Here is a 69,027-nt window from a genome sequence, read left to right as displayed (position 1 = left end):
GGGGGCAGCCAAGGCGAATTTTGATCCAGCTTCATCTGTGAGCACAGCTGAAGGCAGCTCTGGCTAGCAGGCAGGACTGAGGGACATAATGCCTGCAGACATGCTCCTGTGCAGCAGTAGCCCTGGACCTTTGTGTCCATCCCTCCACCCCTCCACACCTCATGCCTGAGCTGGGATTGCTTAGCATCAAAACTGGGGATCTGAAATTTGGACAACCCTCACCCATGGCCCAAAACCATGCCTGGATCTCCTGAAGGAGGTCCCATCCTACTGCCACTGCCACTGCTCCCTGCACATTGGTAGAGACATGGGGGAAAGCATCACCCGCTTTCCTTTGTGCACAGCTGAGACAAGAGGAGAAGGGTCCTGAGCGAGCCTGGCTGCGGGTGCCTGGAGTGAGCAGGGAAGCACATGCACAGACCGATCCGCCGCAGGTCTGGAGGCAGCAGCGTGTGCTGGGAAGGAGCTGCAGAGCCAGAGCACAGCTGGAGCCCGATGAAGACGCATCTGTAGCCTTGCTCCAGCTTGTTGAACAAGCCGGGTCTGTGCACGCAGTGGTGTCTGCGCCGCCTCCCCCTCGCAGGTGCTCACCCACCCCAACCGAGTGCTGCCTGCACAGGGACCTGCAGCTTGGGAGCAGGAAAAGCTGACTCTGGGCAATAAAACCCACCTGAGTGACATCCCCCCCGCTTACGGCCTGGAAACCGCACTGATGCTCCCCACTGTAACAGGGCATCTGCTTCCCACTGGCGCTGTGGGTGTCTTGGAGGTGGAGTAACACAAGAGATACCCTAGAAGTGGAAGAGCTCAAGGAAGTCCTGCCTGCTGCAACACCCAGCAAGTTTCCAGCCTTACTGATCCCTCCAGACTTAGCCCTTGCTGCTCCAAGGGGTGATGGCCATTGCCCTACCCTGTAGATGCCCAGCAGATGCCCAGGACCTTGAAGCAACTGGTGGGAGTGAAGCCAACCATAGGCATGAGCGTGTCCTGCCAGGGCCAGGGGGTTGTAATCCCCCAGTTACCAGTGGGGCTGCTGATCCATAAATTCCTGGCGAGGGAGGAAAAGCTGACTTTTGGCCAACACAGGAGGTCCGCGACCAACAGAGGCAGGAAATAGCTACGGTGAGCGAATAAATAAGTGGTGCAACTGTGGCTCTGCCTTACATGGTCTTCGTGGGGAGTTTTCCTTTGTTTTTCAGGTTGGCTATTTATACCGTGCAGTGTGAAAATGATGTCAGCAAAGCCTCTGCTCTTCACTGCAAAGAAAACCAGCCCCAAGGACTTTTGCAGGGCCAAGAGCCCTCCTCGAGCAGCAGGACTCAGGCTGTGCACAAGGCTGGTGGACCTGGCGGAAACCCCAGCTGCCATTCCCAAAGAGTCCCCTCCACTTCCATGCACCCTGCTCCGGGAGCCACTGGTCCCAGACTCACCTGGGGTATGGCTCTGTCCTGTAAAAGTCCGTCTTGCCTAAGGTGGACTCATAACCCTCTCACAGAACATCTGCAAACCCTTCCCAGCCTCCCTGTTCTGTCTTTTTTGCCCCCTGTTTCTCTCTCCCATTCTCCATCGCAGCCTTTAAGGGCTTCAGCTTCACCCTGCCCAGCCCGGTGATGTTGTCTCAGGTCTGCCCTGGGGTATAGGGGAAGACTGGGATCCTTCTCCTTGTGGGGCCCTGCTAGGAAAGCCAGGAGGTGTTTTGGAGATCCAAGTTCCCAGCCAGGCTGTCCCACTGCTCGCACGAGGTAGGAAAGCACAGGTTGAGGCCCCAAGAAGAAGGTCCGCTAAACTGAAGCTGAGCCTGATCGGCAGCGGATGGAGGGCAGCAACAGCCGTGATTTAGAGAGGGAGAGGAGGAATACATCCTTCCTTCCCACCGTGTTTGTGCCCTGCTCTTCAGAGCAGCCGTGACAAGCCCACACAACCACTCAGCCAGCGAAGCTTCAGTGCCTGCGGGCAGAGGCGGCCGGTGGCGGGGCGGGAAGGGAAAAGCCAATGCAAGTTCAAGGGCTGCCGGTGTACTTGAGACGAGAAAAGCTCTTGCTGGTGACACATGCATCAGGTGTTTCCAGACGATAACAAAACCTGCCTGAGGTCATCGATATTTAATTAGCAATGGGCTTGGTTAACCATTATCCTGGGAGGGGGGCAGGAGGGAGGGGAGAAGTGCTGAACTGGAGAGAGATTTAACTCTTTGCAGAGAGAGGGGAGGAAGAGGGAATGTTGCCTACAAGGTCCCCACCGGATGGGGGGACCCATCGGACCCCACTGAACTCTTGACATTAGGCTGGCCACGGGTGGAAAAGCTCTGGAGTACGAGCCCCTTGGGTCTCTAAGAGAAAGAGGTGCCTTGCCCCATGGAAGCCAGAATCAGAAGCTCACTGCTCCCGTACCCCAGCAGCCCCAGGGCAGTCTGGTTTCCCTGCCAGAGCCCTCCCCTCCACAGCGGCTTTCTCCTGGATGGCTGAGTCATGGCCCTGCTACCGGCCCAGGTTCACACCTGGATTCCTGCCTGGCCTCCGTCTCCCCCATTTCCTCTGGTGGCTGAGCTCCTGGCACCTGTCCCATGCCCCCACCCCAGTGAGACCCAGCTCTGTGCGCTGGGACAAGGAGGAGGAAGGAGGCATGGGGGGGCCCTCACTTAGGGCTTCCCGCTGGGAGGAAGGCTCAGGTTGAAGAAGGGATGCTGAAGGCTCAGGTGGGGACTCATTTGGGTCCTCCAAGCGCACCCTGACACCCCAGTGGACTCCCAAGAAGAGAAGCCCTAAAGGTCCAGCTCTGGGATGCAAGAAGCAGAGCAGCATGCAATGGACGGGGGAAAGATGTGCTGCCAAGGAAAAGGAACTGCCTTGGGGGCTGCTGATCTTGTATCCACACTCTCGCTCCCCAGCCTTGGCTGGTGCTGGGCAGGAGCTGCATGTGTGCAGAAAAGGATGGGGCCAGGCTGCACATAAGGAACCGCAATTCATGGAGCTGAAGTGTCCTGGTCTTCATAGATGCTGCAAATGGAAGCTGCAGACCCTGAAATAGGGAGGCAGCACCCGACTGCATGGGCTGAAGCACTGCTGTGGCACCCTGACATGGAGCAGGACGGGAGCCAGGTGAAACAGTGCTGAAATCCCAGTAGCACCTCCCTCACTGTGTCCTGTCCTGGTTCCTCATCATCCTGATGCTGCTTCCTGCTACCTCCCCCCTCCCAAATTCCCTCTTGGCTGCCCCAAACCTGACACCCGTAATTACCCCTGAGATCACAGGGACCTGCTGAAAGAGCGAGCACGAGGGCTGGGGAGGGTGGAAAATGAAAAGCAGCCGCAGCCCCTGTCCGTGGCCAGGCTCCCCCCACTGCACCAGCAACCCCTCGGCACCAGGGACACCTGGGGAAGGCATCTGCTGGGAGAGAGGAGCAGGAACCCGCTCAGGAGACAGGCGGGACAGCGCAGCACAGCTTCGGATATGGTCATCTGCAGCTCCCGATGAAGGCTCAGCATCCACAGGGTGTCTTCCTGCCTCACAGGGAAGCCCCTCTCAGAGGGGCTGGTATTCACCCACTGTCTCCTTTGCTGGCTGGTGGCTGGGTACCACACTCTGGCACCTCACCCTCCCCTTATCCCTGCAAGGGCCGGGCGCTGAGGAAGAGGATGGAGGTGTGGGACAGGGAAATAAGCTCCTGCTGGGCACCTTCTCCTCACCAGGAGCTTGCATGCTCCTGCTGTCAGCCCTGGCCACAGTGACATCCATGGGCACAGCCTGCATGCCCTGCATGGGAGCCATCAGGCGTGGTGTGGGTCCTCACCAAGGTCCCGTAGAAGTGGGAGAGGGGATGAAGCCAAGGCAGGAAAGGTGCCACTGTCCCTGTCCTCCTGCATCCCTTGCCCATGAGCCCTGAAAATGGACGTGGGGGTGGCAAAAATGAGCAAATCCCCCACTTGGGAGCAGAAGAAAGAGCAGTGATGACCCTCCAGGTCTTTGGGCGAAGGAAGAGGCTGCAGCCTCGGGCAGGGCGAAGCAGGGTGGCAGATGCAGGGATTTCATCTGTGAGGAGTGAGGAAATGTCCCGGAGCTGTTTGATCTTATTGTATGGAGGGAAGCGGGAGTGGGCGTCCAGCCTCCCTGGAACCAAACAAACATGAATACCTCCCACAATCAGCAGCTCCTTGCGACCCACTCGCTGGCTGAGGCCCAAGGGGAAAAACGAGCTTTGGTTTCCATCCAGCCCTCAGGCACCATGGCAGACAGGAGCAGAGCGCACGGCAGACGGCTGCAGCCACAAAGCTGGGGGAGTTTGTCCATGCAGCGTGATGTGTGCGTGTGGGGACTCTCCCATCGGCAGCGTGCACGGCTTTGTGCATGGCCCGTGTTGGTTTCATGCGGTCTCTGCCACTGGTGGTGCCAATAAAGAAATTAAAATGTATGTATTTGAAACACCCTGTGATGAGGCTGCTGGGTGTGAAGGGACACCTGAGCCCAGTGGACAACCTTGGAGAGGTGTCCCCATGTCCCTTAGGGCACCAGGCCAGATCCGGGCATACACCTTTTCCCACTTCAGTCCTTGGGTTTGAATTTGGTGCCTGGCATCAGGGTGCTTTGGGACTTTGCTGCATCCCGAGTGCCCCTGGCACAGCGTCTGTCCCCACCAGGAAGGGAGGGCAGCCCCAGGCTGTGTTTTGGGGAAGCTGGGAAGCAGCAAGTGATAAATATAATGCTCCCCGCTGTGCCCAACCACAGATGCACATGACTCCCCAGCACCATGCTTCCCAAAACTCACGTGGGCTCCCATAAGCCCTGTGTTCAGCCAGGGAACAGCGCTGCACTGGGATCACTGACACCCAACAGCAGGGAGGCTGCGGTGGCCATGGGGATGGGGAAAATTCTGCTTTGGCTTTGCCTTAGCACAGGGGGCCTGCGCAACTGCAGTGCCGGAGCACAGGGAGGGCCTGACCTCTGCAGGGACCCATCTCCCCACCACATCCATTGCCCCCCGGGTCCTGCAAAGGACTTCTAAGGGTTGGTGGGAAGCCAGAGAGCTGTCAGGTACGAAAGCAGCCCTCAGGCCTGGGGGGGGGGGGGGGGGGGGGGCTGCAAATCAAACGTTTGCCGCGCTCAGCAGAGTGCAGCAGAGCTGCTGCGGCAGAGCAGCCGAAAAGCCGCTGCGCAGCGTGTGAACCCGGCCGCGGGTCCCCCGGGGCACCTTCGTCAGCCCCTCTTCCCCATCAAGCATACTTGAGGCTCCCCGCCTGTCACCGGGATCAAAGGCAGGCGCTGGGGGGAGGCAGGGGTGTCAGCTGGGCCACTTGTGAAGCCGACTGTGGGAGCCAAGACCTCCGACTTGAACCCGCTTTTTTTTAAACACACCCCCCCCCCCCCCCCCCCCCGGGCATCCTTACACGCTTCTAACATCTCTGCTCCAGCCTCACAGCTGCGTCTCGTTTCATCTCCAGCAAGGGAAGAGGCAGCGCCGGAGCCAGATGCGCCCCGGGAAGGCTGGAAAAGCTGCTCCCCACCCCAGGAACGCCAGGTCCCAGCCCCTGTGCTGCTGGCAGCTGGGGAGCAGCGGGTGCTGGGGGTGAAACCCGGCCCCGTTTCCATGCCGCAGCCTCCCGGCGCCAGCTGGGATGAGACACATTCCCACGGTGCCCAGTGCTGCTTCAGCAGGGTCAGGGCTGTGCATGTCCTCCCGCGGCCCTCGGGTTGGTCTGAGCATCAGAGGGGAGCGGGATCTTTCCCGGATGGACAGGGATAACATTGGCCATTTTGGAGCAGGGAAGATGTGCTCAAGCAGCACCAACCACAGCACTCAGGGGGCTGCATGGGGTGAGATGACCGCGTCAGGGAGAAAAAGCTCGATATTAAGGGAAGTTGGTTTAAAAATCAGCACAAGCCACCCTAAAAGCAGTTTCTGGGCTCTTGAGAGCTGTTGTACTCATGTGTGACCTGCACCAATTGCTGATTGCTGACTATTGCACTGGGGACTGTCCCCAAGGTAGAGGATGGATGCTCTGCAGGAGCAGGAAGACTGGGGGGGATGATGTGTTGGGAGTGGGAGGCTTTGCCAAAGCCAGCTTGGCATCCACTGACTTTGTCCCCCACCCACAGAGCTTGATGGGGACCTCCTGAGCCTGGATCCAGGAGTTCCCTAGCAAAGTGCTCACTGGCATTGCAAGACGTCAGAGAGCCCTTGGAGGGTTTGAGAGGGACCACATAGCCCTGGTGGCCTCAACTCAGCAGGGCTTTTCTCCAGGCCAGCCCCACCAGCAAGCTCTTAGGGACAAATGTCCCACAAGCCATCTACAGAGGGAGGAGCGCCACCTCCCGACGTTGGGTGTCTTCTTGTCCCCAGGATTCCAGGATGGAAAAGGGGTAAAAACCACTTTTGTGGGGTTTTCCCGCCCTCCATTGTTTTTATCAGTCAGCAACCATCGCTTCAAGAGTGAACAAACCCAAGTCTGGCAATGGGTTCCAAGCTGAAGCAGTTCCTCCTGCTAGATACATGCTAAGCATCTTAAACAACGACAGCAGCAGTTCAGGATTGCTTCCTTCTGCTTGGGGGCTAATCTGACTGAAAATTCCCTCCACTACCATCACCACCTCAAAACGCACTCACCAGCTCCCAGCCTCCAACAGAGCTCCCACCACAAGGCACAATTTGGTAAATGAGGCACTTGTACAGATTTTCATGAAGGCTGTGCATAGTTTAGCATAGGTGCTCATCCCCAACATATCCCAGTTTATCCTCATAAACCCAGTTCCCTTGGATGATTCCAGCTGGTTTGACTGAGGTGGCAGGAGCGGACAGGGCTGGCTTAGAGCTATGTACTTGCTAGCCAACTAGCACATACATGCTTTAAAACAGCTAAGGCTTACCAGCAGGCAGGAAAACCTCTCTCTTCAGAGCTGCTCATGGAACTGCAGCCTCAAGACGGACACAGGTTTGGGTGGCATGGTTTAGTGTGAGGTGTCCCTGCCCATGGCAGGGGGGGTGGAACTGGATGATCTTAAGGTCCTTTCCAACCCAAACCATCCTGTGAAATTCCACTTTCCTGCTTCAGGGGAATACTAATTTTAAGGCTGCTACCTTTGAAACTCGAAGGGGAATAAAAAGGAAGAAAATCAGCGGGTGAGACCTCTCTTGTTACACTTGGCTGAAACCAGCCAGCAGGTTCATGTGTTAAAGGAGGCTGAGGGGGAGCCAGCCAGCTTGTGCAGTCATCGAGTCTGGTTTCTAGGGAAACAAGGTAAATGTTTTTCCTCCTTCTCACCACCTTTTAACTCTTGACAGGGCTCTTTTACACATCCCCACAGGAAATAACCCTCTACCATCCACCTTTCCCTATTTCAGTTTGAGGAAATGGCATGAAAACAGGGGTCTGTCTCAGAGCAGCACCGCACTTTCAGTGTGTAGATCCATGGAGTTGTTGCCGTGTCTCCAATTATGGTCAGTGAAGGGCACGCCAAACGCCATTATCTAAATTTACACGAGCCTTCCGTCGGGCCATGCCCAAAGTGCCGGTGATCTCACTGCTGCGGCTGGAGGCAGACAAGCACTGGGGGCAGCCACTGCCTTTCTTGGTATAAGGCCTCAGCCCCGACACCACAACGCTTACTGTCCGGACTGATGCTGTGCATGGAGCTGGTCCCTGCACACAGGCACTGTCTCATCTGCCCTTCACCATCACACTGGGCTGGAACACCAGTCAAAGTGTCTCCCCAGTATTTTGAGCCATGCAGGAATACACCACCAGTAGCACTGGCAGCTCTCCCTCCTCCTTAGAGGGTGGGATGTAGAGTCATCACCCTCCTCCCCTGTCAGGCCAGCCTGTTTCCTCTCACCAGGCAGACTTCCAGGATGGGAAATTAATTTGGGAATACCCAGCTGCTGCAAGGCTGGATGTGTCAGGGAAAGGGATTCTGGAATACCCACCTTACGTGAGGCATGCTGCATTTGCAGTGTGCAGGTTACATACCCTCCATCACAGAGAAAGAGGAGGGTTTCCACAGCAACAGCCAGCGCCAGCCACCCACCTAAGATTTAGTGGTTTCAGTTGTGTGAAGGAGTTTCCTTTGTTTCAAAACCTGTTCAATACAAAGGAGCTCTTTAGTCACCCAGCAGAGGATTAACATGAGGAATAAGGCCTCTGAAATGGCAAACACTTATAGGGCTCCTGCTGCTTCACTATTTCAACCAAGCAATGAAGTCTTGCTCTGTGCCCCACAATCTCTGCTCTCCAAAACCAGTAATGGCAGCTTCTTCCTTGTTAGAGCAACCCTGCTGATTTGGGTGTTCAGGAATTTGAGCTTTACTTGCTCCTTTGCACCGGGTGCCTGCAGTGAGAGTATCGGACCTGATGCAGCTATGCATAAACCAAGAGACAAAGTTAACTTCTTTAAAATGTTTATTTTCTCGTCCTGAGAGCACACAGGCCACAAGACCCTTGCAGACATTAAGCTGTTTCCTCTTTAGCAATGCGATCTTTCTTGAGTGGTCCCTAAAAAAAAAAAAGAGAATAAACTATGTAAACAGCAGCTTACACCAAAGAGCACATCACACCCCAATCACAACCCTGCCATTTCTTCTCCCCTTGCTACAAAGCAAATTAAGGCAAAAAAAAACCCTTCAATGTTGCAGCCCGTTGGAAATCCAAGCCCCATCCCCACAGTTACAGGTTTCAGGGTAAAACTGAACACAGCACAGCCACAGGGCACCATATCCACGACTCTACCTGGAGCAGAGACTCTACACATGGCTGGTGCCACCTTGTGGGGAAGTGCGTGTGCAGCCCCCCAGGCACGTGAACCATGCTCTGACCCAGCAAGGGCCTCACACCCAGGACTCCAGACCGGCCTTCTCCAGCAAGCGACAATGAGACCACAACCCAGAGCCCACTGTGAGCACCATCCAGAGCTGCTCTCAGAAGAAATGCAGCGCAGACAGACTTCCCACTTGTGTCAGACAGTGTTCAGTGCTTATTCCACACCTCATCACTGGATGATTTGTACTCAAACATGGCAACATCCCTCAGGAACCAAGTACTGCCTTAGGGGAAGCGAGACCCCAATCCAGCCTGTGGTCATAACCAAGTTGGAGGCTGAACCTTCTTCACTGAAGCTACACACTTCATTTCACAGGAATCCCAGACCTGTGGCAGCCCAAGGGTCAGGCTACCAACTGCTATTACCTGACAAGGCAATACACAGTACAAAGCTGCCCAGCTTCAGGAAATGTCCTTACCATGAAAGCCTTCTTCTCCTCAGCTGTCTGGAAGCGGCCATGGCCAAATTTGGAGGTTGTGTCAATGAACTTCAAGTCAATCTTCTCCAGGGCCCGGCGCTTGGTCTGCACAAGCAGGGACTGCGAGAGACACCACGTGAGTGAACACACAGCAGCACCCTTTCAGCCTGCCAGTATGCTGACTGCTTCTGATCACCTCCATGGCTAACACCCTCCCCTAAGTCACCCTGACCTCATGCTTTTGCTGCTATGATGTGCAAGGAGCACTTGCCAGTAAGCTAGCTGACATCTTTGGCTTTCAAGAGTGAAGACTGGTGAGGTCACACCAGCAGGTGAGCCCAAGTCTGCCCATCAGTGTCCTTATGGTCCACAAGAATTCTCAACCCTAAAGCATGCCTTTACCTGCAAACAGCCCTGGACTGAATGAACTCCGGAAAGGATCTCACACTACTGTGGAGGTCACTAATACAAGGTGTGTCTGAATGCATGAGGCTTTTCTTTTTAGCTGGCTATAGAGTCCCCTTGGCAGCAACAACTACCTGTACCGAAGGCAGCACAGCTACCTTAAGCTGCACCAGCCCATCTGACAGCAAGTCACACTACTCACCTTGCGCAGGGTTAGGACTCTCTTCTTGGTCCCAACAACACAGCCTTTCAGCATGATGAAGTCATTGGTCACCTCCCCATAGTGGACAAAGCCTCCCTGAGCAAGGGGAGAGCAAGTTAGTGTTTTGTATGAAGCAGGAGCAATGATCACATCTGCCTACAGCTTGATGCTCTCACTTCACCTTCTGGGTCTCAACCACTCCCACATTCACTAAAATCCCATTTCCAGTATTACCTTTTGCTGGTTAAATTCTTTGATACAGGAATTTAGCTGTATCAAGGTTAAAAAGGCAAATGCCTTACAGCAGCAACAAGAGGCAGCTAACAAAACAAAAGCACAGGCTGCTCTCCCTGCTAAGTTAATCCTTATTTACAAGTACCACCTACAGTAGAGGTTTGTAACATCTCTCTCTACTACTGCCACATATCAAACAAAATTAGCAAGTTACACAAGTCCATACTGAGAATGACTAAGCAACACTGCCTCCCACAACTGCCAAGCTGTATCTCAAAAGCTCTTCATTCAATCATTTTGCAGCTTACACCAGGCCCATTTGCCTTATAAGATGGCAGCTCATAAGCAAACTCTCCAGAGTTCAGCAACTCACCAGAGGGTTAATGCTCTTGTCAGACAGGTCATAATCAGTTGAAGCATTGTTTTTGATCAGCTTTCCATCCTTGATTTGGTAACCCTGGCCAATCTTGTAGATCTAAAAATGACAACAATTTCTACTTACTAAAAGATAGGAGAAAGGACCTGTCATCAGCCAAAGCACAAATTGTTCTACATAGGGTTGGAGAAAAATGTCTACTGCACTTTGAAAACACGTGGCTGTGAGAGAATTTGATGGTTATTCAACATTACTGCCCTGAGATTACATTCAAACAGAGCTAAACATCCAAAGCAAAACTCTATTCACTGTCATGCAGCATGTGAGCCCAGCCAGCTCACGTTCCTTCCCAGCAGGTCAGAGAAACAAACCTTCTTATTGATTTCAGTCCGATGGTGATAGCCCTTCTGACCAGCCCGGGCCACCGAGAAAGCCACACGAGCAGGGTGCCATGCGCCAATGCAGGCCACTTTGCGCAGACCCCTGTGAGTCTTGCGGGGCAACTTTTTGGTGTGCCAGCGGCTGGTAACACCTGGAAGAAACCAAAGCAGCACTGTCACTAACTACTGTCAAACAGAGATTCATCAAATTGTTCAACTGGAGTTTAAGCCATCTTTCAAGCTGCTGCCCTAGGCCACAAAGCGAAGCCCAGACCCACATCCCAGGAATTCACTCAGCTTCCCTGTGAAGCACCCTGCCCCTCAACTGCCCACAGCCCGTCCCCCCAGCTGTCCCTTGGTCGTGTTCTCAGAAGGAAGGCAGCATGGAATGACTCCTCACGGATGTCAGGCGCCGTGCCCAGCGCTCATTCCATGGTCTCATCATTGAACCATGACAGCACGATGGATTCACCCCCTCAGCTTAAGTCTACACACTTCTGAAAACTTGAAGCTGTATCCAATCACAAACAGGAGAACTTCTATGTGTTTACCTTTATATCCCTTGCCCTTGGTGACTCCAATGACATCAATCATCTCATCCTGGCCAAAGACAGTTGACACAGGCACCTGCTGTTCCAGCTTCTCCCGGGCCCAATCCACTTTCTCAGCAACTGTGCCACCATTCACCTGGATCTCCATCAGGTGAGACTTCTTCTGTCTCAGGGGAAGCAAACGCATCTAGGGAACAGGAAGAACGGAATTTAGCTCCTGTTCCTCCAAGAAAGACCTTCAACAGCTCAGTATCCTCCTAGCCCTGGCTGAATCTGTTCAACTAAATATATCCTTTCCCAAGATGAACTTCAACATATTGAAGTAAAAGGCCCTTCACCAGGTAGAAAGGCTCTAGGCTCTACTGTAGCTGAAATGGCAAGACACATTATCTGGAAATTATATGCCACCCACAGCCACCAGTCAAACTCCATCCAGGAAGAACAGGAGACAACGAGGGGAACGGTTTTAGACTTAAAAAGGAGAGATTTAGATTAGGCACAAATAAGGAACTGTTTATGACTGATGGTGGTGAGACACTGGAACAGGCTGCTCGGAAAAGCTGTGGACAGACCCATCCCTGGCAGTGTTGAAAGCCAGGCTGGATAAGGCTTTGAGCAAGCTCATCTAGTGGAAGGTGTCCCAGCTCACTGCAGGGGGGTGGCACTACATGATCTTTAAACGTTCCTTCCAACCTAAACCATTCTACAATTCTTTGTACATTCTGCCACACTGAAGGACACTTTGGGTACGGTCACATTTAGTTCTATATTTAGCAGATGGGGACTGATACAACTATTAACAGCAGCTGCAATACTACCTTTGCTATTTGGCATGCAGGACAGGTAAGAAGCTCCTACCAGGGTTCAGACTCTTTTGGACACTCTTCAAGCACCCTGCGAGCACACACTTTGTACAGGGTGAAGAGTACTAGTATCTGAATTGTGCACAATAGTTAGCACCAGGCTGCAGGGGAGGGCAGCAATATCCCTGCAGAGATGGAGTAAGTTTTATGCTTGCTCCCTTGGCTGTTTCCAGTGTACATCTGAGTCCCACAGACACTTACCTGAGTGTGAGCCATGACTCTAATAACTTGGCAGTATTTCTTCATGCTATTGAAATCTTTCTCCAACTGCTTTTTGCCTTCCTCATCTTGCCATTTCTTGCAGTATTTGGTGAAGGCCTTCTTCTTGGACTTGTGCCTTCAGGAGCAGAGCAGAGACAAGGTTGGCTAAGCCCTTCATCGATCCCCAGGGAAGTGGGGATGAGCGGAAGGAGCTGCCACCTCGGCTGGTTTTGGCTCATTGCCAGCTTCTAAGGACTCTTTTCCACTGGCAAGCGGAGCCTGGAGCTCATCAGACAGTGGCAAAGTTGCCAGAGCTGAGCGGAGCTGCCATGAATTCCAAAGCACATAACATTCACAGTACAGAAGACAAAAGACTGTAGAGAGATGTCAAACAGTAACAGAAAAAAAAACAGATCTTTAAAGCAATTGTCAAATTGATGCTATCTGCTGCAGAATACCATAATCTCCCCCCCCCCGTAAGCCCAAGCTATGCCCAACAGTAAAGTCATTACTGTAACACCCCTGAGATCATTACTGCTCTACTCTGACGTCTTTTCAGCCTGCAAAGTTCATAAACAGGCTGTAAGCTCTAGACACGCTGGAGCCACACTTGGGCAAATGTGCATACTTTGAATCACAACAACAGTGCCTGGAACAGTAATCAGAAGTAACACTTGTCTTCCCCTTTCCTGAGAAAACAGGGCTACAGTCAGGACTCGACACTCAACAACAAGCACCAGAGGCGATTTCCTTATGTCCGCCCGTCGAAGTATCATCATGTGTAGCCTGTGAAAGGAGATCTCGGGCAAGAACCAACACTGTCACCCCCATGCCAAGAAAGGTGCTAACACTGTGCTGCCACCCTCACAAAGCCATTTCTACAGCCTATCCCATTATTAGGCCAGTTCACCAAGGCCAAACACTAACTGCTGAAGAGCCTCTTCAAAACACTGTACTAACATTATCTTCAGCCCAGTAAAAGAAATAAACCATGTCATGAGATTAAGGTCATAAGCAAAAGCCCTGCTTCCTTACCAGTTCTTGTAGAAGCGACGCTTACACTCATCGCTGATGTGCTCAGCAAAGATGGTCTTGAAGCTACGGAGACCACGAGGAGTCTGCACATATCCCACAATGCCCACAATGACCATGGGAGGAGTCTCTACTATAGTGACTGCCTCAACCACCTCTTTCTTGTTCACCTCTGGATGAAGGCAGAAATTCGGCACAATTAACACCAGCATCAGCTATTGAAGCCCACCAAAGGCAAAATGGATGGCAGTAATAAAACCACTTTCAGGACTGCACAATCAGGAAAAGAATTCCAAAAGCAATTTACTTATGTCTGCTCATCAAGAAGAAGTCATCCTAAGTAGCCCCTTACAGTACACTAAACTAAACCATCAGGTCACTGTGCAGCTTAGAAACAGGACCATTAACAAGACAGACACTGCTAGACATGAGGTGCGGCTGCTGCGACACCACTCATATTGAGGGGGAAGGGTTTGGGTGCTTTATACCTCACCCACTCAAGGAATTTAAAGAGAGTGAAGTCAAGCTAGGACTAAAATTCAGAGCTACCAACAGAGAGATCACCTTTCACCATTCAGAAAGAAAAGAGAAACACCTCCTCTATTAAAGAGGAACACCAATACATACTGGATCCAGGTCTGTCAACTTCACGGACAATGTGGGTCATGCCAGCTTTGTACCCCAAGAAGGCAGTGAGATGGACAGGCTTGCTGGGGTCATCTTTGGGAAAGCTCTTCACCTTGCCCCTGTGCCTGCTACTGCGCTTGCGGGGCAGGAAGCCCAGAGAGCCATGCCTCGGAGCTGAGAACTTGCGGTGAGACTGGAGAGAAAACAAACATTTAGTGCTTGCTCTTCACTTACACCCAGTCAAGGGCCCAAGGCCAATTCTCTTCCTGCCTTGAAACATTAATATTGCATATATACATAAAGCATTTTGCATTCTAGGAATTTTTCTCAGTATCAGCTGTTTGGCTTCTGAATGACATTATAAGAATGCAGTCCTTATGCCTCAACTGTGTCCTTCCTGGATTTCCTCAGCAACCCCTCCCTTTCAAGCTTATTTTAAGACACCATCAAGTCCCACTCTAGTCAGTGAGCCACACAAGCTGCCATCTGACCGCAGCATGCCACCAGAATTTCAGTGCTCCTAAAAGCCTAGACAATGAGGAAGCACAGATAACTTCATAGTATGTTTCACTGAATCAAATATGAAAAAAGGCATTTCAGTCTGAAGCGGCAATACAACACTAATTCAACTTCCACCTATGAATTAAGTCACTTGGAATAAATGCAGTAAAAATACAACGCTGTATTCCTAGCGGCCTCCCTTTGCAACCAGAGAGCCACGGCTGGGTTCCAGAGAACTCAGCCCAACAAAGAACCACCCATCCAATCTCATATCCAGATTGAAGACAAATGTACACGCAGCGAACAACCAATAGCTAACAAATGTGTCACACTAAAGAACACCGGACACAAACTGCTTTAAGCAGATGGAGTTCACCAAGCCCCCAAAGGGATTTTTAGGATTATGAATCTTGTGGCAGGGCGGATCAGAACTGAATTTTGACACCACACGAAATGCCTTCGCATTGTGTGGCACAATCAAACACGAAACGTGACCCTACAGAGGACAGGCGGTGAACTGCATTATCAGACAGACTTGACTCCTCCACGTGCTCTCACCACCCCCGGCCACGGCCTCACTGCAGGCCCTTACGAAGCAGCCGCGCTCCCGGCCCCCAGACGCGCAGTGACCGGAGCGCCGGGCCGGGCACACGTTACGGCCGGGAGCTCCCTAAAGATGAGCAGCCCCCTTCTTGAAAACCACAGGGACAGCAAACCCCGCCACAAGGCTCCTGGCACACCGCCACCCGCGCCACCCACACCCCAGCGCCTCCGAGCAGGCCCGGCCTGCGCCCCTAACGCGAAACGTCCCCCGCACCCGGCGCCTGCCGCGGCCGAGCCCCGAAATGAGCCCCGCAGCGTAACCCGAAAGGTCCGGGAGAGGCAGAGGCACGGCCGGGTACCCGCCAGTGGCGGGATGGCGGCGATGCCCCAGGGATGGCGCGGCCGGGCCCGGTCAGCCCCGCCGCCAGCAGCACCCACCATGTCGTCCCCGCGCCGGGCCGGAAGGGTCGGAAGCTTCCGCCCAAGAGGCTTTAATAGTCGCTCCGCCCCCGGGTGACGCAGGTGAGTGCCGCGCAGGGCCTCGCGAGAACGGCTACGGGGCGGTGCTACGGGTAGGGAGCGGGGTCAAAAAGGGTGCGGGCAGCGGATGCGCGGGAAAATCGTACGCGCTACGCGAACCCGTGACGTCCCTCATGGTTCAGATGTATAGAATGTTAGTGTGTCCCACGGCAGTGCTTCTCATCAAATAGGATTGATGTGTTCTTTCCATGGAAATAAGGGGCTTGTTCCAAGCAGGGAGTATCTGTCACAATGGAGCATCCCGATGTGGTGTTGACATGGTTTTATTGAAAAGCTCCGGAGCCACAGGAAGGTGTAATGACCCCTGAGGCCTGACAAATATTCATTGCAGTTTGCAAGAGATGTTATGGAATGTGAAGAAATGCAGTAACAAGAAAGAAAGAATAAGATAAAATAGGTTTCACTGCTGGCACTGGCAGCCATTACTGTCACATGTATTTCAACACAGAGAAATAACTTCTGTGACACAGGGACGTGCTCTCAGGCCGATTGTGTGTTGTTCAGGGGCTGTGCCCTGCTGCATATCCCCCCAGTGCTTGGTACAGCACAGTGCCAAACTCAATCAGGGCCTCTGTGTGCTACTGCTGAGTTAATAATGAACAATAAAAACAATGGCGATGCTCAGGTTATGCTGCCAGAGAGAGGCTGCAAACCAGACTTTCTGTGGAAGCTGTCTGGGGCTGTTGTTATTATCCACACTGTCATTTCTCTTGCCCTGCTTCCCATTGTTCTGACACTTGGATGAGCATCACCAGTGCCCGCTGTGGCTTGGGATACATTGGCTGGCTGGAGCTCACCAGCACGGGAGCTGGCACCGGAGCGGCTATTCGGAGAAGGGGTGGAGCAGAGCTGAGGTGAAACCTGAGGAGGGAGGGCGAAGGGGGACAGCAGATAAATTATTCACTTCCCCTCCATTGACACCGGGAAACTGGATAGGACTCAGCTGAAGAAGCTTCCCTGGATTAAGAACTGTATGAGCAGGATAACTGATCATAGAATCAGCTAGGTTGGGAAAGACCTGTAAGATCATCAAGCACAACTGTTACCCCAGCACTTCCAACTCCATGTCACTAAGGTATCTGTATCTACAGGGTTTTTGAACACTTCCAGGGATGGTGATTCCACCGCTGCCCAGGGCAGCCTGTTCCAATGCCTGAGCACCCTCTCTGTGAAGAAATTGTTACTAATATCCAGTCTAAACCTGCCCCTGAGCAGCTTGAGGCCGTTTCCTCTTGTCCTGTCACTCGTGACTTGGGAGAAGAGACCGACCCCACCTCTCTCCATCCTCCTTTCAGGCAGTTGTAGAGAACGATCAGGTCCCCCTGAGCCTTCTCTTCTCCAGACTAAACACCCCCAGTTCCTCCAGCCATTCCCCATCACACTTGTGCTCCAGACCCTTCACCAGCTTTGCTGCCCTTCTCTGGCCCCGCTCCAGCACCTCAATGTCTCTCTTGTAGTGAGGGGCCCAGAACTGAACACAGTGTTTGAGGTGTGGCCTCACCAGTGCCCAGCACAGGGGGATGATTACTGGCCTGGCCCTGCTGCTGCTGATACAGGCCAGGATGCTGTGGGCCTTGTTGGCTGCCTGGGCACAAGCTGGCTCATGTTCAGCCAGATATGATGCATAGCTCTGGCTGAAACGCCCCTTGAAGTGGCTTTTGGTGCTCAGCCAGGAATTCCACAGCTCGTAGCTGAGGAGGGGGAAGGAGGACTGCCATGAGGGACCTGGAGCAGAGCCACCTCTGAAGTGTGTGTGTTTTTATCCATCCTGCGCTCCTGCAGCCAAAGGCTAGTCCCTTTGGATTAATGGTTCCTGGCTGCTCACTCAAAATGCTGGGGTGTCACACTGACCCCAGGTCAGTCTGAGAGCCTCAGCTGAGGTACTATGGGCTGAACCCAGGCTTCCAGTAACTGGCACAGCATCAGGCATCATATGGCTGGTAAGAGCCCAGCCAGCGCAGCTGCTGGACACGTCCTGCTGCCTGCAGCCTCTGGCTGTGGTAAGGATGCAGGACATGAGCAAAGTGAGGAAGCCGATGAAGCCAAGGAGTGGCTGAGGTGGTGACAGATATAACCACGAAGTTACCTGTGCGAAATAGCCAAACTGCTGAATAGTAATATCCACCACATCCAGAGGCTAAGTAGATATTTCTGTGTTTTTATAAGGAACATGGGCCTTAATCCACCTCTGCCTGTGGTATGAGAGGGGATGCAAACCCAAGGCCATAAAGATGGTGGTACCCAGAGCTGAGTGGCTGGACCTTACAGAGTTTGCCCTCAGGATCTCCTGGGGCTGACAGAAAAGATGTGTTTGACAAACACAACACTGTGAGGAGGTTGGTGCCGCCAAGGATGTCTCCTGCCCTGCCTCCTCCCTCCCTGCCCAGGGACCACTGCACCATGCAGAAGCCATCCCAATTCCCATGGCAGGGATGCTGACCTGTAACATGTGATGTAAGTGCTGTACATTATGGTTGTATTGAGTTACTGCAAACATTAATTAAACAGTTTGAGCAAACACCTACCTATTGAGCCAAATCCCGCCACCAGCTGTGGCAGTGTAACAGCTAAGGCATTCAGTGCAGGGAGGATGGTTACACAGCTAGCATGAAGTAATTAAGAAGAGCATATGCAAGTGTTAAATATGCTTAATCAACTCCGAGAGACCTTCCACCTCCCATGCCCTGCTCTGGTCCTTGCAGGTTAAGTTCAACCCAGGGCTGGAGGCTTTGCTGGAGGGACTCTCTGTCCAAACCTGCATGAAAAAGCCCATACAAGATCGAGAGGTGTTTTTTTAGGAGGACATTTAATTGCCTGTCCTAACCTGGATGACAGTGGGAAGGGAACAGATAAGAACTGGAGGGCTGAGGGTCCAGCTGTGCTGGCATTCCAGCTCATCTTCCCAAAAGAGGTGCCCCATCCCTGCAATCAGTGAAGGTCAGATTGGTCGGGCTCTGAGCAATCTGATCTGTTTGAAGATGCCCCTGTTCATTGCAAGGGGAGCTGTACAGGGGGGTGGACTAGGTGACCTTTAAATGTCCCCTCCAGCCCAAACTATTCTCTGATTCTGGATGGATGTGATGGAGGGGTGTCCATCCCCTGCCTCCAACCTGCCCCTCAGAAGCTGCCTCGAAAAGGATGAAGAATGGCTGCTCACTTTTTAGGGTGCTACTCCTAATGCGTGACGAAGGGTGAAATTTAAATGCTCTTTATCTCCCCATGCATTTGCCTCTAGCTCCTGCGCTATGTTCTTGAGTTGTGGAGACCATTCATAGGCTCTGCCAAGAAAATGGATTGAGACTCAGGGAGAATGCAATGGTGGTAGAGGGGATCAAACATGTTCCCCATCCCACTGCTCTTCCCTTTGCTGCCTTGCTGCTGACTCTCTGCATAGGTGTGACCTGGAGGCAAGCAGCACATGAGCCATCCAGCCAGTCATTCTGCTTCCTCAGCCTCCTACGTGCTGATGGTTGGGTGCAGCACCATGACTCTGCCTGGGTCCAGAGGAGAAGCAGCCAGTTTTGCTGCATACATGGCTTGTTTGGCCAGGTCCAAACCCTGTTTCTCCAGAACCCCAGAGCATTTCAGACACGTATCTCACAAAACCAACCCTCTCCACTCTTCATTTATCTCTTCTCGTTCATTCATCTCCCCCACCATTCATGGGGATTTAGCTTTCAACGTGGGGACTTTTGTATGTGAGCCCTTCAAAGAAGTCCTGGTGCTGTAAGCCCTTACAGTGCTCACAGTGTTCCTGCCTAGGCCTTGGGCTGGCTGCCTCCAGCAAGTTGCTGCCTGGTTTGAATCGAGTATCTCCATAATGAAGAGCTGAAGATGTCTCATGGTATGCCTGCTGGAAATGCAGTGCAGAGCACCTCTGCTCAGCTGAAGCATGCGAGCAGTTGGCCTTCAGTTGTCTTCAGGCTGAAGCGGACAAGCAGACTCCAAACGGTTTTGGCTTCCGCTGCTGACCTTAAGGAACCATGTTACAACACAAGGGCTTGCTTTTCATTTCAGTCCTACTAATACAGATTACTGGGGACTCTGCAGAAGGCAGTGAGCAAAAAGCACAGAGCTTCAGTAGCCCCTAAGGCTGGAGGCTTCTCCCAGGCTCTGCTGGTGGCCGTGGTGGTTCTGTGGACACTGGGGAAACCCTGGTGCCTGCCAGGGCTGCAGCCTCAGGGATGCAAGGTGCACATCTTGTAGTCTCTTCCTCCAGGAACCAGGGGGTGTCCCCCAAAATCTGGATTCCCCACGTTCTCAAAAGCAAAGGGCCTTTTTCCTGCTGTGTCCTCCCAGGGACATGGTGCCTGTAGGGCGAGAGATGTCTGTAAAATGCGAGATGTTGGAGATGGGTGCCCGAGGCTTTGCTGCAGGGCGATTCTGGGGCTCCCCAGGCCCCTCTGCCTGGGAGCAGGCGCCCGGTGGGGGTGCAGGCAGCTCCCGACTGGGAGCACGGCTGCCTGCTCCTCTTGGCTAGCCGGGTCTCACCTGCGGGTCGAGCCTTACCCCTGCGGGGGGTGCAAGCGGTGAAACACTTGGTCTGGGCTGTGTGGCGGAGGGGTGACGGGGCTGCGAGCTGGCGGGTCTCCATCACCCCTCCAGCACACACCAGGCCGCACCACACCGCCGCCGGCGGGAACGGGGTGGGTGCGCGCTCCCGGCGCGGCGCGGCCCCGTGGGCGGGAGCGCGCGGCTCGTCGCCGCCGCCGGGCTGCCAGGCACGGCTCGGCTGGGCTCGGCGCGCCTCGGCTCGACTCGGCTCCGCTCGGCACGGCCCGGCAGCGCCTGCCGAGCCCCCCGCCCGCTTCCCGCCATGGACGGGGGCGCCTTCGGAGCGGGGAAAGCCGGCGGCGCCTTCGACCCGCAAGCCTTCATCCGGCAGCCGCAGACCCTCCTGCGGCTCCTCTCCTGGGTAAGGCCCTGCCTGCACCGGGGGCTGCACCGGCACCGGGGGACGGGGGGGACGGTGAATGTCCCGCCAGGCCGCGGGGGTCACGGGGCTCCCTCCGGGGCGGGCAGCTGCTACTCGCCCCAACCCTGACCTTTCTGCATACCTGCGTATGTCTGTATACATGAGATTATGTTGCATGCTATATAGTATTATATACCCTTACTTATACATTCTGTTTATATCTTATACATTCTGTGTTATGTATTATACATTCTATATTATATAGTACTATAACTATGCTGTTATGTGTTACATATTTATTATTTTACGTTTTACGTATGCCTATATATCCATCTATATAGATAAGCATATATCCGTTACATATCCACACATCTAGATCCACACACACGGAGAAAAATATGGATATTGCTCCATCTGTATCTGCATACATATATGCATGTATGTTTGGATATATGGATCTATTTCTGGGTTTATATATCTCCATATGTATATATGCCCATATGCATAGCCACATATATGTGTGCACACAGCTCTATGTATATAAATATATCTGTGTGTATGGGTATAGGGCCATATAGTTATAGGGCTATATGGGGTGAGAGCATTCTGGTTTGGGGTTTCTTCCCTGGGGAGGGAATGGGTGAGCTGGGTTGGACTGTGACCCCATCTCCATCTCTGCTCTTTTGGGGGTGGTGATTGGGTCTTCTCATCCCTTCATCCCCATGCCAGTGAGTTTATGGTGGGCACGGGGAGGCAGCAGGACATGGGGTGAATGGGGGAGCTGGCGGTGATGCTGCAGTCCTGGTGTGAGTCCTCAGTGGGTCAAGGCTTGGGAAGTTCTGGCTGTGCTGGGGCAAGCTGGGGGGTCGATGAGGGCTGGATGTTACTCTGTGTTTTATCCTTATCCTGTCACCCTGCCAACCTCCTTTTCGTGTAATGCTTTCCCCCCTGTAATTTGTGGGGAAGGGGGCAGACGGAAAGGGGGGGTCTAAGGAGGGTGGTGGGGAGGGCGCGGGGTGCCAGGGGGAAGGTCTTTCCCGCTTCCCGTGACTATGGTCCCATGGCTGCCTGTGGGGCTGGCGCATATGTGGAAGAAGGTCATTGGGATTAAGGGAGCGAGAGCTGCAGTACAGAGCTGGTGGGGGAGAGATTGAGGTCTCAGCCGGGAGCGGAGAAGGGAGGGCGGGGAGAGAAACACATGCGCACCGGAGCTGGGAGGAGAGACATCAGGCTGGCTTTGGGAAGATGAAACAGAAGCAGTGCCAGGCGGGGGGAATGAGGAGGGAAGGGGGAGGCAGCCTTTGTGCTCCCGGCTGGGGGTGTGGGTAATGCCCCCTCTGTGTGCTGTGACCCGGGGGGCAGCTGGAGAGCCCCAAGACAGCTGAGGACGTGATTAACGCAGGCGATCTGTCTGTCCGAGCTTGTTTACAGAGCAGCACATCACGCCGGGAGCAGGCTGGCTGCCGGGCACCGCGCGAGGGGGTACACAAGGGTGGAGTGGAGCCAGCCTGCATGCCCGGGGATGACGGACGTGATGTGACCTACAAAGGCTCTCCCGTTGCTAATCTGTGTGGCAGAATTTCCTCTTTCTCCCTTTCGGTCTGGTGGCTTGTGGGTTTTTTCCCGTTCATCCGAGCACTGCGGGATTTTGGCTTCCCAGAGGCACCAGGTGAGGGAGGGAGAACTTGAAGTATGTTTATTTTTCTAATTAGGGACCTACTTTGCTTCAGACTATTTCAGACACCGTCGAGTTGCTCACTGAGCTCAGCTCCATGCCCCACAAGGCCTTCCCAGGCAAGGAGTGCTTCCCAGGCACTGGCTTCTCCTTGGGACCTCTCAATGTTTCCCCCTGCCCATTGATCAGATGCAGGGGACAGGATGGGATTTACCCTGATTTATACCTGCACGTTTCACTTAGCTGTGGAAATCAAAGGCTTTTTGAAGGAGCTGGAGATGTACCAGGTCAGTGGTCCAGCAAGGGACGCTGGCCTGGCTGTCATGGCACAAGGCTATACATGCACCTCTTCTCTCCCAAAATACAAATTCCTTCTCCTGCTTTTCCATTAGCTTGGTCTTGTGCGTCATCCTGAGCATCTCTCCCTCTGCAAAGCCAGGGAGCCACAAGTTCACCCTAGAAATTTAGTTGTGGTTTTGGTCTTTATTTTAACTCAAGACCAAGAGGAGTCCTTATGGTCACTGAAGTCCTTTTTCAGGCTGTCACAAGCATCAGAACCTTTATGGCTCCCTCCATAAACTGGTTGAACTTTGCTGAAAAACAGACTAGTTCATGGTGTTTTGCCCTTCTCACTCCCTCTGGGAGAGGGTTCAGCACCTCCAATGGTCAGGGCCCTCCACTGTAAATCTATTCATGGCTAGGTTTTTATACATTTGCTTTTATGCTTCTGTGCCCTTCAGTTTAAATGATGCTTTTCCCTCCCTGGTGTTTTCCCAGGGGTGTATTTATAGACTGCGATCACATCCGCACTCAGCCTTTCTATTGCCAGGCTCTGTGAGCCAAACTCTTCTGGTGGCAAAGGGCTCTCCCTCCCCATGGTGTCTGTGAGAGTCCTTCCTTTCACCTGCTCTTGCCCACACTGGAAGCACTTTGCCTGCCATCTCCCGAGCTCTCGTTTGCCTTTATCCTGCCCCGTGGTATGGATGGTCCATTTACTTCCCAGGGCAAACTGGAGATTCCTTTCGTCCTGTTTCATGTGATGAGCTGTCACTGAGAGCAGAAATTCTCATGATCGCTTTCGCAGGCAGTGACCTTGTGCTCAGATCATGGCTGCTTTATAGCAGACTTTGTAATGGCACGGGGGTGTCTATGGCTTTTTACCAACAGGCAGCAAAACTGGCTCCTCCCCAGGGAGTTTGCAGCCCAGTTGAGATAGCGGCAGATCTCCAGGGAGAGTTGCAGATTCAGGAGCAGATGGGGTGACCCAAGGTTATTTATGTTGCTCCTTGCTGAGGAGAAGATGGTATAGGTTTGACAAGGAGGATGCTAAGCTATGGAAAGAGGTTAGCAATTCTGAAGCATCTGTCCACGACAACTGCTTTGTGGAGCAGCTCAGGTTTCTTAGGTGTTTTGGAGGTCAGGCACAGTGAGTAAGTATGCATCTCCCTGCAGAAAGGTTGCCTGGCACAGGTGCTGGCAAGTGATGCTGGTCCTGCAGAGTGCCTGTGTTAGGTTCGGACAGGATTCACACTCAGCGCAGGCCATTTCTCTGCTGCTGTCTCCCCCAGATGCTGCCTGCCCCAGATGCCCTGGATGAAGCAGCACCTTGTAGCTCAGGGAGGTAGCCTTAATGGAGCAGTCCCTTCTGAGCATCTCTGCTGAGGATGCCTCCAAGGGCATCTGGATCTTGCACTGAGGGGACTTCTTCGATACAGCCGGGCTGATTAAAGCAATATTCTGCTGGAAGATCCCAAAAGCTTTCCCATGTCGCTGGGGAGAAGGGCAGAACAACTTCCTCCTTATTCTCAGTGGCAGTGAAGTGAGGCAACTCATTGTATTGTAATGGATGGCTGGGTTTACTCCCAGTCCTGGTCTTTCAAGGCATTGCTCCATGCTGTGTCACTTTGCTTGCCACTGGCTGCAACACAGAAGGGTGTTCTGAGCTGAGCTGCATCACACAGCTGGTACCTCACAGTAGATGAAACATAGGTGCATGGATGGGGTTTTACCACCTTGACACACAGACCTGCCTTCAGCCTGCTTAGGTGACGCAATAGCAGAGCTGGGTGACCCACACTGATCTGGAGCTGTGCAGCTCCAGCATGGTTCTGGAAATAAAGCAGACAAGTGTGGGCACATCCCTGCCTAATCCCATTCCACCCTGACCCACAGTGCTCTCCACAGCCGGCGCGGGGGAGCTGGGAGGCTCCTTTGCAACCCGCAGGCGTTGGATGTGGTGCTAGCTCCATAAATAAGTAAAATGCTAATCGAAACAGTTTGTTCCAGGTGCTCCTGCCTGCTTGGAAACCTGCTTGCTGGAGAAACTGAAGTGCTGCTCAATGTAAAAGCCTAACAAGGCAAAAGCAACTTGCTTTTTGGAAGTAGACCTTGCTAGGTGGCTTGAGTGAGAGTATTTGCAACTGCAGCCGCACAGGCAAAGCAGACCATTAAAACTTGCCACACACACCAAGATGCTAAGTCCCCCTTTGACACCAAGGGTACTGCCCCTCTAGAAGGAGGTCTGATGAGGAGAGGCACTGCCTGCCCTCCATCTGCTCTTCCGTCACCTTCTGCCATTGCCGCTGTGTCCCCTGGCTGGTGGGAACTTGTAGACCTTTTGAGCCAGGACATGAAGCACTGTCCCCTCTCCCTGCAGGCACAGCAAGGCCCAGGCAGCTCTGCCTGAGCAGACAAGGCAGGTGAAGGATGAGGGCCACTCACCATGATGGGCTGGCACCGGTGATCTGGAAGATGGGGACAAGCCCTGGCATGGCAGGGAGCCCTCTCTCCTGCCTTGCCAGCAGATCCCTGGCTTGCTGCACTGATGCTTGGCTTAAGATACCTTATGCCATCCTTCACCGTATGGAAAGGACACCCAGCGTGGGCTTGCGGGAGCATCTAAGTCGAGCATTAGAGCCCGGGGGCCTTGTTATTCTGAAACGAGCTGCAGCCTCCACCTTCTTTCTGTCCCAGTGTTCCTTGATGATTCGTGCCTCTACTCTTCCATGTGATTTTTACCCACAGCCACAATGACTGCTGGCTGTGTTCTTGTGAGGTATGTTGATACGCAATGAAAGAAACATGGCAGTTCAAAGCATGTGCTTTCAGTCAAGCCCAAGGTACAGTTTTTCATGGGATCCCCTTCCCTGGGATGGCTTCAGAAGGGTTTTTGAGGGATTGCTGTCACTGGGATTGGGTGAGAAGCTGTGTCAGAAGATGAACAATAGATGTGAGCAGCTGTGCGGTGATTAGGGGTTGGATATAGCAGGTCGTGTTGTTTCCAGCATAGCATGTCCAGAAAAGGTCTTGGAGCAGGAACAAATCTCTCATTAATGGCATTTTCAGATAAAAATATGAGAAGTAGCACATAGGGACCAAAGACTGTCAGAAATATGAGCAAAAATTACAATAATCATATGTAATCTGTTTCAAAACATGAGAGATGCACAAGTGGGCAGCAGAGAAACTGCACCATGGTGAGACATAGGTAAGGCATCTTCCTCATGGAAAAAGATGTGAGTTTTGGGCAGTCACTTTGCTAAGCAGTGACCTAGCAATGTAGGGATCATCTGTAAAGCATGGAAGGACCTGGATACCACCATGGAAGTGTGGCCATGGGGAGTTGTCACTAGTGTTGGGACAGAAGGTGCTATTTGATCACAGGAAGACTTGAGTGGGACCTCAAATGAATCATAGAACAGTTACGGTTAGAAGAGACCTTAAAGATCATCTGGTTCCAACCTGCCTGGTTCACTAGACAAGACCTGCAGGACTGGACAGAGCTTCCTGAAGTTGCTTTTTGGGACACAACCTCCAGTTACATGAATGGGCCTCTTCCCATGGCAAAGCTCTTCCTTCCTCTGTGGGGTGGCAGGCATGGCAATGTTATTGTCATTAGAGGCTTCCTGGCTGCTAGCTCAGTCATCACCCGGGGCTTGGGCTGCTCTAAGGTGGGGAATACTGACCCCAGGCATTGGTCTGATGGGAAGCAGAAGGGTTAATGGCCAGCCTGTCAGCTGCCAAGCCATGTGGGAATAAAAGCTTGCTAGCCAGGAAAGCCTGTCCCAGATCCCGTGGCAGGAATTAGGGATGTGGAGCCTTTCTCCCCTCCATCACCTGCTCTGGATCAGCCCTGGCTGGGGACCCGGTGCCATGTGCTGGTATACCCCATGCTCTTCCCTTGTCCCATGCTCCAGGGAATTGGGTATAAATGGGGACAGGGAGGCTGGTCCCCTCTAGCGCCAGCACAGGGCTCAGACATGCTGTCGAGACCGTGGGCAGGAGTCGTTTGCCACCTGCATGGTGCCGGCTGGAGGGAATAAATAGAGGCCGCCTGTTTCCAAGCTGCCAGTCCCATGCATATCAAAAGCTTCATATGTTTTCTTCAAAATGAGCTATATACAAGTAGATTTAATGATGATTATGATGATAATAATAATAATCTATGTCTGTGCAGGGCTCTCCAAAGCTTTCCAGAGACTCCATTTGCAAGTGGCTGAATGGAAACGAAAGCCAGATCATCTCTGCCAGTTTATCGTTTGCACTATTCCCCTGCTCTTGCATTCTTTTTAAACAGATTTATTCCTGGTCATTACCAGATCAGACACAGGAGCAGTTATTGCTTCATTCTGCCCGAGGTGGATTTGATTTGAATTCCCACCGGGAATATTATGTCACCAAACTATTTCCTCTCTCTAATAGAATAAAAAGGGGGGTGTGGAAGAGGGAGATGCAACACGCAGTGCGACATAGGCTGTAACTGGAGGGCACTGCAGCGAGCTCATGCAGACAGCTTGGCAGAAATCCTCTTCAGCCTCATCCCCACCACAGCCATCATGGGGATCTCAGGGATGAATTCAGCAGGCAGCATGACAAACTCCTGGGATGAGGTGCAGGAAAATCCCAGTGCACTGCCGGAGGCTGGGGCGTGCTGTGCTTCATCACATGATGCTCAGGAGCATCTGATGCATGGCTGGGGATGGGCAGCGTGGTGCAAAGCCTCACATGATGCTCAGGAGGTTTCTCCTGGCTTTCTGGAGGGCTGAGCCTGAAGTGGGAAGCTGAGTCTGCAGTGGGAAGGTGGGGAGGGACCGAAGAGCCTCTCCTCTGAGGACTCATCTTTCACTCTTGCCTCTGGCAAAATCAGATCACCCAGTTTAGGGAGAGGAAAATAAAAGGTCTTTTATGGTGGGATGCAGAATTTTGCTACTTCTCTCTCTGTAGAGAGCCCTTAAATGCCTGTAACAGCCAGCATGAGCCTCCTGAGAAACCAGGAGAGGAAAACTCTCAGCCTTTCCCCATCTCCTCCCTGCAATGCTTAGCATTAAGTTCATTCTGCTGTGTCTTCCAGAAAGTAGTTCTGTCTCTGTCATCTTTGCAAAGCATCTGGCTCTGACCTTCGCTTGGTGTCTCAGAGCTCTTTGATGAAAACAGGAGTTTAGGAAGATCATTGCAACAACCTGCATGGACGTAATGCTTAAGGAGCAGTAAGTTGAGAAAAGCCAAGTCCCAGCAGCAATGCTGAGTTGGTCAGGTCTTCTCCAAGTGCTGTTTTCTGTCCCTTTTTTGAGCATAGCCAAATATATTACTTATTAAATGAGGACCTCCAGACAGGCTGAACACCTGCCCTGTCAATGTTGCTCTTGGAGGCTTAAAGAAACCCTCTCAACCTAAAAATCTAGTTACTTCAAGTCCTGTTAGCTCAAAACCCACCTGAACACGTTCCTGTGTAACCTGCTCTAGGTGGCCCTTTCATGGCAGGGCGGGTGGACAAGATGATCTCCAGAGGCCCCTTCCAACCCTAATGATTCTGTGACTTAAGCAGCCTTGCTGAAGAAATGAGGCCACGCAGGTGCACAGAGCTGAGGATGGATGGATGGATGGTTTTGGTTGCTGTGTGTAGGAGAGAGGCTAACACACTCTCCCGGTGGAGCAGGATGGCCTGTATTGGGGAGCATTGGGATCATTCGGATGCAGTGCTTTGCCCACCTCCTGTCAGCCTTCAGACAAGTCACCTCCTTGCATCTTGGTGCTTAGTCAGAAGAGGGCTCCCACCATCTTCTCCTCACCTCCTCTTTGCAGCTGGACACACATTTTGGACCATTTTATTAGTGTCTGTAGGCAAGACTTCGTGCAGCAAGAATTCACTATGCCAGATTGGGGTAGAAGGAACAAGCAGCAGTAATGCAGAGGGCAAGAGGCTTGTGCCACTGCTGCTGGTAGCTGGCATTTCTTCACAAGTGCTGCAGATGTGATGGGAGCAGGAACGTAAATGCTTCATCCTTGCAAACTTGGTGCTTTGTAATCCAGGCAGACATTCATGCTGCACCTGCTGCCTGCATCATCCTTGCATGGGCATGGATTGTGAAATCAAGGAAACAAAAAAGACCTGCTCTTTCTAAGATGAATTGCCACATCAATGAGCTTCCCACGCCCTTACCAACAAGAAGTAGCTGCCATGGATTAACTTTGCAACAGTTTCTCCTGGGGGCTGCGAGATCTGGGCTCTCATCATTTTTCTAGAAAATTGTTTGTGCATCTGTTGAAACGCTTTCTGCGTACAGACACTATGAGGATAAAACGGGCAACGTTGCCTGTCAGCAATTGCCTCTTCTCCTGCTGTCCAGCTCTGCCTCCTGGTCTGAAACCTCTGATTTGAACCTGCCTGTTCTTGCCCAGTCAGGGTTGTCCAGCGCAGGTCAAGGCTGCTGTGTGCAGTGGATCCTCACAGCGTGTTGCTGTGCCATGAGGATGGTGACAGAGGGACCAAGCCTGATCCACTGCCACTGACTTTGCAGAGCCAGCAATCAGAGCATGGATCAGAGCCGATACAAGTGGTAAGGAAAACACAGAGAGAATGGGACATCCCTTAAGCTACTGTGCTCTGGTCCATAGAAAGCTTTCGTAAGGACAAAGAGTGCTTTGGGGTGGCTGTCTCATGACATAGAAGATAAGCATCAGCAGTGACTTGTTCTTTTCATGAGTGAGAATACCCTAGTGGAATCTCCCCAGAAAACTCCTCAGATCATCTTAAATCAGATGCTTGCCAGCCAGTCATACCTGGGGCACTTCCAGGCTGTGAAAGAGGTTTCTCTTCATAGGAGAGAAGTTGTGCCATCTTGGCTGAGCAAAGACGGAAAATGGGAGTTAGGAATGCCACCTCTGCTTGAAAATTAGTGTAAAGAAATAAAGGAGATTAGTCCCTTAGTATACCTTGCTTATCATTAGTAGCTAGATGTGCTGAAGCCTCAGGCTGCAAATTGTGAACTTTCACATAGGTACACTGAGGTTTTTACCTACTGAAATAGAGCGACCTTATCACTATATTCCAGTATTTAAAGGGTGGCTACAGAGAAGATGGAGACTCCCTTGTCTCAAGGAGTCACATGGAAAAGATGAGAGATAATGGGTATGTGTTACTCCTAGTAGGATTCCAGCTGTACACAAGAGGAAAATTTTTCACGATGAGAACAATCAGCCATTGGAATAATCTGTCCAGGGAAGTGGTGGATTCCCCAACACTGGAAATTGTAGGATTCAGCTGGACAGGGTCATCTTGTCTAAACTGTGCTTTTGCCAAGAATCGTTGGAGCAGGTGTTCCTTGAGGTCCCTTCCAACTTGGTATTCTATGATTCTGTGATTCTATGATTAAGTAAAGGAGGCCCCAGAGCCAGTTCATTCCAGAAGATAAGGAAGCAAGGACAGCCACTACCCCTGTCAGCAGAAGCTGCAGCCTTATAGATAAGAGAAGAAATGGTCCACTCAGAGACTTTGAGATACCCAATGGAGAACAAGAAGGCTCCAGACCCTAATGTTATTGTTGGACTGAACAGTTGCATGAGGCATAGGAAACTTAGATTGTAAAGGGACTTCTTGGTTTGGGGTCCCTCTCTGGAGGCACCCAGCTCAAGATATTTCTAGCACTGTACTACTCAAATAAATTGCATTCTTGGATTTAAAGCCTGGGACTCTGCTACAGGATACCTAAGGTGGAGAAGCATCGTTAACAATTATGGAGAGGGAGATGCCCCTCTGGTCTTCTGACTCTGATCTGCATCTTTGCGATGTGCCAGCATAAAAAGGTATGAAAGAGCAAATGCAAAAGGGAATTATTCTGCTTCCTTCCCTCACAGATGAGAGCTCTCCCAGGTCAACAGCAAGCCCAAAGATAAGAGCAGAGGGAAAGATGCGTAGCAGAATATGAGCAGGGTAAACAGAGGTGTCTCTGGGAAGAGGCTGTTACAGAAGTTCATTCATTTCAAAAGAGTAAGCAGAGAGTTGCTATACAGCTAACTTCAGGGGTTGACCTGACTCAGGGAATCAGCATTTTACTGGTTTTGAGCCCTAAACCAAAACTGAACACCAGACTATGCTATGTTTGAGACTGGTTTTACTCTTCCAAAGAGAAGATATACTTTCTGTATAATGCTGTGGAAATTGGGGCACTTGCTCTGTAATTCCAGTATATGGAGGTTGCTACTTCAAGTGGCAGTATTGGTGCTGGTCACAGCCTTACATCAGGATGTCACTTCAGGAGTCTGTCAGCTCCCCCTCAGGTTAGAGTATCCCAGTTGTTATTGTCAATGGTCCTGGACAGACCTGTCAGCCCAGCCTGTTGTGAAGGTGTGCAGTGCTTCCCAGTGAAACAGCCTGGCTGTAATTGTGTGCAATTTAACTGCTTTCCAAACCATTCATGCTGAAATTTTGAAGACCAGGCCTTTGCTTCAGGCAGAAGAGAGTTTTATTTAATTTTCATGGGCAATTTCTGCAAAGTATGATCAATCTCAATTTTCAAGAACAAGGAGGACAAATCAATTGTTTTACTTCTAAGCTTAAAAAGCTCTTGTGAACTTTCAGAGAACTCATACAGTCCCCATGTTTAGAAGCACTGGCTTGCAGTGTTTTTAGTTTAGTTTAGGTCAAACAGCAGAGGTCTGTGCTGTGGACCTCAGACATCTGACCCCACCAATAATAGGTGGTGTATTGAGTTGGCATTAATCAAAGCTTAATTTTCCCTGCACTCACAAAGCTGCTTCTCCACTTTCTGGGTTGCCTGTCGTGTCCTCTTCTGGTGCTTGGCTGGGTTAAGTGGTACTGGGGGCCTTCTCACCTAGCAAACCACCAGACCTACCTCCACTCCCTGCAGGAGACTTGGGCACCTCATCTTCTTGTGCATTGCTTCTCCTTGGGGATTGGGTGGTCGTTCCAAGGGTGCCAGGCTTCTGTTGTTCATACAACTCCCAGGCTAGCAGAGTGCCCTGATGGTGTCCCAGTGCACATTATTCATATGTTCACCCCATGCTTGAGGTTCTGTTTCCCATCTGCTTGGGTCCCTTGCAGTCAGCCTGCAGACAGGGTGTCCTTACTGAGGGTCTCAAGATACCTTGCAAAGAAACATGCTGCCTTAATCTTCCCCTCTTTCTCCTGTGGCTGTGAGGGGAAGCTGTTTATTTGAGATGCAGGACTGGGGCTGCTGTAAATAGCTCTCTGCTTTGGTGAACTTGCTGTGTCAAAGAGGGACAGCTTTGTGGCAGGCGATGAAGGCTAAGCCCGTGAGTGAAGATTAGACCAGCGAGTGCGGATTATGGCATTTCTACCTGGACTCATCCTTAATTCTACCTGATTTAAAATAACATGCAGTGGCAGTAGCGGTGATGGGTAGGGAGGACTCATGGTGGGCCTGCCAAGTGGACCTGGAGTTTGGCACATGAAATCCATGCCAAAGGTTTGAGGGTGTTGGTGTAAGGGTCAGTAGGCAGAAGGATACGTGGTGTCATGGGCAGGGCTGATGGAAAACTGTGGGAGATGGGGAGAGCAGGAGCCCAGCAGAATGGAGCTGCAGAGCAAGCAGGGTTGTGGACTGTGGGAGCGTGAATGGGGAAAAGAGCATAGTAGCTGAATAGATAAAATTAGTGAACAAATGCGTGGTAGAAACAATGAATTCCTAGAAGGGAAAGGAGTGGGTGGGAGAATTAAGTGCAGACTAAGAGGATTTCCACTACTTGGAGCCCTTCATCCGTACCAAAACCATATCCCAATTTACACTCCATGTTGCCTCCCTGTGTGTCTGTGGGAAGCCACCCTTACTGCAGACTGTGACTGCTTTACGTTGCTTTAGATCAGATGAATAAAAATTCTCAATCTAAAAGTGTCCTATTTTAGGTTAATCCTCAGAAATAAAATGAGACCATCTCCCCAGTAAATTCCTCATGGCTACAGCCCAGGCAGCAGGATATGAACTCAGTGGAGCCTGTGAAGGGTTTCTGTCCCCTGCAGAGCTCTGCTCCTTTGTGCTGGTCCAGACAGATGGGGCTTGCCCTGACCTATCTCCTGCCTCTCTCCCTCCCCACCAGGTGTTCTCCATCGTGGTGTTTGGCTCCATTGTCAATGAAGGGTACGTGAACCGCGCGGACGAGACACAAGAGCACTGCATTTTCAACCGCAATCGCAATGCCTGCAACTATGGCATTACAGTGGGTGTCCTCGCCTTCCTCAGCTGCCTTCTTTACCTGGCTCTGGATGCCTACTTCCCGCAGATCAGCAGCGTCAAGGACCGCAAGAAGGCAGTGCTCTCGGACATCGGAGTCTCGGGTGAGCTTCCTGGCCAGTTGGCCATAGTGCCCCTCTCCTCCACTGGCAAGGGAGAGGAGGGAGTTTCTGCTACCCTGCAGGTCAGGTCCCTGCTAGCAGGGAGGTCTTTGAGTTCCTTCCTCTTTCAAGAGGCTTTCTTTCTGTTTTCTTCCCCTTTCTCTTCTCAGCCAATCTGGCTGATGCCTTACTGCTGTGAGGCTTAGGTCAGGGAACCCTTTAGGATCAGCAGGTCTTGCCTCCCTGCGTGCTTGTGCTTGCTAAGGCCAAGTGTTAATACCTCTGGAGATGGTACTTCCTTCTTTTTCAGCTCCAGGTGATTGAACCCTATATATTTTAACATAAAAAAATGTTGAGGGTTTCATGCAGACTGACTAAACCAGTCCTCCTAGGTTATGTGGCATTCCCCATGTAAATAGCTGTGCGGGACCACATCCAGCCCTGAAGCTTACTAGCAGTCAGTACTTACAGTGAGATCTCTCCATCCCCAATACTGTGTTGAAGTGACAGACAGAGCCATGGTGCGTGTGTACGTGCATGTGTAACACCAGTCAGCAGCATCATGAGGAGGTGCTTTGTTCTCATGCTGTGATCCCGAGTTACTCTCCTGGCTTACTGCAGCCATATAGGCAAATTTCTCCACATTAGGCTGTCCCCCATCCTAGTTTTTCAAAGGGGCCAGGAGTGGAGTGAGGACAGGATTGGGTGCAGCACCTAGACTTGTTTAGGATTTCTGGCTTGCAAGTTTGTTCATGGTTAACCCCTTGCTGAGGAGTCCTGTGTACAGCTAACAGGAGGAGGGGAAGGACTGAGTCCTGTTTTGCTGCCACTTAGGATTGCCCGTTTCCCTCGCTGCCAGGTACCTGTCTGCACCTGGCAAAGAGGATGTCCCACTCCTCCCATCTTCACTGCTTTCCCAGGGGTACAGCATGTTAATGATCCTTTAGCACCTTTCCTCAGTGTGAATTGATATGGAGAAAACTCCCCCCCTGTGCTGTCCTGAGCAAAAGCTGGTCTCTGTGCAACTGCAGGCTGGCTCCTTCCCACTCTTCTGCAGCTCCCTTGGAAGGAATTGCTCTTTGCTCGTCCTTGCAGCACAGAGCTGCAAAGCAGTGGCTGTTTCAGAGAGCCCAGGTGATTGCTTCTGTAGTGGAAGCCCTTCAGGCTCCCTCCCAAGGCCACATGCAAGTCCTGTGATCAATCCAAACACAAGCAAATGAACTCTCCTGAGGTACTCTCTGCAGACACCTATCATCACCTTGACAATTTAGCTGTCAGCTCACATGCCAGCTCACTTGAGCTTAGACAGGCTGCACAGTCAGAGCTTAGCCCAGTCTGCAGCACACTGGTGGGTCTCAGAGTTGAAGTTTTCAGAGACCCCTGTTGTGTTTATGTTCTGTTCACACATACCTTCTTGATGTCTCTCCCTCTCCCCTTTTGCATGCTGGTGGTCATCCAACCCAGCTTTTTGGGCATTCCTCTGGTTCGTTGGCTTCTGCTTTCTGACCAACCAGTGGCAAGCATCAAAGAAAGAAGACAACCCAATGAATGAGGGAGGGGATGCAGCCCGAGCAGCCATCACATTCTCGTTCTTCTCCATCTTCACCTGGGTGAGTACAGCAACCTTGATGTTGTATCAAGTGTCCTGTGCACTGTATTAGCTTATTGGGAATGGAAGATGACTATCTAAGAGTGATTGCCTCTGAGATCTCAGTTCACATGGCTTCTAAGAAGGAAGAGAAGGGGGAGACGCTAAGCAGAGAAGGGAGTTCCAGGTCTGTGGATGCACCCATCTCCCTTCCTGCTTTGCTCCCATCACACGAAAAGTCATCAGTGGCCACAAGAGGCTGCAGTGGGAGTCCCTCTAGGCTCTCCATCTACACCCACGCTGCAGCACTGCCTTAGGATCCACACTGGATCACCTCTTAGGAAGGTCACGGTGCTGTTTGCCCTTTCCCCAGCAGTTCTGTATTGCTAGTTCCCTGGAAAAATGGTGTGTGATATAAACATCCCCCACAGTTTCCTCCCATCTCTGAAAGCATGAAGCCCACATGATTTTTGTCCAAAGTCACAGGATAGTGCCAAGCAGAAAAATATTTTAGGCCAGTCTCTATGCATAAGTCCTTGTGCCTTTATCTTCTCCTCTCCCTACAGGCCCTAACATTGTTCAGAGGCCAGGTAGGGAAGATGCTGTAAGACTATGAAGCTGTCAGAGGAAGGGGGGCTGCAAAGGGTTTTGTGGTCAGCAGCCTTACCAACGTGACACCAAGCAGAGGGAAGGACAGCAGCATGCGTGTAGGTCCCCTGAGCTGTGCCCCGCACTCAGGTGCTGCTGAAAGCCTCTTGCAAGCTCCAGCAGAAAGTGTGACAAGGAGCAAGGCTTTTGCAAGAGGTCTCTCAGGACCCTTTTGGAGATGCCACCATCTCCAGTGGTCTTCCCTGATGCATGAGCTTGCAAGTGGATAAATAGGCGTCCTTTTCCCCCAGATCCTTGGGGGTTTTATTTCAGTCAGACATTCTGGTTTGCTCTTCCTGATTATCCTTCCCACACCCCTCTCTCTCCTCACAGGCCTCCCTCACATTTCTGGCTTTCCGGAGACTCAGAGACATTACTTTTCAGGAAGAGTACAACACCCTGTTCCCTAACTCCCCATCCTTGCTGCCTTAGCGCCCCTCACTGATGGGGGAATTTAGGGGAAGGGATGGAGGGAAGCAGTTGGAGGAGGTTACTGAGCAGACACAGTTCCAATGCCCTGACCATCGGAGTGTAGTCACTGTAGGGCACAGGGTGGGAAGACATGGGCCATTGAACTGGAGTGGGGTTGTCCATTGAAGGGGGATCTCCCTCCAGGGAGTTGGAACTGGCAATTTTTTCTTCTCCTCCTCCTCTGCTCCCTTCTCTCCCTTACCTGTACCCTAACTAATGCTGCGTAACACTGCTTGCTGTGCCCTTCTTATGGTGACTGCTCAGACCTAATACTTCAGGAGATGCCCTCTGCCCCAACCACTTTATCTCCTCCATTTCCTCCCAGCCTTTATTCCCCAAAAACCTCTCCCTCCATCACCTGCTAGACTGCTCACCTCTATCAGGGATGCCATGGAACAAGAAGCCATGCCTGCTGGGGTGCACAATTCAGAACCCATCCCTGGACTCCCTCATTCCACCAAACGGTTCCTGAAGTGCCTGGGGTAGGAGGCAGCAGTATGCTTGCTAACCGTCCCCTCATCTGGGAAGCTGCCACCTTGCCTCCTGCTGCTCCTTCCCAAGATCTGTGCTGCACCCTGTGGATGTTGGCCAGTGAGGGGGTTATAGGGGATGACCACTACCTCGCTACTCCAGGTCAAATCCTGCTCTCCTTCCTGGCCTCTGGCTGTGTACTTCCAGCCCGGCGGGTGAACCGTCTGCTGTGTTGCTGAAACACATTGACTTCTCAGGGGCAGGAGGGGCTGAATGGGATAACCACATGCCAACTGAGCCTCTGCGACCTGTGCCATGTAAGTGAAAGCCCACTGCCAGGCAGGAGGTGCCTAGCACACCCCAGAGACAGCAGGGAGCCTGGGCAGGCAGCATCCCTGTCTTCCCTCCTCTCTCCCAGCAGCTCGTGCTTTCTATAGGATATCTGAACCACTGTGCTCTCAGGGGTGTTTCACCAGTGGTCTGCCCTGCAGGCCTTGCTCACTAACCCGTAACCACTACTAACCCCACTTTTGTTTGTTTCTCTTTCTTGGTATGTTCCCCTTCTCTTTCTCCCCTCCCCTCTCTGCTTCCTGTCTTTTCCCTCCACCTCCTTCCTTAAAGGTGGGCCAGGCATTCCTAGCGTATCAGCGTTTCCGGCTGGGTGCCGATTCGGCCCTCTTCTCCCAGGACTACATGGACCCAAGCCAGGACTCCGGCATGCCTTATGCTCCCTACACGAACGAGGAGGATGCTACAGATGCGGTGGGGACATACCAGCAGCCCCCTCCAGCAGATGCTTTCGACACCGAGACACAGGGGTACCAGACGCAGAACTACTGAGCCACCGATGCCCCTTTCCCTTCCTCTTTCCCTTCTGCCCCCTTTCCCGCTGCTGGCAGAAAGCCGAGGCACAAACCAGACACGTGCATAGTGGCACAAGAGGTGGCTCTCAGCTATGCTCCAGCCTTCTGGGTCATCTGTTTTTATTTATTGTTTTTAAAAAAGGAAGAAAAAAAAAAGAAAAAAGGTTTCCCCATCACCTCTTCCTTTTCCTCCCGGCCAAAACTACCTGCCAGAACCAAATTCTTCCAAAATCTGCCACCACATTGTTATAGGAAGGTCCCCCCCCTTCCCTCCTCTCCCACCTGCCTCGTTGTGGAGGGAAGGGTCTGGCTGTGGGCAGGAGAGGGGCTACAGCAGCAGCAGAACAAGGGAGGGGACGTTGGAAGCAGAAGAGTAGTGAGAGGGACCTTCCTAGAAGAGATGATGTTGCTAAAGGCTGGAGTAGATGCGGGAGCATCCAAATTGGGCTGCAGGGCTTGGTGGCTCGGGAGAGAGATGGTGTTGGAATCAGAGTGCAGGAATGTGAGGGTGAGGGGGAATGGAAATGGCACCCCCCAATGCAAAGATAGAGGGGCATTTCTCTGACACATGCTAGTGAAGGAGGGGTGCTTTGTTTTGAGAAGTTTTGGGGAGAAGTGGTATGGGGGGGTATACAAAGAGATAAAATGGGAAGGAAGGAAAAAGATTTGCAGGTACAATCAGAAACCACATGCATGTCTGTAGGTTACAGCAAGAGACTCAGCAGAGCAGAGGGGCAGTGCCATGAGAGTCACTCCTTTCCCAGCTCCCTTGAACTGAGGTGGAGGTGATTCCCCTCACCTCTATGTCCTGCTCACAGCTCTTCTCAGACCAGTGTTTGGGGAGGCAGGAGGGGAGTCATGACCAGTCCCTGGCCACCAGACACAGTGCCTGTGGGAGGAAGGATAGAGGAGTTTGGCTTCTAAGGGGCGCTGAGAGTCCTTGTCCCGAACTGGGCTGGTTTGAGGAGGAGAGGAGAGCTTTGACATTTCACTCTGGGCAGGACAAGTAGAAGAAAGCCAGTTTCTCTCTTCACATCCTGCTGTACCCTCCTCCATTCCTCTGCTACCACAGTGCAAAGCCTCTTGCTGACACCATCTTTATAGCACACAGGAATGGAGCAGGATTCCCGCTGGGAAGCAGTACTGCTGCTGGCATGTCTGGCTCTTGCACAAGGGGTGCAACCAGGCAGGGAAGAGTTCTGCCCCACACGGCTGTGCTCTGCCTCCCACTCAGGTGAGGAGGAGATCTTGGTCTGCAGAGGTTTGGCTGGGGACGGAGTCAGCTCTCTGAAAACTGGTCGTCTTAAACTTGCCGTAGTCTTAATGCGTCTTCTGCAGCATCTCAGCTCCTGGCTGTCTTTAAAGCCTCGCCTAGGTGGCAGTAGTGACTCTCAGATAGAGCACATCAGTACACACTCCTCATGATTTTGCTTCAGGTAAGAAGACACAGTTGTGGAAGCACACTCTTTATTCCAAAACAGAAGTAAGCTCTATGTGTGAAGCTGGTCCCTAAAAGGAAGTAATTCAGCAATAGTCACCTGGACAATTCACCCCAGCCCAGACATCTCTCAGAGCACAAGCAGCAAGGTATGCCTTGAAGCAGTGAGGATCATCATCCTCCACGTAGCTACCCTGCACCATGCAACACTGGCCCCAGTAGCAGAGGTTAGGAGCAGATCTAAAACCCATACGTTCTCCCTGTGAGCATCCAGCCTATTCCCTGTAGCACCCTTAGGGGCTGGGAGGATGGGACACAGGTCTGGCCTGTGGCTGTGTGAACATCTCACATCTTACCAGGCTTTCTCTTTTTCCCAGCGTGATTCCTCTCCAGCTGCCCCACAGTCATAGGGAAGGGGTAGAAACTGTAGAGCTGCAGGCCCCAAGAGGGAAAGGGTTCTCTGCTGTATATAGGCACTGTTTCTAGCTGCTTCTAACTGCAGACTCGTGCTGCTGGTGGCTGTCCCTATGGCTTGTCCTCCCTATGGCTTGCACCCCTTTGCTGGTGGTTAACCAGTGGTGAGGATAGGAGAGGGGGACCAGCTAACCCTATGGATGCACCAGGAGGGACTGGGAACGCATCCCTTGCTCTGTGGCTGTCAGCGAAAGCAATACTGTAAATAGGATGGTTATTTTTTTGGAGGGAAGCCCCTTGGGCTTCTTATTTTGTGGGCTCAGCCTAATATTTAGGCTTGGGAGGGGGTTACTTTATGGAGAGAAGTTTGTTAGGACTGGGGGGGCTCCCTCCAGTCCATCTCTCCCACCGGGGGAGAGTAAAGAACGAATGACAAAGGTGGAGGAGGAGAAAAACTAGTTAGACTCACCCAAACTCATCTGTGTAATCCTTCATGTTTTCATTTGGGGGGAGGGAGGGGGGGGAACCAAGAGGAGGAGGCAGCTATAAATACCCAGGCCTCAGCACAAATATATGCTGTACTTTTGGGGAGGAACTGCTCATTGCCTGTCCCCAGTCCTTGGTGAGGGCGTGAGGGACCTGGTGCATGAGGAGACATACAGACCATACATGGGGAATCTAGCTGGGGCTCTGTTTTGGGATGTAGCACAGGATCATTTTACATGTCCTTTCTCCCATCAGAGTTATATAGATGGCTAAACACCATTTGGGTTTGATGACTAATGAGCAAGCTTTTCTTTATCCTCTTTAGCTTGCTTCCCTCATGTAACCAGCTGATGGGCTCCAGTGGGCTTGAGGTAGGAATGAGCCTCCCCCTCAGAGCTGGCACTTCAGTGAGACATGAACCAGGTGGCTTCATCCTGGGTAATTAGCCACTTCTCTGTCCTTTCTTCCTTGCTTTGTGTCGTAGGGAAGGCATTGGTGTGACAGGGGGCACTACAATAATAGATACTTGGGCAACTTCTTGCTCTGGCTCATGGAAGAAGACATACTCTCCTTGGGTTGACATGCTTTCAGCCTTCGCATGGTGGTGACAGACCTGGGGGTGGGACTCTTCTTGTTTGCATGCAGCAATTTAAAATGAAATTTCCTGTGGCATTTGGCTGGTTCTGCAGCTGATGGAGAGATACAGACCTACCCAAAGGGTTGGTTATCTTATCTTAGGCGCTTCTGATAAGGTGCTGCCTATTTCTAATGATCATAGGCAAGACCTAAGGAGCTGGCTGGAACGTGTCCCTTTTAGATCTTAAACGTGGGTGAGCTCAGCCCCACTCTAGGGATTAGCAGATCAGAGGGAAGGCTGTATAAGCAAAACAATATTGTGGCTTTCTTTCCCCTCTGCCATTTGTCCAGATTGCGGATGATTACACATCCCCTGTTGGGAGCAGTGGCCCCCTGATGTCTTCTTATCTTATGAAACCCCCCCAGTAAGGGACTCTTCTGTGAAGGAGAGGCTGTGAAGGGCAAAGGGATGATGAAACCCTGCCCCAGTTCTACCTATGGCTTCAGTCTCCTGACTTATCCCATCCCCGACTCACCCACGTCCCCACCACACTGTTCACCTCATCACGCACCCTTCCCCTCCACATTATTCCTGGCAGTTCCCTCAGGGGAGGAGGCATCTTTGTCCCTGCACCCTCACAAGCACTTGGGAGGACCTGGGAAGGCAGCCTTGTGGGGTGGTTCCCACAGGAGCCTCAGCTCCAGTCCCCAGAGCAGGTACAAGTCAAGGAACCCAGCAAAGCCACCTCATGAAGCAAGTCCAAACCATCCATTCCAGACAAATCCTTGCTGCCTGCATGGCATCCGTAACACCACCTGGGCTGCCCTGGCCCTTCCCCTGCCACATTACTGCCTGTGTATAGTATATATATTATATATATATATATTTAAAAAGATGTATAATATAAAGCTATACATATATACGTATATACGATGACTCATGGATGGCCTGCCGCATACAGGATCCCCTGAGTGGTCTTGTCTAAGCCCAAGTGTCCCTTCACCCCTCCTCCCCTCCGTCCCTGGACCCTGTCCGTTCCGAAAACCAACTACAGTGAACCCCGCCACCTTGGCACCTGTGTTTACAATGTCCTATATATTTGTGGTTAACAAAGTGAAGGTGGTAACTACTGGTGTCTCAATAAAGCTATAACGTTCAAAATAACCAAACTATATGGAAAAAAACATGGTCTGGATTTTCTTTTGGGGGGAGGGATGGCTCTTTTAGCTCTGTTTGCTGTGACAGCATGGCTCCTGTGCTCCTGCATGGCCAGCTGGGAAGTTTAGTGACAATCAGTGGCTTAAATGGAGGAAAAAGACCTAAAGAACTGCCCTTATTGAGACAGATATTTCAGGGGGAGCTAAGGGTTGGTTGTTTTGCTTGGCCTAAGTTTCAAAGCACACACACCGTCAAGTGTCTCTTACCTAACCGGCAGGAAGACATGAGAAGGAGCTTGACATGCCGTATTAGAAGTGGCCTCCCACTGTGAAAGGGATATGGCTACAGGAGGTGTGGGTGGGGGACATATAGGAATATAGAGTACAAACCTATATGAAAACAAACATCTGTATTTCCACACCTGGGCAAGCAGACCTGTTTATTCTTTTGATGTGTCTTTACCTCTATTCCTTTACATATGACCATCACTTGGGTGTCCAGCCTAGCACACACTTGCAAAACATAACCATGTGCTGGGAAACAAGAGCTCTCAGTGCACTGCCAGCAGTTGGTAACTGAAAACCCACCATTGAAAAGGATCTCCTTTCAGCGGGCTCTGCAATCAAAGTAAAACTCAAAATCCCACCCTCTGTCAATGCTTAAGCAAAGCTTCCTTCTCATCCCCTTTCAACTGTCACTCTAGTGCCTGGAGTGTCACATTTCCCAGCCTGTGTGCAGTCTGAAGCCGGGAAGCAGAGGTGCATGCCAGAGAACAGGCTCTATCCAGTCCTCCAAAGTGTCACCCCTCTTGGGGCCATGACTGAGCACGAACACGCTGCAGCTTCACATCAGATTATATGCAAAAGCGTTGATAGACCCATCTGTTTCTTGACTAATCTTTTGTTTGGACAAAGACCCTTCCTACAGCCCCAGTTTTTGGGGTGGGAGCATCGTGGAGATACTGTGCCCACAGAAAGGCACGTATCTGTGTCAGCAACAGGTGGAGTTAAAAACTGGTGAGGCAAGATGTTGAAAAAGGATTTGAGATGAGTAATACTCCAACATTACTAGTTTGTGTCTCCTAATCATCTGAAATCTCTTTAATTTTGCTTGCTGGTATTTCAAGCTTTTATGAGTCATGTTTTGAAGCTTCTCCCAGCAGCTGTGACATCTAGAAACACAATTCTATTATGAACATGTTGGGGGTTTTTGTTTGTTTGTTCTAAAGTTCACAAAATCTCAGGACTCGAGGAGATGAGACTTTGTTTAGTTTATCAAGGAATTCAAGAAAATCTTATGTTTTGGCACAACTAAATCAACCCTATTTCCCTGCCTCGAAAATCCAGCTGGCCTAAAGTTCTGTACAAACTGCTTTGCAGTGATATTTGGCTCATTCTTGGGGGATCAGCACTTCACCGTTCCCCCTTCCCCTGACAGTAGCTCTCCACATTGGCCCTCTAGCTTTCTGGAGGGTGTTGGGGGACTGGGGGAAGGAAGCTGCTGTTTCCAGCTCTCCTTCCAGAATGCCTGTTCTCTATTTCTCTGTCATTCCAGCCTACCTGGAAATAGTGGCCTGCAGAGAGGAGCGAGGAGCATCTGTGCCTGCGGGAAGCACCAGGCTGAAGTTGGTAGAGGCAGCTGGGGAGACCTGGGAGTGAAGCTATGTGAGGGCTTCCAATGCCACCCCCTCCACCATCCCTTTCTGCTATAAGGAGCAGAGCAAGTGCAGCAAATTGGCTCTACTAGAGAGACCCTTCTTTTTTTTCCATATCACCTCCTGCAAGCCTTGCCAAAAATCATGACTTTCCTCTCCAGCCCCAACCTCCGCTATGATCAAAAGGCAGGAAAAAATAAAAATCTCCCTACACATATCTCACATGTGGTCAGTAGAGAGAAAATAAATGAGTGTCAATGCTGGCAATCCTGTATTTGCTTCCCATCATGTATGGTTTCTGAGCACCTAAATGAGCACTGTTCTGGGACTGCCCCATGCTCCGGGCTCCCCACATGTTTTTCATGTCATGTTGTTCATGTTTGATCCCACATCCCAGCAGTGACTGTACTGCTTCCTTTTCTACAGAGAAAATATTAATAAACCCAGGAAGGCAGCAGTACAGCTTGGCACCAGCAATTCTGTGTGTAGAATCCCTAGCACTGGGGACAAAGAAACAGTGAGAAATGATAATTATAAAAAGATAGGGAGGGAGAGAGGGCGAGAATAAGAAATGTGGGAGTTTAACATGAGAGAGGGAGCTGTGGATCTGGTAGTCATTGAATCATATAATTCATTTATTGGTGCATGGATGATGAGGATCAGTGACCAATATCCTGCATTCTTGGGGAGAGTTTGGCTGCATAAGAATACAACACGGTTTATTTCTGAGAGGATTTACAGAAGGTAAGAAGCATAAATAGACCAAAGGATAAAATAAGCTTGATCAATATAACCAATAAAGACTCTGCCAGTGCAGTATTTCATCTTGCAAGTGCTGCGTAAAGCTATGAGCAGATATTCATGAAGCAGCACACCAGCTTCAGTAGCACTTTTCTTCAGAGGGCTGTGAAATGCTGGACAAATACGCATTTAGCACTGCAAGCAGCTGCATTTGGTAAATCTTACTACTCACTTCTTGCAGGCCAAGTAGTTAACTGCCTCGCTCAAGGTTAGGGCAGAAGCCCAGTGACACAACCACAGGAATAACCAGACAGAATCTGGGACAAGTATTTTTACCAAGGAAAGAAACATTTTGCACCAGGTCTGCATTCCAGCTCAAAGGGGCAGGAAAAAAATACACCAGAATGACAAAGATTAGTGACTATGAGCTGAAGCCAGGCATTTAAATTAGGAACAGAGCACATTTTTAACTGCAAGAGGTGAGTAGTCATTGTACAAACAAGGAAAGTGGCAGCTTTCTTATCTTGTATCTTCAGGAACATTGTTTTGCTCTTACACTGAGATCACATTCTGCCCTATCGCACCCACACGCAGATTCTGCACCTGGTAGTCTGAAAAGGACTCACTTAGGGATTTAAGAAGACAGAAATGATTCCTGAATTCCCAGTCCTGCAATGTGATACATGCTGGCAGTCTGTAAGCATACTTGCTGACTTCAGTGGCGCTCTGAGCAAGGACAGGGTCTGCCTCTGCTCATCAAGGTGCATGACTGCAACCTTGAATGTCATTAAAAAGGCATAAGCTTCTGCTGCAATGCTGGAAAACTGTCATCGCGTTTTAAAGCCGACAAACTTGCTTGTTGCTTCTTAATGACATGGACAATGCTGTTCTGCACATACTTCTGCAGCACCAGGAACTCTTCTTGATATTGGTAAGAAAACATGACTTATCAGTAACCTGTCCATACAACTTTTGATTTTATGCAGGCTTGAGTCCCATTCCTGTAATTATTTGTACCCACTCACAGCTTTGCCCACAGGAATCCTCCAAATGACATCGGTGAGACCAAGCTTACACAGAAAGCTGAACACGTGAGAACTTATTTGTAGACTGAGGTTTTACATTTAGCATTTTCTTCTATCTTTGGCCAACATAACCTTTAAAAACATAATTCTGTCTGTGTGCCTAAGTCCACTTGAATGGCTGAATATCTGTAAACCTTGCATGAAGCAGAAGGATCTGTAATCTCTGTATTTTTGGAAGAAAGAGATGTAACAAAGCAATAGAAAAAGGATTTACAGGAAAAGGAGCTGGAATACTCCAGCCAGCAGGATCCCTGGCAGCAGAAACCATTGTTCCATAGAATGAGGTTAATTAACTGGGTAATTTCTGAAGTGCATTTGAATCTAATATATTTACCACAACGATGTCATTAAAAGAGTATCAAGCCACTGCTGGAAGCCCAGACTACTTACAACTCCCACTCTCACCACAACTGCACTGCTACACATGGCTAAAACTGCACGTCTTCTCACACTGCAGCCCTTTCAGCCTTGATCCACACAGGTAAACATGCTCTTCCCCAAGCGCCCCACTGCCAACCATCACTCACTTCAAGATCTGTCACTCACACACTGGTGGGCTCTTCCGCTGACTTATAATGTTAAGAAAGTGGTGGGAATGATTCTTGTGTCTTCCCTCCTGCTCCAGCTGAGCTCATTCAGTTGGAAACTGTTCCTCCTGAAACAGGCTACCATAGCCTAGAAAGGATCTTACAGAAGAGCAAAACCGGTGATCGTTGGCTTTGTCTATATTGTTAAGACAAGCAAAGAAGTGATTGTTGGGCCTGACTCAGGACTACCAAGGACTGCTCCAAACTGTGGTGGGTATTGAGAACCACCTGTCAGCTGTTCTACACACCTTCCCATAGATGGCCTGAGGGTATGGTTCCACTCCATCCTTGTTATGACCTGCAAAAGAGAGTGGGAAGGGTCTGTGGATTGCTTCAGCAGGAGAGAGACTCCAAGCAGAGACAAATGGGTGCCTGTTGTCATGTCTATGGAGCGGCAGTGGGACCGAGAGCTGGTATCTTGATCTTCCCTAGAGGCTGCACAGAACAGCATAGAATCATAGAATAGTCTGGGTTGGAAGGGACCTTCAAAGGTTATCTAGTCCAACCCCCAACATGACATGGTGCTAAGAAAAACACTTCATCAGCAGGCTCCCTCAGGGCGCCCTGGTTCCCAAAGTGACCCCATTTTATAGGACTCTTACAACCCTGACCTTCTTTCCTTCCCCTCCACACACACTTGCCGTGGCGGCCAAAAGGTGCTTCCTTCTCACGTGACTAAAGGCTTTAAGGTAAGAAATGGAGATTTCTAATAATATATTATATAAATGTATATGTAACTACATACACAGCTAATTGTACAATTAGCTAAATACATAGGTGTAAACAGCTTCCCTGCGAGCTGAGAGAGTTGGGGCTGTTCAGAATGGAGAAGGCTCTGGGGAGACCTTAGAGCAGCTCCCAGTGCCTAAAGGGAACAAGAAGAAATCTGGAGGGGCTTTTTACAAGGACATGTAGGGATAGGACCAGGAGGAATGGCTTTAGACTGAAATAAGTAGATTTAGAATAGATATAAGGAAGAAATTCTTCCCCATGAGGGTGCTGAGGCCCTGGCACAGGTTGCCCGGAGAAGCTGCGGCTGCCCCATCCCTGGCAGTGTTCAAGGCCAGGCTGGACGGGGCTTGGAGCAACCTGGTCTAGTGGAAGCTGTCCCTGCCCACGGCAGGGGTTGGAACTGGGCGAGCTTCCCCGCGGTACCTCGGTCGGGAGCCGCACAGCACCGCTCAAACCACACCACCAAGCCCCCCACCCAGCACCACCGCCACAGAGACCCCTCACGCACAGCCGCAGGACGGAAACACCGACCCGAGGCAGCGCGCCCCGCCGCTCCCGCCCATTGGCCCCCGCGCAGGTGGGCGGAGCCGGGGCGGTGAGAAGTGGCCGTTCTACCCGGCAGACTTGTCTGCTCTGGGGGAGACAGGGCGGGCGGGCGGCGGGAGGAGGAGGTGGCTTCTGCTCCAAGATGGCGGCGCAGAGGAGGAGTCTGCTGCAGAGTGTGAGTGGCACCTTTCCCCCCTCCGTGCACACGCACCCCCCAGGTGGGTGCGAGGGGGTACTCGGGTTTCCCTCTCGTCTGCCCCCTGAGGTGCCGTGTGGGGAAAGGGGAGGTCCGGCGAGGGTGGGGAGCGTCCCCTCTCAGAGGGGAGGTGGGCTGCTGCCCTCCTGCCCCCTGTGCCGCCTGAGGGCAGGGGGTCCCAGCTTGCGGGGGACCCTGCGTGGTCGTAATCAGCAGGGCCGCCGCTCTGCAGCGCTGTGGGGCCGCAGGTGGCTGTGGGGCCGTGCCTGTGCTGCGGGGTTGGAGGTGCTCCACTGTGGGAGCGGGCAGCTGGGGGTTGCAGGCCGCGTATGTATGACCTGGCAGTGTGCGCCAAGGAGGTGGTGGCTCCAGGGATGGCTGCCAGCAGCAGGGCCCCAGTCCCTTGTCCTGGGAGAGTGGACTCCAGCGGGGAACCAGAGCCTTCCCTGCCATGAATGTGTGAAGGTCTGGTACACCAGGCGTATAGCTGAGTATAGTGCTGTGCTGTATGGAGTGTGAAACTCAGGTGCAAATCTCACTTCTGGTTTCTTGCTTGCAAGAGCTCAGCTTCACAGGGAAGGGAAGTGGTAAGTGATGCAGTTCTGCAGCAGGGAATACAAAGTTACTGGCTGGGGTGGTGTGCTGTCCAGTTGGCAAAGGGAGAAAGAAGGGTTGAGAAGAGGGTGGGGATGGACTTGTAACTTGTACTGGACCAGGATCCTCCTTCAGGCTGCTTGGGGTTTTTATGTTCTCTTTGCTCTGTCTCCCAGGAACAGCAGCCCAGTTGGACAGATGATTTACCATCCTGCCATCTCTCTGGGGTTGGCTCAGCTCCAAACCGTTCCTACAGTGCTGATGGCAAGGGGACAGAGGGTCACCCGTTGGAAGACAACTGGTTAAAATTCAGGTACGTGGATTGCACCTGGGGCACAGGCTCCTGCCAACACAAGGGCAGGTAAAAGCAGTATTTAGTTTGTCACACAGGTCTTGGAAGACAAGGGTGGGGCCTGAGTGTGCAGGAGGTGTCTGGAGGAACTTGTTGCTGTGTTTTGCAGACATCTGTGACCTCTTTGCTTCTGTCTTCTTTGACAGGAGCGAGAACAACTGCTACCTCTATGGTGTCTTCAATGGCTATGACGGCAACCGAGTCACCAACTTTGTGGGTCAGAGGCTTTCTGCAGAGCTGCTGCTGGGTCAGCTACACGCAGATCACAGTGATGCTGATGTGCGTCGAGTTCTGCTGCAGGTAAAGAAGCTTTGGCTTTGAACGGCTCCTGCTTCTCACACTACCCACCTCCTCTTTCTGCCGCCAGGGGAGCAGCATCTGATTTCTGGGGGAGTTGGAAACATCTGCCAATGGTTGCAGTTGCACTCATCCTGAGCAGCTGTGGGGCTTTGTTTCACTCCCGCCTCATATCCATCTGTCCCTCTGGCTCTCTCAGCACACTGCTGAGAGCTCTCCAGAAAGCTGCAGCTAGTCTGCACTGGACATGTAGGAACAAGTCAGCCTGCCAAGGAGATGACAGTGGGTGAAAGGGAAAAGTTAATGTATGGGGAGATGGATTTGTGCGTGTGCTTTCCTGAGTGACAGGCAAGTTCTTACAATCAGCACACAAGATCAGATAGGTCTCTGACATTGCTGTGAACGTGATTTCAATGTTTTTGTCACCTATTTTGAGCTGTTGCAGGTTGTTTTTACAAGCTGTTAACTAGTTGCGCTGAAATAATTGTGTTTCAGTGTTGATGTAGTGATCCTAGGATGTACAGTGATCATCTACCCTCATGAGCTTGTCCTATGGAGGTGGTGATGGGCAGCCTTAAAGGTCTGTAGGCATTGGATAAAAGCTTACTTTGTCTTTATGGCCTTTTTTAGGCTTTTGATGTGGTGGAAAGAAGTTTCCTGGAGTCTATTGATGATGCGTTGGCAGAGAAGGCCAGCCTGCAGTCCCAGCTACCAGAGGTAATGTAGCCTTAAGAGCAGACACTGCTGGAGGTCCCACCATCCAGGCTGCTGGATGAGATATGGGCATATTTGTTAGTCTGGTGCAAGGGAGGCTGTAACTGAAAATTATTTCTCCGTGGCTCTCTTTTGGGAGCTTGCATGAAGTGAAGCAAACTCCATTTTCCAGAGTTCCCACTGTTCATGCTGGTATTACTTTGACACATTATTGGTTATGTTAGTAAGGAGTGGATATATCATGGAGAGGAGTTCAGCCTGTACGTATGGCTCTTCCAGGACAAAGCCATATGACACAGATGAGAGGCAAGGCCTCAAACTTGTATGGCATCTGGGCAGATGTGGATCATGTTCTTCAAGCGAACAGGACCCTTGTTTCCTGAACCTGTTGGAGCTGTGTCATTTGTTAGGATTGAGCAAATAATTTTATGTCTTGCACAGGCTTGGCATGAGGCTAAGATATGCCAAGACAAGTCCCTTCCCTACAGAATTTTGATTCCAGATGTGATTTCTGTACTGTGGACTGTGCATTTCAGTTTTTCCCTCATTTTGGCTTCCAGGGTGTCCCTCATCACCAGCTGCCTCCTCAGTACCAGAAGATTGTGGAGAGATTGAAGGTTGTAGAGCAGGAGATCTCTGGAGGAGCCATGGCTATCGTGGCTGTTGTTCTCAACAACAAGCTCTATATTGCCAATGTGGGTGAGTTGTTTTTTATCAGCAGCTCAGTCTAGGTGTTTCTGAGGATGGCTGTGATTCTGGGAAGTGAAAGAAATTTGAATGTGAGGGACAGTTTCTTTGCTCTGTGGCCAAGAAATGATATGCTTGTTACTTACAGGAGCATTTGAAATCAGCCTGGCTCTTTATCTCTACACGTGTTGGCTGATGCAATGTGTTATGACCAAAGAACGGAGAGGAAAAAGGGCTGAGAGGCAGTAGTGCAGGTTCACTGAGAATTTGAGGGCTTTCTTGTGAGGTACTGGCTCAGGCCCGATTGAAGAGCTGCCTAACAGGCTTACTATGCTGCTAGCAAGGCTACTTTTTGGAGATAATCATGAAACAGCACATGTGGCTTTCTTTTCTTTTTTGTCTTTATTCCCTTCTGCCATTCCTTTTCCATTTGGATATGTTCCCCCTCTTAACAGCAAAGCTATCTGGTACCTCATCTCACTGCTCCCACTGCAGGTACCAATCGGGCACTGCTATGCAAGTCCACGGTGGATGGGCTGCAGGTGACTCAGCTCAACGTGGACCATACGACAGAGAATGAGGATGAACTTTTTCGCTTCTCCCAGCTGGGTGAGTGTTGGGTTTCTTGTTCTGATCTGAGAATCTCTCCATTTATCTGGGGCACCAGGAATGACTCAAGTCACTGGAAACAATAAATGAACACAAAAAGAAGCTTACTGTGTTTTCAGTTGACAAGTTCAGTTCCTCCTTTTTCTGCATATCTAGCTATTGTGAGGCTGCAGAGTTAGTAAGTTCAGCTCAATGAACCAGCAGAAAACTACCCTTTTTTTTCCAAGTGTTTTGTGTCCAACTGCCAAACTGCCATTGATTTGCCCTCCAGCTGTGTGATTGCTGGAGCCAGTAGGAAAGCAGGAGTGGAAGCACATAGCCAGAGGGCAGAAGCGGGATGGACAATATCTGACTGCTTCTTTGGAAGCAAACCACAGTTATGCTGGGTTAAGTTCTGTGTGCTGCTGCACCCTCAGGATGATGTGTTTCAATATGCCTTTGTACAGGCTGCTACAAAAAAGGCAGCTACGCTTCAGACAGAGCCAGGCCAAACACTGGCATTTACTGCTTTCCCATCAGTAACTATTGAACTCTTAATGCTGACATTTTGCTTTAGGCAATTTCCCTTTTCCCTTACAGCATTTGACATGCTTTCTTTCTTGGTCTAGAACTAGCCCAGACCACTTGTGTGATTGCTAATACCAAATTCTTCTTGAGATAGTTCTGTACCTTTAAGTAGATCATAAAGGTACAGACAAGTTCTTAAAGAAGAACTTCGCTTTCTTCATTAGGTTCATCTGGTAGATACATTCTTATGTGGTGAGGCTGTTGATGTGGTAGTTTTCTGCTACTAGGTCTTGGTTTGTTCTATTTCTCTTTCATTTCCTTTTTTACTTATATTCTTGCAGTAGGGGTGTGTGATGTGAAAAAGAAGACTGAATACAAGAATCTAGGAAAAGAGACCCTTTGACTGTCTTTCTACTGCCAAAAATGCAGAATTTGGCTGCAGTCTGTAGCAGAACAGGGGTCTGGTAGAATCACTGACTTTAACCTGGCACAGCAGTGGCTCTCCTGCTGGCAGTCCCAGCAGAAGAGAGAGCCTGTGGAGCAAGACAGTGAGCACAGGCTGTTTTGAGGGCCCAAAGGAGGTTGTTGTAGGGTTAGGTTGAAACATAGTGATAAGAGGTAGTGGAGATGGCGTTTGTCATGATGGTGCCTATGTTGGACCTCTCCTAGGGGAAGGGAGGGGAAGGTCTTACGCCTTTGTGGTTCTTCATCCAGCACATTGCAGCTTGTTTAGTGCTCCAGCAGTGCTGCTGTGATTTAGACACAACCTCTCTGGCATTCTGAAAGCCTCCCTGTGTTTGTGTCTGTCGACAGCATGTATGCCCCTGCCAGGAGCTGGCAAATGAACCAGGCCATGTTGGTGAGTCAGCTTTGGTCTGCAGCAGATGGCAGAGTTGTGTCTTACTGCTGGGGTAGGTGTGGAGCCATCTGTGCAGTGAGGCTTGGTTTGACTCAAGAGGGAGAGTTTCAGTTGGACCCCTGCCTTCACCTTGTCCTGAGGACAGTCATCCCTAGATAAAACCTCAAAATAACGTTTTCTGCCTGTTAGCTCTAGGTATAACCAGGGAAGGGGAATTGCCAGAACAGCCCAGGTAAGTGGCTCATCTGCTCTGAGTCCTGCCTCAAATAGTAGCTGCATGCAGATGGTTCCTGTTAGAACCTTCTTTGAGATGGGATTCCTCCTTAGCCCCTGCCAGAAGTATATCCCCTTAAATTTATTTAAATAAGTACTTGTTTGGTTGTTGTCCTTATTTTAGGAGTAGCCCTCATCAGTTTCAGCACCTGAGAAAATTCAGTGCCTCTTGTAGGTGGTTCTCCTTTTCTCCCTCTGCAGTCTAGTGTACTGGTGAAACTGTCATGCGGAGTTTAGGAGCAGGAATCAGTAAGAGGCAGAAATAAAAGCAGAATCCTTCACATACATTTTTATTTTCCCTTCCTGCCTTCCTCCATCACACAGTCCAGAACAGACAGGAGCAGATGTTCCCCTGCCTTTTCAGTGAATGCCTGTGCACCCAGGCCAGCTCCCACTGGTGGCTTTGAACCAGGATGTGGGCTTTGTCTCAGGGCCAGCCCTTCCATTCAGAGTGTGTGTGCTGGGCTGTGTGCATCTCTCTCTTTCCTTCCTAGATAACAACTGATGAAAAGGTGACCCTTGGAACACAGCAAACTCCTCTTCCTTTTCTCCCTGTTGGGCTCCTGATGATTCTCTGGCGTCTCGTTTTGTCTTACAAGTCTCTCTATCTGTGGATATTTCTTTTCTCATTCCTGACAGTGTAAGCAAAGGAAGTCCTGCAAGTTTCCCAAAATCGGTTAAATCTTTTTTGTTTTCAATCTGGCAGGCTTGGATGCGGGAAAAATAAAACAAGTGGGAACTATTCGTGGACAGGAAAGCACTCGGCGAATTGGAGATTACAAAGTCAAATATGGCTATACCGATATTGAACTGCTCAGGTCAGAAAAACTCAACTTTGTGGTTTCAAGCCCTGCTTTTCTTTGTGACCCCTCCATTCTTACCTACTATGTTACCATTAAATACTAAATAACACTGTTTCTTTCCAGTGCTGCTAAATCAAAGCCCATCATAGCAGAGCCTGAAATCCATGGAGGGCACTCACTGGATGGGGTGACTGGCTTCTTGGTGCTCATGTCTGAAGGGCTCTACAAGGCACTGGAGGCAGCTCATGGGCCTGGGCAGGCCAACCAGGTGAGCCTGGAAAACATTCCCTTGGCTATGAACTTGCTCCAGTGGTGTCATCTGCTCTTGTACACACCTTGGTCCTCATCTGCCCTGTGAGTGCTGGCCAGGTTGAACACCTGTATGCCATCCCATACCATAATATGGAGCTGCTTTGCCAAGCCAGTTCTTCTGGGCAGCTGCCTGTCCCTTAGGAATGACCCTTAAAGGGAATGTGATGATTCAAGGCACAAGGGCACATTATGAGCAAGAGAGATTGGGAAGTATCTCAGTCGTATGAGTTGCCATAAAAACTCTCAGATCAGATGGCAGGAAAAGGTTTCCTGCAAAATCTCCCAAACATCCTTCCTCTTGGGTTTCTATTTTTTTTTTATCTTCTGTGCCCAGGAGATTGCAGCCATGATAGCCACAGAGTTTGCCAAGCAGACATCACTGGATGCTGTGGCACAAGCAGTAGTAGACCGTGTTAAGAGGATCCACTGTGACACTTTTGCCAGTGGTGGGGAACGGTCTAAGTTCTGTCCCCGGCATGAAGACATGACGCTGCTTGTGAGGAATTTTGGGTACCCCCTGGGTGAGATGAGCCAGCCTACACTGACGCCAACACAAGGTATGTTGGGGAGAGAATGGAACAAAATGAAGAGTGGAAGATAAGGTCTCTTGATGCATCCAGCACTATCCTAACATCAGGAGAGGAGATAATTGGTGTATAAGGAATTCTCTTATTAAAGGGATTATTGGCTTCTGAGACCGAGTCTGTGACGACTTGACAGAATACAGTACGGCATCTAAGAAAGACGGCTTAATATAAATTCTTGGGTTCTTTGGCCTTTCTTTGCCATTTGCACCCCCAGTCATTCGTGTCTCAGCCACATTTTATAACTCGTTTGTTTTCTCTCTTAGGAGGCCGTGTCTACCCAGTCTCTGTGCCATATTCCAGCTCCCAAAGCACAAGCAAGACAAGTGTCACCCTCTCTCTTGTCATGCCTTCCCAGGGCCAGATGGTCAATGGTGCTCACAGCAGCTCAACGCTGGATGAAGCCACCCCCACCCTCACTAAGTAAAAGTCCTTCTCTCTTGCTACCTGCAGTTCTTCCTTGTGCCTCACACCTTGTAGTGATTGAAAAGCAGAGAGAGACCTGTCAGTTACCTGTCAATCATTCCCTTATCTGGAGGGTGGCCCTCATGACTGCAGTATTGACAGCCAGCATAATGTGTTAGCTGGAAAGCAGTTGTGTGAGGAGTGGGAATGAGTAAAGAGAGCAGCTCTGAAGCGAGCCCTGGCAGCATGCCCCGGGGAGCATCATCTGCAGCTATTCGTGGAGGGCACTCTGGCAGCGAGCAGCCGTTCTCCATGGATCTTATGTGCCATGTTGGGTGCTCTGTGTGGAGGGAATGTGGGTGCCCTCCATTTTAATAAGGAAGAGGGGCTATGCAGGTCACCTGTAAGGCTGCTGGAGAAGCTGCGCTGCACAAGTTGGCTTGCTCACAGGCAGAGGCTGGGGTAAATAAAAAGGATAAAGGTTAGAACTGGATCCTGTTTGGGTCCGCTTTGCAGAATCATGCTAGTTAGCAGTTCTGGTTTAGGTTCGGCCTTTGGCTCAGGGTGGTATGTGTACATGCTGCAAAGTGAAGAAAGCCTCTGGTTATTGTGTTCTGGTAGCTCCAGAAACAATGAGGCTGACGCACTAGAGCTGTTTTGGCTGCAACACAGGTCACGCAAGAATAGCTTTCCTTGCTGCCAGACTCTTCCCGTAAACCTCACTGTATGGGTATGGAGAGGCCAGCAGAGTGCATGCCTCTTCTCCCCAGTTATTTTTCCTGCTGTCTGTCCTTTGTTCCTTGGACGCCTGGTTGTACTTAAGGCCTTCCAGATAAAGACGAATTAAACGTCTTTTGGTGTTTATCAATTCCAAGCAGTTCTCAACATTTCTAGTGCTCTGATAGTGCAAGAGACAGCTAAAAAGTTGCAGTTTGCTAAGGATAGCTTGATCTGTGAAGAAGTTGGCACTTGTTCTCATTCTTTTCTTGTCCAAAACATTAGATGGAGAAAATAAAGATGCTTGTGTTCTCTCTCTCTCTCTTTCTCTCCATAGCCAAAGCCCAACTGTGACTCTCCAGTCAACTAATACTCACACGCAGAGTAGCAGCTCAAGTTCAGATGGGGGTCTCTTCCGCTCCCGGCCCACCCACTCCCTCCAGCCAGACGAAGATGGGCGTGTGGAGCCCTATGTGGATTTTGCAGAGTTTTACCGGCTTTGGAACATGGACCATGGTGAGCAGGGAGCACTGACTGTGTCCTAAGGTGGAAATCTGCCTCCTGCAGCCACCCTGTGCTCAGCTGCGTAAGCAAAGACTGAGGCAAGACTGGGAGCGCTCCACTGCGGGCTGTGTTCTGCTGAGAGTTAACTCCTATCCAGGATGTGCTGAACACTGGGCTGGGGAGCTTGTGCAGTGCTCTCCACACACGTGTTGCCTGTGCCAGGCACCCAGTCCTGACCAACCTCGTTCCCTCAGGAGCCCTGTGAATAGGGGAAGGGGTCTTGAATGCAAATAAAGATGCAGAGAGGGCTTCCTCTGAATAATGCAAGAGTAGGGGCCCGTACAGAGGCTGTGTGCGTGCGTGTGTAGGTGTGCATGTGTGTGCCTGCGTGTATGTGAGCTGTCATAATGTTTCCACAACTCGATTTCATAATGCTGTGATTCCAGTGTTCAACTCCATAGAAGATACCTCTATTTTGCAGAATAAATAACTTATAGCTACACTCGTTGACACCTCTGTGGCTTGCTCTCTTCCTTACAGAGTCATGTGTGGGTGTGACAGCTCTTCCCGATGAAACCCTCTGTTCCCCCAGAACAGGGGATTGTACCTCGCACCAGGCAAGCTTCTGTTGTAGAAGTGGCCTGAGCCCCTGCAGGTGACTTAGAGGGTAAAGCTTTTGTCCCATATTTACTTATTTGCTGAGCTTTGGCACTGGATTATGGCTTGGAGTTAAACTATAAATTCACATTATTGTTTTTTTGTAGGTAAAATGCACATTTAGGCCATCGGGAAAGTTGCAGAGGGCAGGTGGCGTTTGTAACAGGGTTTTCCTGTACTGGCTTCTGGCAGTGCACAGCAGGAAGTTATGGGTGGATAGAATGAAAACTATGTAAGGATGTGGCTGCCTTGAAGATGCAGATGTGCACCCTGAGCTGGGCAGCGAGGAGAGGAGGGGTCCTGTTGGTCTGCTGCTTTCGCATTGCGTCCGGGGAAGCCTTGGCTAGCTGACGGAAGGGAGCTTCCTCTTCAGTTCAGGCTTCTGACGGCAGGCGGCAAACGAGCCTCTTCCCGCTGCAGCCGTTCCCCTCCGCCTGCCTCGCTGCCTCCCAGGGGAAGGAGCCTTTCCCCAGCAAACACGGGGATGCCGCAGGGCCCGGTGCCTCCGCGGGGAGTTACGATAAGGCACTAGGCAAACCAAGAGAGGGATAGAGGGATGACTGCAGAAAAGGCAAGTGAGGGACCCGGCCTGCGTTCCTGCCTGGGTATTTTTTGCTTCCAGGCAGGTCACTTTGGGAAGGAGAAAAGGAGGGGAAGGGATGAAGATGAAGTAGCAGAGGATGCTTCGAGGCCAGTGTGTAGCAAAGCAATGGTGCGTGCAGGTTCAAGGTGCTTGTGGTGTGCCAGCTTAGAAAGGAGAAGACGGAGATTTATCCCTTTGGATAAATCAAACAGCACCGAGTGCCCTGAGGCAGGATCTGAGTTCACTGAGAAATAATGTGGGCAGGATCAGAGCAGTGAGAAACGCTTGCTTCCTCAGAAGACACAACAGAGATCCCTTGCACGTAAAGGGGTGGCTCTGCCACTGCCCCTTCCACGTCCTGCTGGTGCAGCTCTGCCCTGCAGGGTTTCCTGTGAATTGCGTGGGGCTTTTGGGCTGCCTGCAGAGGCTCGTATTTCCCTGCCCTCTTGTAGACCCGGGGAGGCTGGGTATGCTGAACGTGCCAGCAGAGGCACCTACCGTTGAGACCCTTCCAACTCTGCAAGGGAAGTGGCGTTCTGTTGGGTGGAGGGCAGCAGAGTTCTGTGAGGTTTGGTGCCTTGTCCCTGAGGCTGACCAAGGCAGGGGCTGGCAGACCCTTACCTGTGTCCTCTGCCTTGTGAGGAGCAGCAAATTAAGGTATCTGAGCTCAGCCTGGCCTTGTTGTCCAGGACTGCTCTGAAATGTTGCTTGACCTGGGGATCCTATCTTCTTCTCCAGGTTGTTGTATGGCTATTTAATAGGATGGTTGGAGCCTGGTATGGACTGAAATGAAGTTGAAGCTGTTTAATCCTAATCTGTGTTCCCTAACCTGGCACTGATTTCAATAGCTGTATAAACAAGTCTTTCTTGCTTATTCCCTTATCCCATTTATCTATGGTATTTGCTAACTTATACCGAGAACAGTTCCAATGGGAAATATTCCAGCCTGTGGATGCTCCAGATAAAAGTTTAAGAATTGCCAAACGCACTTATATAAAGCAGAACATGCAAAACAAACTTCTCCTTTGGCATACTTACCAGTTTATGAAGTACAAGAAAATAAAGTGGGTAGGAGCGGGTGGATCATGCTAAGCTGTGTCTTTACGGCCACTGGGAAAAAAGACAAGGAAAATAGGTTTTTCATACATGCAATGTAAGCTGTGGCTTAGGAGTCCAGGTCAAAGAAACAAACAGAACATTGTGTATGGGGGAAGGAGGCTCGTAAGTGAACGCTGGTATTTAATATTGTCCTTAGGGAGCAATGGGAAGATGCAGGCTATAACAACAGTGGAAAAACCTCTTCTCCCCTGCCTCTTTAAAATGAAGGAGTGGATGGGAGAGGACAGAACCAGAATGATCTGGAGAAACAAGAGCAGGGGCCTTTTTGCAGTGTGGTGAAATTCAAAACCACTTGAAACATAAAGTCCTAGTCAGAAAGAAAGAAAAACAGTGCAGCTCTGCACCATGAGACTGCTGGAGAGGAGCTGGCAAATTAAGATCTGGATATGCAGAGTAAGTCTGCCGTAGAGGCAGCTAATCTTATTTTTCAAGAACTATCCCCTGTGAGACAAGGTTAGAAATGAGAAGCCCTGTCCCTGGAATAGGAACAGCAGGGATGCTCCACATGCCCCATCTTCAGGTGCTGGCTGAAGGTTGCTGGAGGTGCTCAGGTTGTGGCTGGTGAGGCAGGCAGGGAGAAGATCAGGCAGCGAGGTGAGTGGGCAACCAAGCTGAAGCAGTGTGCTGAGGATTTGGCAGGGATGAAGATGATGCAAAGGCTCAGGATGTCCTCCTGGGGAGGACCGAAGCCATGTGCACCTCCCTGCATGCCAGGGGTGTGGAGAAAACCCAGCAAAGACTGGAACAGGCTTTGTAGACTTCCTGCTGCCTTTGAGGCTCTCCAGAAAGAGCTGACCAAAAGAGGAGGCTATGTCGGGGCTGGTTTCAGTGTGGAACTGAAGACATATCTCTGTCCTAAGCCATCCTCAAATGCCCTCCCTTAGCTTGTGCTCTTACTCCTGTTATCACTCCTTCGGGTGGAGGTGCCTGGGTGAGAGACAGGAGGTGTCCCATCACCCCTCCCATCCCTAATGTTCTGTCTTTCCCTGCTTCTCCCCTGAGAGACCTTTCCAGCAGTCCAGTGGGGAGCACACCCGTGCTAGTGAAGGGGGCTCAGTGGGTGTTGGTGAGATGCCCTTTTGCCATCCATATATCTCGTGGTCCCAGGAAAAGCGGTGTGGCCTCTGCAACACTGGAAAAGCATGGTTTCCAAAAAAATGCTTGGCAGGGTCACCTCCACCCCAACCTGGGCTGGAAGCAAGACATGGGAGAGAGACCTGGAAAACCCTGGACTGCCTTGGGGTATGGGGTTCTGCAGTCCTGGGGTGCTCTTCAATGCCACCTAAACCTGAGGTCATCTCTGCTGCTGAAGGATCACCGGGCACTCTTTTATTTTAAGCTCTCCATTAGCCGAGCAGCACACCCATTTATAACAATCTTTAAATAGCGTAAGGAGAGCCAGGCAGGGTCACGGCTGTTAGCATTAGCTGAGAAGTTAGTGCTCAGCTCTGGTACATGGTCTGTGGGCAAGTCACGCAGGGCTTGGGTTTTCTTCAGCAGCTGAGGCATCAGCTGAAACTAACACAGATTCACAGACTGGCTTGGGTTGGAAGGGACCTTAAAGCTCGCCCAGTTCCAACCCCCTGCCATGGGCAGGGACACCTTCCACTAGAGCAGGCTGCTCCAAGCCCTGTCCAACCTGGCCTTGAACACTGCCAGGGATGGGGCAGCCACAGTTTCTCAGGGCAACCTGTGCCAGCGCCTCACTGCCATCACAGGGAAGATCTCCTTTCCAACATCTAATCTAAGTCTGCCCTCTGCCAGTTTAAAGCCATTAGCCCCTGTCCTATAAATACATGCCCTTGTATGTCAGATAATCAATTTCTCAAAGCTATTTTCATTGTCCAGATGATATATACATAAATGGCTAAAAAGAAAGCTGATGAAAAATTACAGGAACATGCTCAAGCTAAATCTCTACTTAGAGTGGCAGCAGTACCACCACAATACGGAAAGCTAAGATGGGCTGGTTTGTTCCCATTTACTTCTTACTTAACACTCTGTAGCTTTCGGCTCACCTGGACTTTCCGATAGGGAAGAGGCACATGGTGAGTGAGTGCCACTCTGTGCCACCAGTGCTCCCTGGACCATGCAGGGGAAATACAGCATCCTCAAGCAGAGTCTCTGCTCCCTCAGCTGCCGTGCTCTGAAGAAAGAGGAATGTGTCCTCTCCTCTCTCCTTTTCTTTTTTTCCCCATGACATTAAGGTTTGGAGAGTGCTAGGAGATATCAGCAGAGTTTGTGGCACCATTGAAAAAGATGCCACAGTTGCCTTCCTGTTGTTGCGGGGTGGAAATAGCCACAGTTGAAGGGTGATGCTACCTAAAATAGGTATTTTTTTAAATGTGATGGCTAATAGGTTTTTATATATAATAGTCTGATTTTTTCTTTCCTAGAAATTCTGAGGAAGGGCTTTAGAGTAATCCTATATAGTTCATTACTCAAGTGAATTGCCTTTCTCTGGTTAAGAGCATTGCTGACATCCTAAAATGTCAGTGCTGTTAACGTGAGTTGCAAATAAACCACCAGGGATGGGTTAGGTATTTTAAATCCTATTTCTCTTCCTGTAAGCATAGGAATGCTATTTCGAGTATTCTGGCTAAAATTCAGCACAAGTACTTTTATTCTGCCAACTCCAATCCCCTCCTGGAGTTTCAAATGGATACGATATTTATCTTCACTTCCCGTCTTAACTATTGTGTGTTGTCGCTGTAGGTTGCTAAACAACTGCTGTCTCATCGGTGGCTGTGTTTTGCTGGCGAATAAAGTGAACCCCATGTGCATATGAACCATAAAGCTATTTGGAGTCCTTGCATAAGAACCCCAAGATATATGTAAGCTGTTAATATTTATTATGTGGAGCTGAGAACATCACTGAAGATGGAGGGATTAGAGTAACTGAGTTCAGGCTGTTGAACAGCCAGACAGAATGGAAGAGAAAACAGATACCCTGGAGGAATAACAGCAAAAAGCATGAGGAATTTTCTGCATACAGTATTAGACTCCAGTGGAGCATGGAAAGAAAAAGCCTGGGAATGCTCCAGAGAGCCAGGGCAGATAGGGCGGATGCAGTGGTACAGCTTCTTGCTTGGAGGTGAATCTTCCCCTCTCTCCACTTCCCTGAAACATGTAACAGCTTAACTTCAGGCTTGCTGGGCTGAAAACAGCAAGAGCCCTGTGTGAAGGGACCTGGACACAGCAAGAGGCAGGTCAGAGAAGGTGTCTCCAAGGTGTGTGGGAGAGGACTCGATCTTCCAGGCTGTGCAATGCTTGGGCATTGGCCCTCTCTGCTAGGTGTTTATAGAGTCTCCTAACCTGTTTTCTCTCTTTGCCTCCTCTGCTAAGAACGGCGTGACCTAGAAACTGCATTTCTTCTGCTGGCTTTGCCTGAGTTGGTCAAAGAGCTTTTCTTTGCCTTACAAAAACCAAGTGACGGTAGGGAGCAACACCAGTCCCTTTCAGTGCAGCGAAGTCCTCAACAACCCAGATGCCTTGATGTCCAAAGTACTCATAGGAAGGAAAGGCAAGGCTTGGAGAGCCAGAGGATGTGAAAGGGTGGCCAACCTTACACTTCCCCGTGTAGAACCTGCAGAAACACTTCTGCACAAAGCTCTTGGGGCCAGCTAAGCTGGCTAACAGCCACCAAAACTTCTCAGGAAGCCACTGAGGTTTGTTTCCAAAGGCAGCCGCAAGCCCACTTATCCAAAACTGAGCTTCCTAGAGGTAGTTGGGCATTTCCGAACATGCAGCGCAGGGCTCACAACGAAGTGAAATCAGGCAAACACGGCTGCCTCTGACCTCTGATGAGTGCGGTTGCTTTGGAAAATTCAGGACTCCTTTCAAAGCTCAGGATCAAAGCCGAGCTGTTAGTGGTTTTGTGCATCAGCGATTTGGAAAGTCCCTTGCTCCAGCCAACAGCAGCTGGCAGTCAAAGCAGAGCAGGTAGCCTCTGGCTTGCCTATGCACTGTGGTCTCCTCTGCCCTAGTCGGTGCCTGAGCTGCTCGACCCCTGTCCTGGCTGCAAACCTGCTCCGCGAAACAGCCAAAACCCTGGTGCATCCATCACCTCCAAGGCAGCTGGGCAGGGTCCCCCTCCCATGACCCAGGAGAGGGTTCTTTCACATCACCATCATGCTGACAGGGACCATGTGAGGAGGAGAAGAGCTCGGGTGCCTTGTCCCAACCAGATTTCTGCCGCAGACCCACTGTGCAATCCCTGTGAGAGGGGCATCGACCTCCTGCGTCAGCAAAGGGGTGCCTCTGAGCCTAGTTATAGGAAAAGCAAAGCGAACTAGCCAGGTCACCCATTTTAGCCTCAAAGTTTGCTGTGTGGGTGCCTGCTGCATGCACGTGTGAGGGTAGAAATGAAAACTCATCTCTGAATGGGCTTGCCCAGCACTGCTGATCCTTTTAGCCTGAGGGGTGGCTCCAGCCGGCCCTCCCATGACCCACAGCGTTTTCCAAATGCAGCCACACGCTGTATGGAGAGGGAAGAGGCTCTTCCCTCTGTTTGGAGCAAGAAATATGCAGAGAAGCATATTTCTTCTATGTTTTCTGTGAGCTTCGGAGCTCATCCCCAAAACAATTTGAGCTCTTAAATGTAAATGTGAGTCAGGCGCTAAGACAAAATAGCTTTTGGATATGAATTCTTCATCCAGGTAGTTCAATAATTTACTGAGCTCCCCCCTCTAATCCGAATATATTCTGGAGCCAGTTCTGCTTTTCCTTATTGCTCCTGCCATTGCCTCTTCCAGGAGTTCTCAGCTGCTGCCGTGAGAAATATCCAAAATAGCTCCACAAGGGACTTCTCTGAGATCTGAAGCCTTGAAACAACAACAGCACACACAAGAAAAAGGCTAGGTGGGAAATGGAAAAGGTGAGGAGACAAAACCAACATGCAGTCAATAAAAGCTTTCAGAGAAGAGATAAGAGCAACAAAACACAGACTGGCTTACTGCTCACTAAAGGTGTGATGGGAATGAAAAGAGCTATTGCAAATGTCTGGAGGGGGAAAGAAATTAGAGAAGTGTATCTATTAGTAAATGAGTGTGTGAGCGGATTATTCACGGCTGCAAATATCCGAGCTGCAGAAGTGCTACATTTTTATTTCTAGCTCCTTTTTGTGGCAAATTAAAGAATTTTGAATAGCAAGGAAGTAATTAAGACCTAATAAAGCAACTTGTGCCTGCCGCTGCAGCAATGAACGTAGCAGCATCCCTCACAAACTCCACAAGGCTGTTCACCTGGATAAAGTTACTCCATGTTTGCAGAACTGCAGCTTAAGGCAGCATGAAACACATGCAGCATCTTGACAGAAACAAGGTGCCATGTTCAGGGATTGAGCGGGGATGTGTATCCGCTGGCGCCCTTCACCGTGGGACTTCGGTTTTGGTAAGTCAGCAAGGTCCTGCAGCCCCAAGGAACCATCACTGTCATCTCCTTGACCGCCAGCAGTGCCCCTTGGAGGGGTGCAGGAGGACTATGGAAGCAAGGTGGGCAGTTGAAAGTGCCTGTGATTTTGCTGCCATTGCCAACGCCACCACAAAGCGGCTGTTAATTGTTATGCTTGGCACCTCCAGGCAACCTGGCTACATCTGGTCGGCCGCCTGCCAAGCGTTCGAGCAAACGTGTAGTTCTGGGGAGACACGTTGTCGTGCTAATGGTCTTATGTGGAGTTTTAAGTAGAGTGGGGACCTGCTGCTCTCCAAGCAGGAGAAGCATTTCACTCTCCTCTAATTAGGCTGATTTCTTGAACCAGGGCACTGGAGTGGGGCTGTGATTCATGGAGGAAGGGACGGCTCTGCAGGCTGTTTGCCAAACCCGCTGCGGGTGAAGGAAGGAGGTGACTTAGGAGGAGCCCCCATGCAGGGGAGCTGGAGGCACGCTGCCACACCAAGCCTTCTGCTACAGCCTCTCCTACAGCCACCACTGATTTTGTGGCTCTTAGGCGGCCAGTACATGGCACAAGCCAAGACATGGAACAGGGGAGAGATGTGAGATCCAAGTATTAGCCAGGCTCTGTAACCACTGGGAAAGCCTCTAGCAAAGGAATGAGGGTAGTTTCCTGAAGAAGAGTGGAGATCAAGAGAGGAGAGAAAAACACGTCGTGACAAACTTCGTTTGAGAGGTGGCTGACGTTTACTGAACCACTGGAGTGTGGCTGCTTCGATAGGAAATTTCAGCAGAGAATATAAGTATTTCTGTATTTCTGAACAACGAAAAATTAAAACTGGCATGGCTATAAATACAGCCATGTGAAAGTGTGCTGCCTGGAGGGCCCTGCAATGATAAATGACTGCTGAGTGCTATTTAGGGCACGAGGGCCTAAGGAAGTGCCAGAGAACTAAATATCTAGTCAAGTCTTGGCACCTTCACTAATGAGTTCCAAGGAGGATAGCAAAGGGAGCAGCTCCAGGCTCCCTACTGATCCATGGCTGGTGAAGTCCCCATCCTGGAAAACAGCTCTGAGAAGCACACGCTGCAGCAGCGTCACTGCAGAAACTCCCCCAGGCAGCAACAACAGGGTGATGACGGCCTCATTAGGAGGCACATTCACTAAAATACATTAAGCAGATCATTTAGGGTAGGGACGTGTCCAGACAGTAGCACAAAAGTGGGCTATGGCATGTAGAGTTGGTTGTGACAACCCACCGGAACATTAGGAAAATATAATGGGCATTGAAACCAAAAGGATTTGATGGGATGCACCATGTCTGACAGCCTCTGGTGAGAAAGCCTTACGGAGCTGGGCTGTCCAAGCACCCTGATGTGCCAATCACTCCGTGCCCAGTTTCAGTCCCTCTACTAAGTCATGGAAGGGTTTTCAAATCAGAGTGATTCCCTGGCCAAACACCAATGAAATTCCGACTTGTTATTCCCATCTGGTATGTAAACACATTTTGAAGGGCTGCAGTGGCGAAGGAGAAGGAATCTACTTTCCAAGCCAGCTCCCGAGCAGAGAGCAGCAGCTGTGCTCCCTGGGCACCAGCCCTGCTGCGGGAAGTTGCTGCTCCTGGTCTATGGGGAAGAGGGGAAGGAAGCAGCTCTGGAGTTTGGTGTTTGAACTCACCTCAAGCCGCTGATGCAGCTTTATTGCTTGGTGGGCTAAACTATGCAGCATCCCTGTCCTCCTGCCTGCCCCCAGGCTGCCCTTTGGCTCTTTTGGGGGAACCAGAAGAAATGAGGTTGAGGAGCTGAGCTGGGATAAAAAAAATAACCCAGGGGAGAAGAGAGATTAAGTGAAAAAAGGTGGTTTTCAGGCAGATCGGGTCCCCAGCTGGGCCTGGCAAATGCACTCACGTGCAGCTGAGCAGCTTGCAGGGCTTAGCGTTGGAGCCATTCCCACCGCAGGGGTTGTGCGGTGGACAGCAGGCTGCAGGGGTGCAAGGGGGCCTGGGAAACACGGGCAAGACACAGCACACTCTGCTCAGCCTTGCGGAGTGGGTGCCTCGCCAGGACTGCTTGCGGGAGGAGGGGGAGCGGGATACACATCTCTGAGGACAGGGTGATGGCAGGGCAGGGATGTGGGCAACATCGGATTTTGCTACCCTGAGGGCAGACAGGGGCTGAAGAGAGGAGGGTAGAGAGGGATAGTGCAGGCACAGAAAGCAGAGGAGGACCCGAGTAACTGGCTATGCTGCTTCCGCTGGTCCTGGCCACTCATGGCGATAGCAAAGGTGGACCAAAGCTTCCTGGCATCAAATGGCTCCAAGAGCTGTTACTTGCCCAGCAGCTGAGGAGGGCTGCACTGTGCTAGTATGGGCTTGGCAGGTCAAGGACTATGAAATGAATTCAGTCCCTTTCTAACAGCTGATACCCAAGGTGTGGTGTCCCTGTTTCTGCAGAGCCAAGGACAAGGCTCCCTGATCTCCTGAACTCAGCTTCCATGCACTGGCTATGTCTGTTCACAGAGATGCGTGGGCAATATCTTGCTCATTCCCAGCTCCCTCACTCTCCTCTCGAATCCCCAAATACCTCTAGTTTATCACTCCAGCAGCAGTGGTGTTCCCACGAGGGAGCGAATGCCATCGTTCACTAACCAAGGCATATCTGAGAGATTCTTTCTCTCTCCCTTGCTCCAGCTACACTGAGCATGCAGGCTGGCTGGAAAAGAGAAAGACCAGGGGAGACTGGCCCCGTGGGGAGTGCATCCTCCCTATGGTATTGACCTGCTGCTCCTGGGGAGGATCAACAATGGGGATAGAGTCAATACTGTGTTATCCGCAACATAGGGAAGGCAGCCAGGGCTCACAGGGAGCTGGCAGGAAGATGGAGGAGCTAAAGGGATGCAGCAGAGTTTGCAGTACCTTTATTAAGTGTGTCTAAAACATGAGGCCAAACCATTCATTTATGGTCTGGCTGATGTGCAAAATTTTGACCATGGTGACTGCTACCATAGGGAGACCAGACACCTATAGAAAGACCGCCAGCACAAACTCTCTGCTTGCCGCTTTCCTCCTACACCCGTGCAAAGGCTGCTATGGCTTCACAAGAGTGTGGTGCTAAAGCACAAGGCTGCAAGTCCCAGCAAAGGGAAACTGCACTTGGAGAACTGCTCTCAGCTATTCTGCAGGAGACGGAGCCTGTGTGCATGTCCTGCCCCAAAACACTGCTGCTTATTCCCAGATGTCCCTGCCCATGGCAGGGGGGTGAAATTAAACGATCTTAAGGTAATTTCCAACCCAAACCATTCTGTGATTCTGTGAAATACCTGTGAAACACCATACCTGGCCACTGCATTAAAGCAGATACCTGAAGGCAAGAGAGGATGGTAAGGGGGTATGAGGGTGGAATGAGGTAGCCACAAACCCACCACCAGCACCATGATGATATTGGTAATTTAGCTAAACCCCTATATTTATTCACTGATCCATAAGGCCTTGATTAGAGATTGGCTAGGAAGACATTTGTCTTAGATTAAACACAGGGAAAATCTCGTGCTTCTGAGAAGGCTCTGCTGTGTATCACTCCCAGGTGTTCAAACACCATGAATCAGATCCCCTGATATTCTTGTGTTTGGCTGAAAAGAAAAGGAAAATAAGACCAGCTCCCTTCCACTTGTGTTCTGCTCTCCTGCCCCCTGAGGTTCCTTGGGTAGCTTCTCCAAGCAGTTCTTTGCAACCGCCATGGCTCAAACCTCCTAGAAAACAAAATGGGAAGAGCAGAGGGGGGATGCAGCTGGGGGACATCTCCTCCTCACCCTCCTCCCCAGCTTGTGATTTCTCCCATTCCATTGATGCTAAATGCAACTTCACCAGGCCTAAGCTTGTTCTGTACTTAAGGCATCTGTGGTATTTTGGACACATGCATGTTCCTCCCACCCTCCAGTTCCCATGAGCCATCTAACAGGCTACTGCTTGGCCCTGGGTGGCTGAGCACTTCCCCTCAGCACTAGCACATCTGCTTAGCCTTGGCTGTGAGCAGTGGGCTTTACATGAGTGATCCAGCAACCCTGGGGCACCCAAACTTGAACTAAACTGTGGGAAAATCCCTCTGCATCCCCATCAGCCTTAACCGGGGAAGCAGCAGCCAGGGAAGAGCTTTTAGATACAGTCCGCTGATCCCTCTTAAACCTGGAGGAAAGCTCCACCAACATCTAAACCCTGCCTCCTTTCACCTGAAAAGATTGTTCACTACAAGAAAAACAGGTTTAAATAAGCAAAAAGAAAAATAAAAGAGCACTTGAAAGGGAAATGGTTCTGCAAATTGAGACCCAAAGAATCCCGGAGGTATTTGATGCTTGAATGGCTGAATGAGATGCCATTCTGCAAGGAGAAGCATTTGGACTCATTTATTTATTTAAATTGGCATCGAGACGCTGCTCAAATTTGCTGCCTGCAGCTATCCATCAGCTGGGATCCAGTGCGATGGCAACGGCACTGCAGGCATGGGGGGAAGCAGAGCCCTCCTTGCTCAGCGCCTTCCTCGGGAGGGTTTTCTTCCACAGATCAGTGAGGATAGGTGAAGGAGGGTATGGCATACACCCCAGAACCCCCAAAATTCATCACCCTCTACTCCAGCCATGATTTCCTAAGCTCGATGAGATTGCGTAGGCAGCGATAGGGCAACCCATGGGGCTTGGGACCATCCTTCACTTCCTCAGGCTGTGATATTCCTGATATCGCATCAACTAGTGTTAAAACAGCCCAGCAGCAAGGAGAGCAATAATTCACCCAGTGGTTTGGCCCTCAGCCAACAAGTGCATAACCAAAGAAGGGAAACCCAGCTCTGGGGCACCTGCGAGATGGGGCAGCCCGTGGCAAGTTGCCCCAGATGAATTTGGGAGGAGGAGTTAGCAAAAGGCAGGAGTAGCCTGTCAAACCAGTCCCTCCTGAGGGTCTTACAGTGCTGGTAACTACTCATACATGCCCAGACAAGTCATCAGCAGTCTCCGGGATGGGATGTAGACCCCGTGCAGTGTTGTGGAGCTTGGGCTGGCAGCCCAGACATGCTGCTGTCTCCCTACAGGGGGTGCGCACAAATTGGATAGCTGCTTTTTCCACCCTGTGGCAAGCAGGGATGGAACAGTTTTGGCCCTGGCATGGGACAACATCCAAGAGAAGGAATCAATAGTGCTCTGGAGCATCCTCATCTCCCAGGCGCGAGACTCTGTGCCGGGCAGGAGTGGAATGGAAAAGGTGCTGATGGAAAAGGTGCTGATTTGGAGGGGTGGGTCCTCCAAATACAGGACCCCCATCAGAGGATCCTGCCAGCCCCTCTCCTGCTTCGTGACCCAAACACGACCACTGCAGCTGGTGGGGACAAAGGGTTGTTGGGGCAGAAAGCAGAAGGAGATGGGAATTAATTGCATGAGGTCTGACAGGCTCACATAGGACCAGACCACCTCGGTTTTGGTCGCCAGCCTCTTCCTGGCCTCTCACAGCTCAGGATGTATGAAACAGCTTGTGGGTTACTGCAGCCTGTCAGGACTGACCCACAAAGAGAGAGGCAGCTAGGGAAGCAAGAATGGTGTTTCCCATCTCCAGCAGGCCCTAAGCTCAGCTGCATTCAAGGAGAGGTCTGTTGGTTCAAGGGGGAAATAAAAGTGAGCTAAACCCAATTCAGGCTTTGCTTAACCAAGCTACACTCCTTTCTCTAGGGCTCTGCTGACATTGTATGTTGTTTTCCAGACTAATGCCAGACATTTTCTGTGGGCCAGATGGCTTTCCTGATGAAGAGCTGTGATAAAAACCTTACCTGTTCCATCACGGAGCACTTCCTCTTTACCCTCACATAATCCAGGAATGGGCTTTATTTGGTATTATTTACAGCTGCAAAGAAACAGCACCTGGGTAGAACATCTCACCAAAAGGAAAACCCCACAATTAAAATGCAGCTAAAGAAAACATGTGAAACCCGAGATATGGAACAAATCCCAGCTTGAATCTTCTGGTTCCAAGACCTGCGTGGAGCCCATTGAGCTTGAGCTAATATCTATTCACAACATGCAAGAAGCAAAGACAAATAGGAATGGCCCGGAGCTAAAGTTACACGGTGCTGCATCCGGAGACGGTAACAGCCCCCTCTCCTGCTCCAGCACCCAGTTAGAACATCGGCCCCACTCCCTGTGTACGTGCCTCTGTGGTGTCCTCATCACGCTCTCCTTGAAACTCACATCCCTTCTTCAGGGAGGGCAGGAACACTACCAATGGGAGCATGCAGCCCTCTGCAAACCTGAGAGGTTTCTGGCAACAGGACTTGGGGCTTGGAAAGCATCTCGGTGTATTCCTGGCCCTGTGGCAGCACGGTGGTGCTGGTGCATGTTGCATCCTGAGGGCTGGTGGTTGCATGGAACCATTTCTGCTGTCCCAACACCCAGGTCATCACCAGCAGGGAGCCAGCTGAGGACCCAGCAGCTCCTGGCCGGTATGGGTGTCCCTCCCACGGCTGGAAGGATAACATGCAGCACCCTCTTAGGTATTGCTGCCATGGACATGCCCC

The 69,027-nt window shown here is 50.9% G+C and overlaps 3 protein-coding genes and 2 non-coding genes across 6 annotated transcripts; 2 read left to right on the top strand and 3 right to left on the bottom strand.

Moving 5' to 3' along the window:
- Positions 1–8,369: 8,369 nt before the first annotated feature.
- On the bottom strand, positions 8,370–14,316 carry RPL3 (ribosomal protein L3). Its single transcript, XM_061450801.1, has 9 exons — positions 14,095–14,316; positions 13,471–13,639; positions 12,436–12,571; positions 11,372–11,558; positions 10,812–10,972; positions 10,438–10,539; positions 9,831–9,926; positions 9,224–9,343; positions 8,370–8,480 (listed from the first exon to the last, which is right to left on the bottom strand). Exons 1-9 carry the CDS (start codon positions 14,132–14,134, stop codon positions 8,436–8,438), a joined length of 1,056 nt encoding a protein of 351 aa, XP_061306785.1. The 5' UTR covers positions 14,135–14,316; the 3' UTR covers positions 8,370–8,435.
- On the bottom strand, positions 8,896–8,985 carry LOC133268045 (small nucleolar RNA U83B). The gene has a single exon (XR_009742945.1). It is a non-coding gene; the product is annotated as a small nucleolar RNA U83B (small nucleolar RNA).
- Positions 11,181–11,274, bottom strand: LOC133268044 (small nucleolar RNA U83B). Its single transcript, XR_009742944.1, has one exon. It is a non-coding gene; the product is annotated as a small nucleolar RNA U83B (small nucleolar RNA).
- Positions 14,317–20,359: 6,043 nt separating the features above from the next.
- SYNGR1 (synaptogyrin 1) lies at positions 20,360–40,984 on the top strand. Of its 2 annotated transcripts, none has more exons than XM_061450800.1 (4): positions 20,360–20,593; positions 32,622–32,859; positions 34,321–34,466; positions 35,426–36,798. In XM_061450800.1, the coding sequence occupies exons 1-4, from the start codon at positions 20,495–20,497 to the stop codon at positions 35,522–35,524; spliced, it is 582 nt and encodes a 193-aa protein (XP_061306784.1). In that variant the 5' UTR covers positions 20,360–20,494; the 3' UTR covers positions 35,525–36,798. The 2 variants fall into 2 exon arrangements, with proteins under 2 accessions (XP_061306784.1, XP_061306782.1); XM_061450798.1 differs by having other exon boundaries at positions 20,365–20,593; positions 36,656–40,984.
- Positions 40,985–46,376: 5,392 nt separating this feature from the next.
- On the top strand, positions 46,377–55,230 carry TAB1 (TGF-beta activated kinase 1 (MAP3K7) binding protein 1). Its single transcript, XM_061450797.1, has 11 exons — positions 46,377–46,490; positions 47,282–47,418; positions 47,604–47,757; positions 48,385–48,471; positions 49,029–49,167; positions 49,651–49,764; positions 52,110–52,221; positions 52,330–52,474; positions 52,853–53,075; positions 53,369–53,525; positions 54,562–55,230. The coding sequence occupies exons 1-11, from the start codon at positions 46,458–46,460 to the stop codon at positions 54,767–54,769; spliced, it is 1,509 nt and encodes a 502-aa protein (XP_061306781.1). The 5' UTR covers positions 46,377–46,457; the 3' UTR covers positions 54,770–55,230.
- Positions 55,231–69,027: the final 13,797 nt, after the last annotated feature.

Source organism: Pezoporus flaviventris, unplaced genomic scaffold (genome assembly GCF_033815535.1).
Source record: "Pezoporus flaviventris isolate CSIRO_AGI_PZ_B2104156 unplaced genomic scaffold, CSIRO_AGI_Pfla_v1 ptg000011l, whole genome shotgun sequence".
Taxonomy (NCBI): Eukaryota; Metazoa; Chordata; class Aves; order Psittaciformes; family Psittacidae; genus Pezoporus; species Pezoporus flaviventris.
Note: the sequence above shows the minus strand (reverse complement) of the source record. Positions and strands in the feature narration are given on the sequence as shown.

Excerpts from the sequence above, each read along its gene's own strand:
- TAB1 (XM_061450797.1), top strand. The coding sequence starts at position 46,458 with ATGGCGGCGCAGAGGAGGAGTCTGCTGCAGAGT. Across the intron at positions 49,168-49,650 it reads GCTCTATATTGCCAATGTGG|GTACCAATCGGGCACTGCTA; the intron begins GTGAGTTGTTTT and ends CTCCCACTGCAG. Across the intron at positions 52,475-52,852 it reads GGCCTGGGCAGGCCAACCAG|GAGATTGCAGCCATGATAGC; the intron begins GTGAGCCTGGAA and ends TTCTGTGCCCAG.
- RPL3 (XM_061450801.1), bottom strand. The coding sequence starts at position 14,134 with ATGACCCACATTGTCCGTGAAGTTGACAGACCTGGATCCA. Across the intron at positions 10,540-10,811 it reads GGACTGAAATCAATAAGAAG|ATCTACAAGATTGGCCAGGG; the intron begins GTTTGTTTCTCT and ends TGTCATTTTTAG. Across the intron at positions 8,481-9,223 it reads AGGAGAAGAAGGCTTTCATG|GGACCACTCAAGAAAGATCG; the intron begins GTAAGGACATTT and ends TTTTTTTTTTAG.
- SYNGR1 (XM_061450798.1), top strand. The coding sequence starts at position 20,495 with ATGGACGGGGGCGCCTTCGGAGCGGGGAAAGCCGGCGGCGCCTTCGAC. Across the intron at positions 20,594-32,621 it reads TCCTGCGGCTCCTCTCCTGG|GTGTTCTCCATCGTGGTGTT; the intron begins GTAAGGCCCTGC and ends CCTCCCCACCAG. Across the intron at positions 32,860-34,320 it reads CTCGGACATCGGAGTCTCGG|CTTTTTGGGCATTCCTCTGG; the intron begins GTGAGCTTCCTG and ends CATCCAACCCAG.